Genomic DNA, 72089 nt, shown 5'->3' with positions numbered 1-72089 from the left:
AAAATCAAGTTAGTAGAAATTAGACAAAAAGAATCAAGTCAATTAAAATGATTATTCAAATAAATGTAAACATATAAAAAATAATTAAATACGACTCAAAGCTGAGACTGAAAAATAAAGCATACAAAGGAAATTAAGAGTCCTAATTGCATGCGTTCTAGTTCTCCTATGTTATCCACATGGCTCTAGGGGTAGGTCTACTAAATTCTCTACATGAGCATGGATTCTAGCAAAGGTTCCCAAGCCATTTTTACAACCTACTAGGGTTAACTCCGATTCTGGCCCATTACAGACTTATGAATCGGATTTGGCTAAGGGGATAACAACGCTAAAATCGTGCCTCCAAACAGGTAACTTAAGATGCTTTCCAAATGTGATTTTTTAGACCCACACGAGGAAGCCCAATGCTCCCCATGAGGTGTGATGTTTCCCCTACTTAAATAAATCGGGATTGAGCTCGGGTTTAGAGCTATGATATGCAACAGTCCTAAATATTCACAAACGTGTAAGCATTAACCAGAGAAAAAATATTATTTTCTTTTTTTCCTTGAAATAACATAATGAACTGTAAATTAAATAAGATTGGACTCATAATTTCCAGAATCCTAAATATAGGGTAACCAACTCATGGCTTGACTCTCAAGTTGTATTGGAAAACAAAATGTCCCCAGCGGATTCGCCCTGGCGGGGAAAAACTTAGTACGACTTAGGGGGGTTATCTTTGAAAAGGTTTTGAAATGCAAAGAGTTACCACCAATCATTTTAAGGTGTGATTGGGATACCATAAAACTGGGTGATTTAAATAAAACATTTTATTTTTATCAAAATATCAAGTTTTAGGGTCTGTAAAAACCAAAAAATAGGTTCGGGAGTCGGTTACGCATGGGGAAGGATTAGCACCCCCACAACGCCCAAAATTTGGTACCTAGTTGATTACCCTATATTTAGAATCGAAAATGTTTAGTTCGAACTTCATCTAATTTAAAAATCATTACGGATGTAAAGTTAAAAAGGATATTCGTTTATTAAAGCCAATAGCATTCGCCCCCTAGCATGAATACAAGAGATCAACTATTGTGCCCAATAATCGGACATTGCCTCGATATTTTAAAAATCATGATGCGGTCTTGAAAATGATGTTGACCTATTTTGGAAATCACTAGTAATCACCCCCTGAGCATACTTGTGGGAGATATATTATTGACTCCCTAGTAAGTGAACATTGCCTTAGGTTTTAAAAGATGACGCAATCAAAAAAATTATTGACCCTAATTAAACTAAGGGTGGATTAAGGCTTTCTTTATTTTAAAGTGTCAAATTATGAAAATTAAAGAAAATAGAGGCATAAACCTAAAAATGTAGGCTCTAATATTAATCATGTTTGATTAATTTTTTATTAAATCGAATAATTGAGATGGTCCTTTGAGCATTTAAGTATGGGCCAACTCACATTACTCCCTAAATTAAAGGGACTAAATTGAAATCTTGATCTAAAGTAGAGGTTCTAACATTAACTTAAATTAATTTTAATCATTATTAAAATTTGAGGAATTAAATTGGAACCTCGAGCTAAAGCGAGGACCAAATTAAGAATTCACATATTTTAAGGATTAAAGCTAAAATAAAAATAATATAGAATAGGACTAAAATACTAAAAAACTAAATTAAGAGGTTTAATAATTAACATCTAAAAATGGGACTAAATGTAAAGAAATCATAATATAAAACTTAAATTAAGACAGTGCAGAAAATTAAAAGCTGGCATTGAAATAACTAAAATATAACAATTAATAATTTTAAGCAGAAATTAAAATAACAGAATTTTAAAGGGAAAAATTAAAATAATAGTAATTAAACAATCAAATATAAAATTATAAATTAGGGAGTTAATTTTTAATTTTTACCCAGATCGTGAATAATGCGAATCATACCCCAGGACGAGTCATCACAAGGTTGTATAAAGACTTAATATTCAAATGTAATGCAATAAGGGACAAAAATGTAATGAAATAAAAAAATAGCCCAATCAGAAATAGACAGTGACCAAAATGCATAAATTGAAAGTATCACATTAAATTCATAAATAAATAAAGATAACAAAACTAATTAGTGACTAAAACATAATAACAAAAAATTCAGTGATCAATTTAAAATATATAGAAAAATAAAAAAATGACTAAATTAAAATAAAATAAAACAGAATGATAGAAATACAATAAATTAGAAAAGGAAAGTCCAGTGATCAAAACGCAAAAACGTGACAAATAGGGGGTCTGTAAGAAAATAAGCCAAAATGTCAGTATTAAAATATTAAATGGTAAAAAAATGACAATTTAATTTAAGAAAATCACGAAATAAGTTGAAAATAATAACTAAATTAAAATAAAAGAAAAGTCAAATGGCAACAGAGAGAGTTTGACTATTATATGCCAAAATGCACAGGTCAAAACGACACCATTTTGTTATCCTCTGGAAGCCCCTTTCTTCTTCCTTTTCTTCTCATTTTTTCTTCATTTTTTTTCTTTTCTTTTTTTTAAGAGAAAAACTCTCCCTTCTATCTAAGGCTCTCCAGAATCCAGCAGGAGTCCAGTCATCGAAGGCTACGTCGGTCGTCGTCACCATCGTCGATGGTCGTTCGGGCCCAAAATTCATCGAGTGGCACGTCTGTGCGTTGTGAACTCAGATCGGTGCTCCATTTCATGAGATTCGACCTTCAATGTCGTGAAATATGGCTGAAACCCTTCGATTTACACCGCCTCGATCTCCGCCGTCCACCGTTGGATCGGGTTGATTTCGGGATATGTTGCTCACCGGCTTTTCTTCTCCCTCCTGGCTGTTCGGATCTTCAGACTGTCCCTCAACGCCGACAAAGCCTCCGACCGAAGGTAAGGCTCCCTCTTCTCTTCTCGATCTTTCTTTTTTATGCATTTATTTTGCTTGATTTCGAATGAAAATTGAAATGAGAGAAGGAAATGATATTTTTGTTCTAGATTAGTTCAAAAATTAAAAACAAATGCTTGAAATTATTTTTATTGCCTTTGAAGTCGAAAGAGGGGGTTCCCTTTACATTGTTGTTGCCTGGGTTTTTATAATAACTCATTACAAGCATAATAAAAAAATACATTTCTCTTTGTTTGCATGTAACTGCTGATAATGAGCTTGGATTTCGTGGCACAATGATCGACAGCCTGGGAAAGAGAGGGTGGCACAGGTAGCAGAAACTAGGCACAGGGGCAGGAGGTAGGAGCAACAACAACCGGGGCATTTAATGCCCCGGATATTAAGGGATTTTGTCCCTTTCTCTTTTTCTTTTTGTATTATTTATTATTTTTTTAATAAATAATAATATATAGGATGAATGAAAATTGATGATTACAATAATTGGAATATTCTTCTGATTATTTTAGGTCTAAGTTTAGGGTATTTTTTGTTGTACGTACGTTTATTCTCTGTGTAACATGACTATTTAATCTTCTAGACATATGTCAAACAGGAGTTATGAGGACAAGATTGAAAGACCAGCAAATTTTCTCTGTTTCATCCACCGTCATTATTTCTTCTCAGAAAAATATTTATTTTGAAGAGAGCAGCATAAGTGGATTCTATTTCGTCACTTCGGATATACTATGTTTAGAAGGCTGTGTTAACTTTGAAGGGTAACTTTCACTTTTGATATTACACTAATCTATAGATGAAATTATTTTTAAGACGATAATTTTTACCACGGCTTAATAAATCGTTCCATTTTCTTCATTTTTTGATTATTACTTGTTAGTCAATGCTAACGGTATTGTTTTGCAACAGTTTTATTCTCTAAGAGTTCTCACTCTCATGATCTTTACCTTTTCCAAAGTGATAAACTGAAAATTTTCAATAAAATATCAAAATGTGGGAAATGCAACTACTTTGTTGCAAAGGAGTCTGTCTATGCTGAAATTAAAAGTTAAAAGAGTAGTTAGGATGGTTGTTAAATTTTGTAGTAATTAGTTAAGAGTTAGTTTTGGGCAGTTAGCAGATTAGTTGATTGCGTATATAAACAGAGTTGATTTGCAATTATTAGCAATGTAATTAAGAAGAAATGTTTCTATATTCATATTTTGATATGGATGTCGAGCACCAACGACTTTAAGGATGATTGAACGTTCATTTTCAGATGGTCGAAAGTATTTAGGACAAACACTACTTTGTAATCACCTTTAGCTTAATCAAAAATAAATTTATTCATTTGGCCTTTTTTTTTTAGGGGGAGGTGTTTCTGATTGACGACATACTAGGTTTTTGTTTCCTATTCTCGTATTGCTTTTGCGTGCTTCATCATAACCACTGTTCTTATGCCATCGAGGATGGATCTCGTCGTCGTTGATATTAATCACCCTCTTTATTTGCATCCGTCTGATATGTCTAGAGCGTTGCTTGTATCTCACCAGTTAGTTGGGATCGACTATTACATTGTTTGAAGACGTCGCTCCTTGTTAATTGCTTCGTTGGCGAAGAATAAATTATTGTTCTATCTACGGAGACTGCCTCGAAGATGATTTTGACGTGGCATTACATCCTCTCAATGGGATCGCTATAATGCAACTGTCCTGTCATGGATTCTAAACAATGTGAGCAAGAAACTCTCTGCTGTGATCGTATATGCATCGAGTTCGGAGCTTGTTTGACGTGATTTAAAAGAGAGATTCAATAATGTAGATGACTCGCGTATTTTCTTTCTTCATCGTAAAACTACAATGCTTAATCAGGGAGAATCGTTTGTTTGATCTACTTTACGCGATTAAAATTATTTTGGGGTTCGTATTTTTCTTAGTCTCGTATTCTTCATGTTTGTGTTAAAATGCTCCCTAGAATGCCCGACATCTTCAACAGTAACAATTGCCCTAATTTTTAATGAGGCTTCATGAAACATATTCTGCAATTCGTAGTCAATTTCTTCTAATGCGATCACTTCCTTTTGTGAATCGGACCTATTCTCTGGTGGTTCAAGAAAAATCACAAAGGATTCATTTCTATGGTATATCATCAATTTTGTAGTTCTCTGCTATGTATTCTAATGCATCTGGGGTTCCCCGATGCGTTTTCTCGACCATATTTTTCTGACACTTGTTATCATTGTGATTGAAGTTATGTTATCGATAAATTATAAATTGATAATAAGTTGTTAATTATAGATACAATGATGAGATGGTATATTAATAAAATGTTAACTTTTATTTTGGCCCCTAAATTATAATTGAAACATCAATTTGATCCTTTAATAATTTTTTAAATTATAATTTGAAAAAAATAAATATTCTTAGGAAAAAAAACTTAAAAATCATCATTCTGTTTCTTTTTCACATAATTCTTTGCTACCACCGTTGCCATTAATTTTACTATTAGTGACCATAACGTAACTTTGAAAGTTTAATGATTAAAATAAAAAATTACTTAAAATTTAGAAAACCATAGTTGTAGTTCACTCATAATTGTCCTGTAAATTTTGTAAAAAATAAAAGGGTAAAATATACAAATGGTCCCCGGCTATAGTACATTACTTTATTGACTCTCTTAACTATTAACAATTACAACATGATCCCCGACTATAAGGCGTTGTTTTGTTGAGTCCACTGACTATTAAAAGTTACAAAATGGTCATCTGACTATTCATATGTTTAAAACTCGTCCTTTTTGGTTAAAAAAATTGACGGCAATCTGAGATGAACTTTAATTTTTTGACTGATATATGATAAAATATGATCTCAAAATCTTAAACGACTATTATATCTTAATCAGTATGTTAACGTCCAACTCAATATAACGTTAATTTTTTAACAAAAAAGGACAAGTTTGGAACATAATGAATAGTCGAATAATCATTCTGTAACTTTTAAAATAGTTGATGGACTAAACAAATCAGCACTCTATAATTGAGAGATCATTTTGTAACTTTTAATAGTCAGAGATAAGGATGGGCATGGGAAGAGTCGGGGCGATTTTTTGTCAACTCAACCCTGACCCGAAAATACATTCCTTCCACATGATCTCACCTCGCGCAGATTATTATTAGTCTTTGTCTCGCCCCACCCCACCCCGCCCGGCCCATCCCAAACCCGACCTGATTTTTAAACATTAAAATTAATATACTTTCATAACAATTTTCAGCCTTAAAAAAATACTTAATTGGTTGATAAAAAAACAGTAAAGGGAAACTATTGATTACTACATAAAGTAATGTAAGGAAATAATAATAATAATAATAATAATAAAGTGCAAAAACTAATGCAAAAGGGGAAAAGATAATAATAAAGAAAATATTACCTTTAAAATAAATCAGAAATCGATTACAGTGAAAGTTGAACGAAATATATCAAATCAGAAACAAATAAAAAGTAGATAAGGCTGAATAATTTGAGGCGTTTCTTCTGATTCGAGCAAGCCAAATGTAAACACTCAGTATATCAATGGCAATGTCATGAAAATTTAAAGAAAAAAAATCAAATAAAGAACTAAACTAAAGAAGAAGAAAACCAATTAATTAACCTTAGAAGAAAAATAAAAAAGAATAACTAAATATTGAAAACTTGAAATAACTATATAGAAAATACAAAGTCTGCTATCGCCTAACGTGAAGAGAAGAAGATTCAAAAATAAAAAAAAATACCTAAAGCCCTAAATGTTAGGCTTGTAAATAAAAACGTTCAAGGAATAGCTCGACGGAAAGTTCTCTCGACACTGTTTTTCGTCTGAGCGGAGAAAAACTTAGTACGACTTGGGTTTTTCCTTGAAAAGGTTTTGAAATGTGAGGAGTCGCCACCAATCAATGCGATCGGGACACCATAAAAATGGGGACACCATAAAAACGGGGACACCATAAAAACCGGGACACTATAAAAACCGGGTGAGTTTAATAAAATATTTTCTTTTTATCAAAATACCAAGTTTTAGGGTCTGTAAAAACCAAAAAATAGGTTCATGAGTCAGTTATGCGTGGGAAAGGATTAGCACCCCACAACGCCCAAAAATTGGTACCTAGTTGATTACCCTATATTTATAATAAAAAAATTTGAGTTCGAACTTTATCTAATTAAAAATCATTTAAGATGCAAAGTTGAAAAGGGTATTCGTTTATTAAAGCAAATAGCATTTTCCCCCTAGCATGAATGCGGGAGATCAACTATTTTGTCCAATAACCAAATATTGCTTCGATATTTTAGATTCATGATGAGGACTTGAAAAGGATGTCGACCTATTTCGAGAATCGCCAATAGTCACCCCCTGAGCATACTTGCGGGAGATATACTATTGACTCCCTAATAAGTGAACATTGCCTTAGGTTTGAAAATATATGCAATCAAACAATTTCTTAATCCTAATTAAACTAAAGGTAGATTAAGACTTTCTTTATCTTAAAGTGTTAAATTATGAATAATTAAAGAACCTAGAGGTATAAACCTGAAAATGTAGGCTCTAATATTAATCCTACTTGATTTTAACCAGTTATTGAATTGAATAATCGATATGGTCCCTTGAGCATTTAGGCAAGGGTCAACTCATATTACTCCCTAAATTAAAGGGACTAAATTGAAATCTAATCTAAAGTGGAGGGTCTAATTATCCAAATGGATTGTGTTAAAGGAGTATCTAAATAAAATGGTTCAAGGACTTAAAAAGTGAGAAACCAAGATTAATGCTCTACTTATTGACCCTAATCAATTAACATTTTTTATTAAATAGAATAATCGAAATGAGCCCTTGGGCATCTAAATACGAGAATTAAAATCGAATTGTTCCCTAAATTAGAGGACTAATGAAATTTAACCTAAAGTGAAGGCTCTAATATTAACTTAAATTAATTTTAATCAATATTGCAATTCAAATAATTAAAGTGAAACCTCGGGCAAAATCATGGAACAAATTAAGTATTCATCTAATTTAAAGATTAAATTAAGAATGTAAGTAATCTAGATTAGGACTAAAATATTAAAAATCTAAATCAAAATGTTTAATTTAAAACATAAAATTCTAAGATTAATTTAAAGAAATTGAAATTGAAGACCAAAAATGGAAAAAAATAACACATATAAAAGGATTGAATTGGAACAATATAAAAATGTAGAACTAAAATTTAAACTTTAAATAAAGACTAAATGAGAGAAATTAGAGCATAAAGTTTAAATTAAGAAATTATAGAAAATTAAAAGTTGGAATTTAAAGGACTGAAATCTAAATGCTAAAAAGTAAATACATAAATTAAAATAACAAAAAATTAAAGGTAAAATTATAAATAATGAAAAATAAATTAATCAAATAAAAAAAGGTTAGGGTTAATTTAATTGTTATCCGAACAATAAATAATACGATTCATACCCCAAGGCGGGTCGTCACAAGGTCGTATTAAGGTTTAATATTCAAATATAAAAAATAATGGGACCAAAATGCAATAAAATAAATTAAAAAATAGTAAGCCAAATCAGAAATAAAAAAGTGACTAAAATGCTTAAATTGGAACTATCATATCCAAATCATAAATAAGGTAAAGAAGTAGAGTCCAAATAGTGGCTAAAATGAATAAATATAAAATCCATCAGTTAATTTTAGAGAAAAAACACAACAACATAGAGACTAAATTTAAAAGAAATAAAACAGAGTGCCAAAATTAAAATAAAAAATTTGGTGACTAAAGTGTAAAAAATACGTTAAAGGTTCAGGGGTACAAAAGCATATATATCAACTATTCATGACATGAGTAAAAAGGGTAAATAAAGAAATTGGTGCAATTAAAAAAGGATAAAATATTATTTTTGGTCCTCGCAGTTGACCAAAACGCAAAAACACGATAGCTTTTAGGGGATATTAGATAAAATTTCCTATTTGTTCTAAGCTAACAAAAATATGGAAAATCGTGCAAACAGTGCTCATACATTTGAATTTAAAAAAATAAAGGTAAGCAGGGACCAATCTGAAAAAAATATGTTAAATTATCGATGACCTATGTGTAATTTTCTTTTTTATCAACCTGAAATATACTAACAATCATAATAGGTAAAATCATACAATTAGGCCATAAAGATTAAAACAATCACAAAAAAGTCACAACATGTGACTAAAATGCAAATACGCGATAAGAATAGCTAATTTTCCCTTAAACCTCTATTATATAAACCCCTTTTTTATTTTGTTTTGGATTTATTTTGTAACCCTAGCCTACAAAAAAAACCTTCCATTTCTCTCAACTTTCCCCCAACCGAGACTCACCAAACCTGCCACCATTCACGGTTGCCGTGGATGTCAAGTCCAAAAACACACCGTTCGACTCATCTTGATGTCGTGATTATAGATTGGGGATCGATTTTTACGTGATTTGGTGCTTAGCTCCACGAAAGGACCATGAAACTCCTCGACTTCCTCGAACTCCAACGATGCTAAACTCCTAATAACCTTACCACTCTCTGATCTACCCCCAACACCTAGATCGAAGCCTAAAAGGACATACAAAACCTTCCCGAAGAAAAACCCGATTCCATACCATCTTCGGACTCCGAAAACCCCCACACTCTTGGTTTTCTCCTCCCTCTCCAATGATACCTCGAATAGCCATGAATTGAAACTAACAAAACCTTACAGTGAGTCACACTCAATAAGAAACTCAAAACCCTTCCCACTTTTCTTATTCAAATGGATAAAAACATTGATAAAAAAATCCCTATTGCTCTGTGTTGCTGAGAAAAGAGAAAATGTCTTGTATTTCAAATGAAAATTTGTTGTTCTGAAAATGTATTTTTTTTATTGCTTTGCTCCAAAGAAAAAATAGGGTCGAGTTTCCCTTTTTACAAATTTTTTGTTTTTGAATGGGTAGAGTTTTCCTTTACAAATGATTTTTGGGGTTTAAATAAACCATTCTCGGGTTACAATCGTAAGTTAAAAATCTAAATTTTTTACAATTTTCTTTTCTTATGTGTGTGTGATTTTATTGATGGGTCATTAGCTTTGTTGTTGTGGCGTTGGTGCAGCAGTAACTGGGTAGATGGCAGAGGGTAGATGAGGTAGGAGAATGGGGATCCCAAATTTTCCAGATCAATTTTTTACTATTTTTTAGATTGATTTTATTATTGGGAATGAAAATGGTGATTACATATGCCCCTCTTTGATCATTGCTGTGAAACAGTAATAGGGAAAAGATAATAAGCACCATTTTTATACAGCTTGTACTGCTGCAATTATTGCGCTATATTTTCTTCTCATCGGGTGAGTTCTTCTCATTATGAACTCTTCATGGGGATGTTAATCCACTTCTTTCTGCAATGGGTAAGACCTGATTGAACAAGTTCTTCTCATTCTGAACTTATTCTCTTAGAAACGTTGACCCAACTCCTTTGCGATGGTTGTCCCAAGGTGATATTAATCTAACTCCTTATACGATGGACGAGCCATGGTGATGTTGATCCAACGCCTTATGTGATGGACGAGCAAAATGATAATACTGATCCAACTCCTTATACAATGGGATCGAGCTAAGGTTGAACAAGTTTTTCTCATTATGAACTTCTTCTCCCTTATCGAACGAGTTATTCTCATTATGAACTCCCCACTTGGAAATGTTGATTCTCCTCATTTTATGATGGAATCGAACCAAGGTTGAATAATTTCTTTCCGTTATGAACTTCTTCTCCCTCGTTGGATGAGTTCTTCTCAGTATGAACTCTTCACTGGAAATGTTGATCCTCCTTCTTCTGTGATGGAATCGAACAAAATGATGATGCCGATCCAACTCCAAATGCGATGGATGAGCCAAGAATTGGTGATGTTCCAACACCTTATATAATGGAAACGAGCTAAAGTTGAACAAGTTCTTCTCATTATGAACTTCTTCTCCCTCATTGGATGAGTTCTTCTCATTATGAACTCTCCACTGGAAATGTTGATCCACCTCTTTCTGTAATGGAATCAAACAAAGTGGTAATGTTGATCTAACTCCATATGCGATGGATGAGCCAAGGTTTAACAAGTTCTTCTCATTATGAACTTTTTCTCCCTCATTTGTTGAGTTATTCTCATTATGAACTCTCGCATTGGAAATGTTGTTTCACCTCTTTCAGTGATGGAATCGTGCTAAGGTTGAACAAGTTCTTCTTATTATGAACTTCTTTTCCCTTATTGGATGAGTTCTTCTCATTATGAACTCTCTCATTAGAAATGTTGATCCACCTTCTTCTATGATGGAACCATGCTAAGGTTGAACAAGTTCTTCTCATTATAAATTTCTTCTCCCTCATCGGATGAGTTCTCATTATGAACTCTTGATTTGGAACTGTTGATCCACCTCCTTCTGTGATGGAATCGAACAAAGTGATTATGTTGATCCAACTCTATATACGATGGATGAGCCAAGTATTGGTACTGTTCCAACTTCTTATGTGGTGGAATCGAGCTAAGGTTGAACATGTTCTTGTCATTATGAACTTCTTCTCCCTCGTCGGATGAGTTCTTCTCATTATGAACCTTTCCATTGGAAATGTTGACTGGTTTATCCTCTTTTTGAAAAGTTTTAACCCGAAAAAAGATTATTTTATGTCAGTGATTTGTATTTAAAGTACCCAAAGGTAATGACCTGATGGTCCTCAATTTTTGTTGAAATTCATTTCTTTCAATGGTGAAAAATATGGATTAATTCTTTGTTGAAATCATCTTTTTCCTCTTGAAGTCGTGAAATGAAATCTTTGTTGACTCTTTGAATTACTATCAAATATTCAAAACCTGATAAAATGAATGTGTATGCTTCTATCTTGCAAATGCCTATTATGCATATAAGATGTCATTTTAGGGTTGAAAATTTTATTATCTAGTGAATCTTTGCTCCTTTATCTTTGCTGAGTTTTCATCTTTGTTAGGTCCCTCTTGGAAACAACACTACTCATTCACATTGAAGCGATCTGGCCACTTCTGGGTAAAAGGGTTGACTTCTGTACACGAAAAAGTCAAGTTGAAGACATATATCACTGAAAATGTTTCTAGGGAGACAATCCTAAGAATGACTCAAATGACATCTCAAAAAAATGGTCCTAAGAATGACTCATATAATTTTCTAGAAAAATGATCCTAAGAATGACAAAATAGTTTCTCAAAATAGATTTTACAGGCATCCTCATAAGAGGTAAATCAAAATTTATCATGTTTATAAAATGACAAAATGTATGATGTAAAGATACAAATTCATGTAATATGTATGAATGCATGTTTTCTTGATCTGTTGGGAATAGTTGCAAGAGGAATCTTTATTGCTAGAGCAATCTTTATTCTCTTCCTAGTTTGGTTGTCTTCCTTATCTATCACACCTGAGTGCATTCTTGATAATCTTGAGTTGTGAACGGGCACATCTTGCCCCAATAATTTTTACTCTTGATAAATTTGGCTTCTCCTGGCTTAACTTGTGTAGAATCAAATAAAGCTTTCAGCTTTGTCAAAAAGTTTTGAAAAGATAATCTATCATTTCCAACTTTGAAAACCGTGTACTCGCTGTCACCTTTTGATGAAAAATCAACAGCCACTGTCTAGAACTAACTGTCGTAGAAACTGACAGAACATTTGTATTCCCTGATAAGTCCTATGTTACATCCATTCCAAGGACGGTAGTTGGAACCTTAGAAACAATTGGAATTGAAGGTGTTTGCTCAATTGCTAACATTGAATCAGCCCTCCTAGCTTTGCATTGATTTTTCCAAAGTTCTATCGCCCATTTAGCAGAAAGAGAACTTCCCGGTTATCCACTTTTAATCTTGGCGCAGACATAACATGAGCTTCCAAATTGGTGAAATTAAAACTTATGGAAACCCTTTCTGCACTCAATATTGGCTCAGCATCATAACTACTGGCATAGGAAACATTCATCATTTCTTGTGGCTCCAACATTTATACATGAAAAATCACCAGAATAATGCAATTGTGTATTACGAGGCCCAAAGAACTCATCATCGAGAAACCTTTGAAAATAAAACTTGGCTTCTTCAAAATTTTATTTATGGTTATCATCAAGAAACCCCTAAAATATAGGCCTAGCTTCTTGAAAATTTATTTGAAGACATCAAGAAACCCCTGAAAATTAGGCTTAGATTCTTTCCATATTCATTTGAAAACATCATATTGTTTGGGTAACATTCCCCCATATCAACGTAATGATTCTTCTCAATTGGGATCCTCGATCCTTGAGGTTTATCCACTTTGAACAAAATCCTCTCCATTCGAGACTTGAATTATACCCTTTCTTCGATCTCTTCTTTTCTTTGAACAATCCATAAAATATTCCTTGATGAATGAAATATGCATACAATGGATATGTATCTAAATGTAATTCATGAGGTTCTTGTATGTAGAAATGTTGAACATTCTTCTTCTCGCATAAAAGTAGAGACGTGAAACCTACCTCAATATCGATGTAGCAACTTGCCAACTCAGGTTTACAATCTTCTGAGGATCAACCTGATCATCTTGTGGTCTTTGTTTTCTATCTTTATTTCAGAGAAAATGGTTTCTCTCTCAACTTCTTGTTATGACCAGGTATATGGCCTTGACGCCACTTTTGTCTCTGACTCGACCACTCAATCAAATTTGTTTCTCATGACAGGTCTTCCAACTGAAGCATGAATGATCTGTTTCTCCAGGTAAACTTTGTTTATTTTCATTATGGCCTTGGCACTCTAAGCGGCTAGGCTCATTCATCATGTTTGTTTGATTTGAATCTTCGGATCTCCGTGTGGTCTGATTTTGGTAATGCCCCAATGTGGGTACTCATGGCTCTCTTCGTGCCAAAATCTTAATCTCGAATGGTCTCATTCTGGTGTCACTAAACATCAATGTTATTGAATTAGCTTGGGGGCTTCTATTCATGATGTCATGGACACTTAAGAAGTGATCAATTCTTCTAACATAAATGTCTTGAATTTTTGCTATGAGCTGATATATGTGCCCCTTTTGACTAAGGTGATCATCTTCTTCTTGATGGGTTAGTGATAACATCACAAGGAAGTGTTATAAGTTCTATCCTTCAGTCTTTCTGATCTCTCAGACTATTTTGCTTTCAAGATTGTGAAATGCTTCATTATTCTTCAATCATTTGTTCTTTTTCTCCAATTGAGTCAGAACGAACCTCACCAGCTACAAAGACTTTTTTCACTTGAGATTGTCATGTTTGAAAACATTTTTCTTCCTCTTTCAATTTTAGAAATGTAAAAAAAATTGATGAATAAATTTGAAATATGATGACATTTTCTCCAGGCTCACAATCATAACAAATTGTAATAAAAGAGTTCATTGAATATCAAATAAATCAAATACTCTTTTAATCCTTCAAAAATTATACATTTGAAAAGTGTAAAGATTAATGCATATATAAGGCTTAGGTTGCCTTGAGAAAGTATAGTGTTTCAGGTTAATTTGGGGAGGTAATGTGTTTCAGGTGGGTTTCTTTAGTTAAGTTCTAGCTTTCTTGATTTTGGTGTTCATTGATCTTATGAAGCGGTCGTTATGCTCATCTTCTGGAAATGTTCACTTGTTCCCAGCCTTTGTGAGCGCCTTTGGGTTTTTGAGTACTTTATCAAGAAATGTATAAGATCGTCTTCTGTGCAGTAGTTGACAATCTTCTTATTTGAGCTGCCTTTTCATGTTTTCAACTCGAATTCTCCTTTGGTTTCAATACGTCATCTAAAATTTTACGTCTTGAACTCTCATTTTGTTATTTTTCCCTATCATGCATTAAAGATTTTAGAAAACTATTTTTTTTTGCAAATAAAATTAACCCTAAAGGGTGGAATGAAATTTGAAGATAGTCTCTCCACTTAGAAATTCATGTATGATTAGAAGGGACTTTTCAGGCACATAATGTAGGTCAGGGCTCTCTGTTATAAAAGAAATGGATAAATAAGTCAAAAAAAGTGTTTAAGGGTTATCGAACCAATGATCAACTTTTCTTGATATCTTCAATCTTGTTCTGTCTAATTTGAATTTGATTACAACCATTTCATTTTCCTAGATCTCTCTAGACTACCCATTTTTTGGGTTTTCACCCTAGAGTTCATCCCCATCTCGTTATGTCATCGCATTCTTGATCTTTTTATTAAGTCTGGATCTTCGAACTATTCGTACTTGATCAACCTTATGGTTTTAGGATTATTGAGTCAATCATCGTGAAGTATTTTTTCTTTTTTTTTTGTTTTTTCCCTGTTCTCTCTTTCTCTTCTCTCTTTTTTATGTTTTTTTCTTTTTGATATATCTCTTATTTTTTCTCTCTGTGTTGTCAAGTCGATTTGATCTTCGAGCACTTCGTGTTTTGTCCACCTTGTGGTATCTTGTTATTTTTTACTTTATTTCATCATGACTTGCCTCTGTAAGAAGATTTCCTTCACCTTGCCCCTGGTGTAGAGGGTGATCCTTGGTTAGGGTTGAATCAGAAGAAAAATAATATAGGCTCAAATGAGAACAACAAGGGATATGTTTTTTTTCTTTTTCATTTTTGAAAGGATAAATAAAACAAAGTCGTTCATCATCTCATACACGAAAGGCCTTGTAAAAGAGGTATCCCTAGGGGGATGGGTATTCAGGATTAACCTTATTTACATAAAAACAACATAATTAATTCATGATAAAATTATTTCAATCATTCCTTTATTTCTTCCTCTACCATTCGCTCCTGGTATGCCCCAATTACTCGAGCTTGTTTTCGAAAAGTCGATCCACAATACGTCATCTCGCTTCTCTTATAGGAATGGTTCATATACATGCGAATATCTTGTACTTTATGCCTCCAGGTTTTACTGAGGTTGGGAAATGAATGTTAGTTCTGTTTCTAGGAAGGGAAATGAGTGAAACTGAAGCCATCTATCTTGGGAAAAGTAGTGTTAAGGAAGGATCAACTCCATCTGGGAGGCTTAAAGTATAGGTTTAATGTCCCGAGGAGGATAAGGGCATGCCTTTATTGTTTCAGTGGGAAGTGATGTCAAGGTTCGGTATTTTGGTAGTAAACATATGTTATTTTGGTTAAGGAACCAAGCAATGGTTCTTTAGGCTTTGGATGAGGTATGGAAGGTCTAATCTTGCCACTTGTAAAAACTATATAATTAATGGAGTAGTAAAAGAACCTTTAATTCATTCGATATTCAAAGAATTACAAGATTAAAACTTTATTTATTGCTCATAACCTTGGAAAATGACATGATTTCGAGCAACAAAATATTTATAGAGTATACAAAGAAAGAACAAAAACACGTTCAAACAGGACAAAGCTAATACAATAAGGTTTCACAGTGAATAGAATAACTTTTTCCTGATTGGCACCAGAATGCCTCATTACACGTTAAACGTCAATACCCCTGGGTCAAAAAAATTTTGGACCTTGCTCTTTGGTGCTCCACAGATCTCAACGATGTGCCTCAAATTTCAGACGGTGCTAACATTACGTCCATAGCTCTCAATTCTTTTCCATGTACGAATGAGGTGACTTCAATTTGCCTCAAAAACTTCTATCACAAGATTCTCTACGAGTTACTCCCAGGATCCGTGATTAATGCACGTTGAGATGCAATGTATAATGTATAGATTCTAATGCAAAGATATACATACAAATTCAAAGATGCAAAAATGGGAATGCAAAATACAAAATGTAAATGAAACAAAAGAATTGATCCCAAAAATAATTGTTCCTTGAAAAATTCTTGAGAAACCAAAAATGTCTCGGTACACTGGCAAATGAGAATCTGGTTCATCTTCAAGTTGTCCAGCTCCTGCGAACGTTTGGGTATTGCATCGTCTTTCATCAGATATTGAAAACCTTTAAAGATTCTACTTCATCTCATACTTTCAGAAATTTATCGAGCAGGTTCGTGACCTTCAAATATTGGCATCAGCGTTGAATCTTTTTTAGTCCAACTTGTTACCTCAGTAGGTAGATGTTCGGCTTCTCTCTTTAGTAGGTGGACTATCTCTTGACGTTACTCGATCTACGTAGAGAATCTTTGAAATTATATCTAACCCAATGAAAAATATTGTTGTGGGCATTGTTTTTCAAGAACCTTCTAAAAGATCGATTATTCTAGGGAACAATACCTTTGAAGGATATGTCATGTTCAAGCAAAAATACAACAAAGCACAAGACAAGACAAAAGGAAATCAAGTTAGTAGAAACAAGATAAAAAGAATCAAGTTAGTTAAAATGATTATTCAAAGAAATGTAAGCTTAGCAAAAATAATTAAATACAACTTGAAGCTGAGACTAAAAAACAAAGCATATGAAGGAAATTAAGAATCCTAACAGCATGTGTTCTAGTTCTCCTAGGCTATCCAAATAGCTCTAGCGGGGTAGGTTTTCAAAATGCTTTACATGAGGTTGGGTTCTAGCAAAGGGTTCCCAAGTTATCCTTACAACTTGCTAAGGTTAACAAGGACTCCGATTCTGGAACATTATAGACTTGCAAATTGGATTCAATTTAACGGATCACACCACTAAAAGCGTATCTCGGAACTGATATATGGATAGATAACTTAGGATGTTTTCCAAAGGTAATTTGTCAGACCCATAGAATGAAGCCCAATGATCCTCATGAGGTGTGACGCTTAATGTTCCCCGTGAGGTGTGACGTTTCCTCCTAGTTAGGTAAATCGGGATTGAGCTCGGTTTAGTGCTATGATATACAATAATCCTAAATATTCACAGAAGTGTAAGCATTAACCAAAGAGAAAATCTTTTTCTTTTTTTTCTTTTTCTTCCTTAAAATAACATAATGAACTTTAAATTAAATAAGATTGAACTTATAATTTCCAAAATCCTAAATATAGGGCAACCAACTCATGGCTCGACTCTCAAGGTATTTTGGAAAACAAAAATCCACAGCAGAATCGCCAAGCTATCGACACCGTTTTTTGTTCAGGCAGGGAAAACTTAGTATGACTTGGGGGTTTTCTTCGAAAAGGTTTTGAAATTTGAGTAGTCGCCACCACTCATTTTAAGGTGCGATCGGGACACCATAAAAACTGGGTGATTTTAATAAAATATTTTATTTTTATCAAAATATCAAGTTTTAGGGTCTACGAAAACCAAAAATAGGTTTGAGAGTCAGTTATGCGTGGGGAATGATTAGCACCCCTATAGTACCCAACAATTGGTACCTAGTTGATTACCCTATATTTAGAATCAAAAATTTTGAGTTCGAACTTTATAATTAAAAATCATTACATATGCAAAGTTGAAAAGGGTATTTGTTTATTAAAGCCAATAGTATTCATCCCCTACCATGAATGCAGGAGATCAGTTATTGTGTCTAATAACCGAATATTGCCTTGATATTTTAGAAATCATGATGAGGTCTTGAAAATTATGTCGACCTATTTCGAGAATCACCAGTAGTCACCCCCTGAGCATACTTGCGGGAGATATACTATTGACTTCCTAGTAAGTGAACATTGCCTTAGGTTTGAAAATATATGCAATCAAACAATTTATTAATCCTAATTAAACTTAAGGTAGATTAAGGCTTTCTCTAGCTTAAAGTGTCAAATTATGAATAATTAAAGAACCTAGAGGTATAAACCTAGAAATGAAGGCTATAATATTACACCTACTTTATTTTAACTATTTATTTAATCGAATAATTGATATGGTCCCTTGAGCATTTAGGTGAGGGCCAACTCAGATTACTCCCTAAATTAAAGGGACTAAATTGAAATCTAATCTAAAGTGGAGGGTCTAATTATCCAAATGGATTATGTTAAAGGAGTATCTAAATAAAACGGTTCACGGACTAAAAAGTGAGAAACCAAGATTAAGGCTCTACTTATTGACCCTAATCAATTATCATTTTTTATTGAATAGAATAATCGAAATGAGCCCTCGTGCATCTAAATGCGAGAACTAAAATCGAATCGTTCCATAAATTAGAGGACTAAAATAATTAAACCTAATGTGAAGGCTCTAATATTAACTTAAATTAATTTTAATCAATATAGCAATTCGAATAATTAAAGTAGAACCTCGAGCAAAAGCGATGACCAAATTAAGAATTCACCTAATTTAAGGACTAAATTAAGATTGTAAGTAATCTAGATTGGGACTAAAATATTAAAAATCTAAATCAAAAATTTTAATTTAAAACCTAAAATTATAGGACTAATTTAACGAAATTGAAATTGAAGACCAAAAATTAAAAAAAATAACACATATAAAAGGATCGAATTGGAACAAAAAATGTAGAACTAAAATGAAAACATTAAATAAAGGACTAAATGAGAGAAATCAGAACATAAAGTTTAAATTAAGAAATTACAGAAAATAAAAAGTTAGAATTTAAAGGACTGAAATGTAAATGCTAAAAAGTAAATACATAAATTAAAATAACAGAAATTTAAAGGTAAAATTATAAATAACTAAATAAATTAATCAAATAGAAAAGGTTAGGGTTAATTTAATTGTTATTTGGACCATAAATAATACAAGTCATACCCCAAGGCGGGTCGTCACAATGTCGTATTAAGGTTTAATATTCGAATATAAACAATAATGGGGCCAAAATACAATAAAATAAAATAAAAAATAGTAGCCAAATCAGAAATAAAAAAGTGACTTAAATGCATAAATTTGAACTATCATATCCAAATCATAAATATGATAAAGAAACAGAGTCCAAACAATGGCTAAAATGAATAAATATAAAATTCAACAGTTAATTTCAAAGAAATAACATAACAACATAGTGACTAAATTTAAAAGAAATAAAACATAGTGCCAAAATCAAAATAAAAAATTCAATAAATATAAGTGTAAAAATTATTGAACTATATTTTGATATAACAATTTAAGGAAAAATGTTTTGGACTTGAATTGAATATATTCAAAGTTTTCAATATTTTCAAAAATAATTCAAAGTCCTTAAAAGTGGAATTGAGCACAAAACGTTTTTCTGGACAAGTAGTATTGATATTATTCTTACAGTATCGATACCTAATGAACAATATTAATATTGTTCATATGGTACTGATACCAAAGGTAAGGGAAGTATCAATACTCACTAGGTAATATCGATACTACCAGCTTTGCTCAAATTCCAGAATGCAAAAATGGTACTGATACCTAAAAGGGTACCGATACTACTCTGTATAGTAGTATCGATACCATAGGCATAGTATCGATACCATCAGTCCCCAACAGCTTGTAACGGCTAGTTGATTTAAATATAACAAAGGTAGTACCGATACTTCCTTTAGGAGTACCAAACCCTCTGTTATGGGTAGCTTTATTTTGCACGAAAATTGATTCCCCAACAGCTCCAAAAGACTCCCAGCGGCTAGAAACGACCACAACAACATTCCAACATATAGAAACAAGTTGAGGATACTTGAAGAAGGGTTAGAACACCTATCCAAGCAATCAAACACAAGAGAAGAGTTTTTCATTCCTATTTTACTTTCTCTTGTAAATATTTGTTCTTGTGAGCTAAATTTTGTAAACACCCTACCTTGTAGAGGTTTATTTGTTTGCTTCTTTTTATAGGGGTTGGTTCTATCTTAGCCAAGTGAAAAAGATAGGGAGTGTAAAGGTTATCTCTTTGCCCTCGAAAAAAAAGAACAAATTAGTGAATTTGTTAGAAAATCCTTGGTGAGGAGCTAAGGTAGTGGAGGTAGACTTAATTGAGAAGTCGACCCATTATAAATCATTGTGTTCATTGTCTTATATTTTTCTTTCCTTACTCCCTAAACAATTTTTTTCTATTCACCCCCTTTGCACATTTTCGATTGTTCAATTGAGCCTTTTCAAATCCCAACAATTGATATCAGAGCTTGACTCATTAGAAATTTTAACTACCTTGAGACGATCCTCGAAGAAGTTCTATCAATTTCTGACACAATCGAAAAAGAAATGGCTTCAACCTTCAGTGCCTACTACATTGAAGATTCACAACCGGTCAAAAAGTCACCCTACTTCAATGGAGCAAATTATGCCTATTAGAAGAATAGGATGATGCTCTTCATTCAAGCCAACAATCTAGGAGCTTGGAACTCTATCATGAAAGGCTACACCATTCCAACCGGCGAGATGGATGATTGGAGTGATAGAGAGAAGAATAACTAAAATGAAACGTTGAGTGCTAAAATACCTTAGAAAAAAGACTAAAGGACAAAGTGATTATTCTGGCAAATGTTTGAGGTATTTTTTGCCCTAAAATGAAACATTTAGGACAAAATGCTTCAAAAATATAATAGAGAACAAAATGATCATTTTGATAAATATTTGGAGCTAATGTTGGCATTATGCCTTTTTTTAAATATAAGCAAAATCTCAAAAAGTCATTATTTCTCTAATATAAAATTGATTCTACTAAAAATTATTTTTATAATAATTTAAGGTGATAATAAGATAGTAGTGCACATCATACAGACACATCTGAAACAACACTCTTATGTCGTGATTGCTTGATGGATTCTACTAAAAATATGTATAAATAATATAAATAAATAAATATAGACTCACATTGAAGAGAGACTCTTGAAGACGTTTTCCATGAATTTATTTATTTTTAAATTTTTAAATAATTTATATTACCATTTTAGAGCTTCTAATAATTTTAATTTTATTGTCGCAGGCATCTTTCGGGTGGGCACGAAATTGGGCTTCGGCTTGAATAAAATGTTAGAGTCCCCACCGATAATTTATTTTAAGAAAAAAATGGGTTGATCAGATATCTCGATTTCTTACCTGATTTGCGTCTTACCAAAGATATGTCAGATTCGGGAGTCGGTTGCAGTCAAGGAAGGATTAGCACCCTTGAACTGCCCTTTCAATACTAATTTAATTTCTAGTTGTCTTAATTAAGAAAATTTGAAAGTTAAATTGAAAGATAAAAGTTCGATCTAAATTATTTACCTCCGATCGATTAAAAAGTATCCTTAAAATGTCAGAAAGATGCTAGATTTGTAAAATAAAAAAACTGAATTAATCAAAAGAAAAGATGAAGGTTAAATTATGATAATTTAAACATAACAGTAAAAACATACATGCATGATGAAAATAAATGGAAATGAAGTTAACAAGTTGAGAAATAAAAATAAATAGAACAACCACAAACCCCACATATTGAAAACACAAAGTGAGAAAAAGATGACGCAAAGAAAAATGTCAATTTAAAAATAAAGAAAGGAAAAAATGATAATTGCAAGATTAAGCATAAGCAAAGACCAAAGTTAAATTAAAAAAATAATAATAATAAAATAAAAAATAAAGATAAAAATAAATAGATAAATAAATAGGAACGTCGGATTAAAATTCATAAAATATAATAAACTAAAAAATAATTAAATAAAACATTAATTAACTAAAACGGACCAAATTTTAAAAATAAAATAAAAGGAGTGATGAAAATAAAGAGAAAACAGTAATTAAAAACTAAATTCAAGGTGCAAAATGGGTTTTAAAAATAGTTTAGGGACTACTCATCAATTAAACCTTACCCGCGAGAAAACACGTGGATCCCGTAGAGGATCCGAGCGGGTTTTCGGGTCACTATAAAAGCTAATAATCCCAAACAATTTTCACTTTCCCTTCCTTTCTCCAACCCGATCAAAACCAAAACCCAACAAATTCTCTGGGTGTTCTTCATGTTCTTCGTGAAACGAAGAACACTCAACCCCAAACTCAGTTTCCGACCGACCACCGTTCATCGGTTGTGAGGCCAAAAAAATAGATTTTTCGAAAGCTTTATTCACCCTTATTTAAAAAATGCCCTTAGTTTTTAAAAACAAGCCTCGGGGATGGCTAGATCTGAGAAAGATCCTTCGAAAACCCTCCCCCTTTGTTCATCGGCCTTTCGAACAAAAAAGAGAAAAACGAAACAAGAACCCAAAAAACCGAGGCTAACCACGCATCAAGAACCAAGAAAGGTAAAAAAAGATACCTTTTTTGTATTTCCTTTCGGAAATTACAAGGATTTTGCTTTGATTTTTCCCATGTTTACAAGTACATTTCTAATTTATCTTTTTCTCTTGTTTTTGTAGGGATTTATAGGATTAAGAGTCCCTGTTTTTCGTCTAATTTAAAGTCCTAGTTAGATTAGGTTGTTGAGATCGTTGGTTTAGTCTTTCGAAAATGGTCTCCCACTAGGGGATAATACCTTCGAAACTGGCCGAAAAAGTATGGGTTATGGTCGAATCCCCCTTGTTTGGCGGCTGCGTGATTTGGGTTTGTTAGAAACCCTAAAACTGACCCTATTATAGACCATTGGATCACATCTTGATCCAACGGTAGAGACGCTGGCGACTGGTTAAAGGGAAGGTTAGGGTTTTGAAACCCTAACTAATTCAAGTTGATGATTGGGTCGGTTCGGGTCTGGTTCCAGGATCCAAGTCTACTACTATTTAACCAATGTTGGTGGGCTACTGGGTTTGAATGTTGGTCTTCGGGTTTGGGTCTGACACAAAACCAAACAACATTAATAAATGTCATAAATACAAATATATATATATATATATATATATATATAATACTATATAATATACGCATATTAATATAAATACAATGTATATAATGTATGCACACTATATAATGTAAGTAACATCATAAATATGCAATATGTATACACCATATAATATACGTATATCATATACTATAAATAAGTCACATAATAAATATGAATAAATCATGTAATATCAAACGAAAATGAGTGTCTACATTTATCATTTGAATATAAACTTTTAAAGTTATAATAGGATTTTATTTTTATTAGTTTTAAAGTTTAAAATTTTTATTAAAAATTAAGTAAATATTCAAAATTTCTAAAAAAATCAATTAATTTATCTTTTCTACTCTATTATCATTAACTTATTAAACGATGATACCAAATTGGATGACTTTTTCTGGACTCCATGGTAACCATTTCCCCAAGCTCTCTTTCTGTCATCAGTCCATATTTCGAGCACGATGAATGTTAGAAATTTAAATATTTAATATCAAATAATTAAAAGTTATTTTTAAACAAATATTATTTATTTTATATTAATAAAAAAAAACTCTCGATGAATGTTAGAAATTTAAATATTTAATATCAAATAATTAAAAGTTATTTTTAAACAAATATTATTTATTTTATATTAATAAAAAAAACTCTCTTTCTGTCTCTACCGAATGAAAGCGAGTTCAGGGAAATTCCTGTATTTCTGCAATGAAATTAAAATTTTAAAAACCATGCAGATCTTTGCTGTTGAAGAAAACTGCTGCTAACAATGACCACGGTTAATGTCAATGCTCCACAAGTGACCAACAATGGAGGTGGAAGCAAACCCTTCAAAATCCTCATCGGTTATGATCCGCATGAAGATGAAGCATATGAGGTCTGTCGCCATTCTATCCTGAAACACACTTCCATTCCTGTCGAGATCACACCCATTATTCAATCTGAACTCAGATAGAAAGGCCTTTATTGGCGCCAAAGGAATGAGTTCGAGAGCACCGAGTTCTCCTTCTCACGGTTCCTAACACCCTACTTGGCGAATTACCAAGGCTGGGCAATGTTTGTTGACTGTGATTTCCTTTATTTGGCTGACATCGACGAGTTAAAGGAGTTGATCGATGAAAAATATGCTGTCATGTGTGTTTATCACGATTATTCCCCGAGAGAGAAAACGAAAAATGTATGGTGCTGTGCAGACTGTTTATCCCAGGAAAAAATTGGTCCTCCGTGGTGATGTATAATTGTTGTCGTCCAAAGAACAAAGCGTGCACCAGAGGTTGTGAACAACCAAACTGGTGCTTTCCTTCACAGGTTCCAGTGGCTTGAAGATGGCGAAATCGGATCGTTCCCGTTCGTTTGGAATTTCCTCGAGGGGCATAACAAGGTCGATAAGAATGACCCGAAAACGACTCCGAAAGCCATACATTATACTCGTGGAGGACCCTGGTTTGAGGCTTGGAAGAATTGTGAGTTTGTTGATCTTTGGCTGAAGCATTTGGGTGACTACACCAAGGAAAAGAAATCAAATGCGAGTTAATTGAAATCCCAACATGATTCAGGTATTTTCTAGTATCTGTTTAATTAGAAGGCCTATCAATTGTTGTTGTATTATTGTTAGGGTAAACTACATCAAATACTATCGAACTTTAGGCATCGTATACTTTATATCATATAACTTCCAATTTTGTCAATTATAGCATTGAACTTTGATTTTCATTTCAATTATACCACAGTACCGTTAGATCGTTAACATCACAAGATTTGCACATCCTCCAATGGGAAGGCTATCTCGTCTATTTCTCCTTTATATGAGAAATATTCCCCCTTTCTAATGTTATCAAATCGAATATAAATAAACTATCGATAATCGCATAAAATACATTATAAAAAAACATGCATTGCATCGTTTGAATAAAAACAAATTAATTAGCACTAAAAAATAAATTCGATTTATTTCAAGTTCACATTTCGTTTGAATGTCTATCGGATCGCACTACTTCGACCAAATAGTGCTTTTCACACCCATTCTACAAATAAGTGCTCTTGAAAGTGGATTCGAGTATAAAAGGCACTAAAAATTAGCAAAATAAAGAAGCCTCTTGTAGCTTTTTTTTGGGGAAAATATCAAATCTAAAGAAACAAAATATTTGTGTGTATGTATATATATAAATATAAGGGTTGTAAGACATTAAATATATACATATACTAATATATTGTATCCTTAATATCTAATGTGTATGAAAACAACTATGTAAGATACAAAGCATTCGTACACAAACAAATAAATACATAATAATACACATGCATATATATATATAGTACTAAAGAAAAGAAAACTCAAAATATATCATACAATAATTTCAAGGATTAAAAAAATAAAAACAGAACGATGAGGATTAAGTGGATAATAAGCCCTGAACATTAAGTACTAGGATAATGACTAAAATGGACATAATGCTACGTTTGAAACCTAAAACCTAAAGTACATAATCTTTTAGGCAGATAAAGAATGACTAGAATGAACTAAAGCACAAATCAGGACTCTAAACAAAGTAATTACCCAAAACATGTTAATGAACAAATAGTGGTCAATATGAAATGTAAATAAATATGGAATCCAAAATGAAACAAACATAATCCATTAAATGATAACGAAAATGAAAATTATACAAAATCAGCAACCAAAAATCTAAACACTTAAACAAATAAAATACTAAACAAATAGGACTAAAACGAAACATAAAACAGTAAAGAGCTCGAAATGGAAAGATAAAATTTCATCAAGTGACCGAAACGTAAATATTACAAAGATGGAACCCTCCCTGCGTGATTAACCTATGCACTAAACGCATGACTTTTCCCATTCTACACGACATCGTTTCATGTGTGGATTATAAGACCAAACTAAGCCCGAAAATCCCAATCAGTTCTCATATTTGCCTAACCCTAAAATAATTATAATATTCTCTCCCTCTCTACTTCTTTCTCGCCACCAAGAAATAAACTAAAGAGCTCCGGCCACCGCATGTAGGTGGCCACGAGGAGTGAACAACTCTGAAAGATTCCCCCTCTTCACTCCTCTTCTTTGCCTCTCTCTAAGACCTAAAAACCAAACCCCAAAACCAAATCTAGAAAATGAGACATTTACCTTCGGAGATGGGCTTCCCCAGTTTCAGTGAGGCTACTGACGGTCGAGTCTCCCTAAAAGGTATGTTGGTTCTCTCTGGTTCGAATTTTTTTTTCTTTTCTCTTTTATTTCGGTTCGAACCTCTCTATTTTTTCTTTTTTGTTCGAATGGTTGCTCTTTTTTCCAATTGCCTTTTCTCTCTTCCTTTTGAAAAATGGTTGCATGTCCCTTTTAGGTGTCCTTCGGGGGTAAATCATAACATCTATAGGTAGGGGATAATTTTTCGAATTTATTGAGATTTTAGGTGTTATTTTAATGGGATTTTGATATGATTTGATTCTTCTCTTATTTGGGTTGATTTTCTAATTGATTTGGTATTTGGTTCATTGTTTGGTCGACTTTGGTGACGGTGGCAGCTCGAGGAATCACCGACGGTAGCTCACGTGGCAAAGAAGCCAAAGGGTGGGGCGTGTGTATCACATGCGCCGATCAGATGCTGATCCAATCTGGCGACGACAGTAGTTGTTTCACTTAATTAGGGTTAAAAATCCTAGTTTTTTGGGACCGATCGAACGAATGACGATTGGTGGTAGCTGAAAACTAAGATAAGAACCCTAATGGGTTTGGGTTGAGTGTTAGGTTTGAACCGGGTCACCCGAGTGGGCTGAGGGATCTCCATTGGGCTTGGGTTGATTGTAATCAGCTCAACTTGTATTTTGGGTTCCATTTGGGCTGTTTGGGCTTTGTAATTTAGGCCTGGAAAAATGAAATAAAAATATTAATAATAATAAAAGTAAATAATAATAATAATAATAATAATAATAATAATAACAAAAGTAGAACTTGAACAAAAATGGATGTCAATAGCTACCTCTCTTTGCACATTCTTGTGTTAACAAGAATAAGGCAAAGACAACAAGACATTAAGTTTTTGTCATGTTCTCCATTTCGTTTTAAAACTTGATATCAAAGACGACGTTGCTCATCCGCGATGAAGAGTTATGGACGTTTTTAGGTAAAATTGGAGATAACACGGTTCCTACGTGATGAGAAAATATGTTTATCTAATGGTGACGTTGCTCCTACGTGATGAGGAGATCTGGTTGGCGGATGACATTGTTCCTATGTGATGAGGATGTCTAGCCATCTTTAAGGATAAATTGGAGATAACATGGTTCCTACGTGATGAGCAAGTATGGTTATCTAAGGATGAAGCTGCTCCTATGTGATGAGGAGATCGGGTCGACGGATAACATTGTTCTTACGTGATGAGGATGTCTAGCCATCTTTAGGGATAATGTAGATAACACGGTTCCTACGTGATGAGGAAGTATAGTTATCTAAGGATGACGCTGCTCCTACGTGATGAGGAGATCAGGTCCGTTGATGACATTGTTCTTACATGATAAGGACGTCTAGCCATCTTTAGGGATAATGTAGATAACACTCGGTTCCTACATGATGAGGAAGTCTAGTTATCTAAGGATGACGCTGCTCCTACGTTATGAGTAGATTGGGTCGGTGGATGACATTGTTCCTACGTGATGAGGACGTCTAGCCATCTTTAGGGATTATGTAGATAACACGGTTCCTAGGTGATGAGGAAATCTGGCTATCTAAGGACGACGTTGCTCCTACGTGATGAGGAGATCTAGTCGGTGGATGACATTGTTCCTATGTGATGAGGACGTCTAGCCATCTTTAGGGATAATTTGTTTAAAGAAAATAATCTCAAAGTTTTTATGTTTCAAGAGAAATTGTCTCAAGAGAGACAAAATTTGTTTCAAGATAAACGATCTCAATATTTTTTATGTTTCAAGAGAAACTGTCTCAAGGGAGACAAAACTTGTTTCAAGAGAAACAATCTCTAAGGTTTTATGTTTCAAGATAAACAATTTCCAAATTTGTGTTTCGAAGGAAAACTGTCTCAAGGGAGATGAAATGTTTTTTAAGAAAAACAATCTCAAGTGAGATCAACTTTGTTTCAAGTTAAACAAATTCAAAATTTGCATCTCAAGGGAAAATTGTCTCAAGTAAGACGAAATTTGTTTTTAGGATAACTATCTCATGTAAGATCAATTTTGTTTCAAAAATTTCAAAATTTTTGGGAAAATATCTCAAGCGAGACGAAGGTAATCTATCTCATGAAGATGCCTTTATATGTCTAGAAGAATTTATCATGTCATCACAAAGTCTTCAACTTGACAATTAGTGAAGCAAACACCGAATTGCCAAGTACCCAATCAATGTCATGGTTTGAATGTAATCTATTCATAAAGACAGGGCTTTTGAGTTTCCTCTATAACTAATTGCTTTAGCGGAATAAATCAACTTTATTGTATACATACATAATTATGTTATGGTTATACGGATGTGTTGGGACCGTCGGCTCAGTGGAAACAAAAACACGATGGTCTCACCAGCGATCCAAGTTTGCAAAACCTAAATCGGGAGGAAATGATGCGAATATTTACAATGGGTTCCTTGATCAACAGCAAATACAAAAGCTACTATTGGTGATCACGAACATTTCGAATCGTAAGCCTCCATGAAAACACGTCTAAACCTCTATTTAGTTAACCCGATTGAGAGCAAAATTTTCTTTTCCCAAAATCAGTTTTGAGAAAAACGGCTTATAGACCTTACATCACTTGAATATATCAGTTACCCTAACCTCTTAGGGATTTTAATTTATTTCAAATTAATAAAAATATTATTTAATTAATTCAAATTAAATATACATCAAATACTTATAATCTAAATTACAATCATTAATGTTTATTTAAAATATTATTTAATTATTTCGAATTAAATATCAATTAAAAGAGTTGTAATCAAAATTACATTCATTTAATGTTTACTTACTATATTCGGGATAATTAAAATCATATTTATATCAAATATACATATATTAACTCTAGATATATTTTAGTAACATACAACAAATTGTACATCTTTTCTCATTTCAATCCTAGGGTGTGACCCTGTAGGTTCTTGTAACGTTAGTAGTAATTATTAGAACAATTCTAATATTACATACAATGAGTGACATCGAACAATATATCATTGTCACCTAAGTTACAAGAAATTATGATTCGACATATCATCTTCGTGATTAACTCTATTATGTATTACATTATTTTGTCCTTTATATCTAGAATAGGCACAAGTCTTGGAATAGTCACACTTGTATAGCCCATTTATTGTTTCTTGATATCTAGAGTAGGCTATAATTAACGAATAATTTGTGATATCTCATATCAACTTATTCAAGCACAGTCATGCATTTCTAGTCTCACTCAATCAAGTGGCCTGTGATATGTTTCTTATTATGTAGGAAGGACAAATTTTATCTCAATCATACACACCCCACTACATATATCGGGATATATTCAATAACAGTCTTTATAGTGCAACCAGTTACGGAGCATGTTTAACTGTATCAAAACATACAACAATATATGTTGGGATGACATTGATCTCAATCCTGATGATCATACATATAGTCATCACCATAAGCAATGTTATGACCGTTACATAATAATCCAATACATATGCTCATGATGGGTCAATCCAATACATTGTTCTCTAGCAATATATTCATGTATCAATTCTGACATCTCTATGTCAATGACAACTCGTTGTTATTAATCAATAAGATGTTAGTTTTAAGCGTATTATTATTGTCTATGCCCATAATAATACTTGACTATGGATCTTTTAATATTATTATTATATGGACTTTATTATCTTTCAGTTTACGTTAAACACAGACATATAACAGAAAATAATAGTGGTAATGCCTTTATTCAATAAAATTGGTAAATAAATGTATTATTACAATCATCATATGATTGGTCTTTGGGTATACTCTAACAGGATTCAATTTCTTAAGCTCGTCAAGAAGAACCTGTTATAGTCTAGGTGTTTGTTGAAGGTTAGAAAATATAATCGTTAGAGTTCAATTCCCAAACAACTTACCTAAACTAGATTCACCTACTCGACCATTCCATCTGTGAAGATCATGATCATCATTGAACATCATCAACAGAAGTAGAAACAAATTAGCTTTGCAATCTCATGTACCAATGCCCTATTTTGTCCTCTCCTGACACATACCTGAATGTCAGGTCCTTTGATTATCTCTTCGTAGTAATAGAAGAGTAGTTTGGTCCCTACAAGAGAAGGATATGTATTTTGGTGTATCGTCTGGAGTAAAATTAGGGGTTTTTATTTTGCAGGGGCTCAATATTTTTATTTGTCAAAGATTTACAACCTCAATTATTAAAGTGCTTTTAATTTAGTTGATATTCAAATAATTTCAAGATTAAAATTTGCTCATTGCTCATTATGTTAGAAGGAAGTTTTTTTTATTAAAAAGGTTCGAATGTCAAACGACTTGCAAACATTCAAACATAGGAAGAAAAACAAGTTCAAACAAGATGAAATGCTTTTGATGAGAGTGCATCAAAAATCTTAATGGATGCCACAGCCTACTCCTGATCACAATATCCCATTACACATCGAATATCAATGCCTCTGAATTAATCAGATATTGGACCTTGCGCTTCAATGCCCCACAATTCTCAATGGTGTGCCCTGAGCTTCCAATATGGTAACTGCATATGGTGTTAACATCATGACCTTCAGGATATGGGGCCTCTCTTGGTTTGGATTGAAATGGAGTCACAAGGTTCTTCTCAACTAGCGTTGGGAGCAATTCCTCGTATGTCATTGGAATTGGATTGAGTCTTTTCATGGAACACCTTATGAGGTTTGGTCCCTTGATTAACTAGATAAGATCCCACTATGTTAATCTTAGCTCCTTTCTCAATGTCAATACTGTTAGTGCCTCTTATCCTGCCACTCTTGATAGCTCTTTCAATTATTTCTCCACACATGATGATGTCATAGAAACTCTTAGTAGCAGCTCCTATCATATGGTTAATATATGGAGATTTTAATGTGTCGATGAATAAAGTGATGAACTCTCTTTCAATCATTGGTGGATGCACTTAAGATGCAACATCCCTCCATCATTATGCATCTTGTCGGAATCTCTCATCACTCTTCATCTCCATATTTTGTAGTATTACTCGATTAGGGGTCATATCAGTCATGTGTTTGCATTGACCCAAAAAGGCACGAGTCAAATCCTTCCAAGAGTGGATTTGAGTATGACCCAATTGATTATACCACTTAGAAGCGGGTCCAACCAAACTATCTTGAAAGCAATGGATCAGCATTTAATCATTGTTGTGTATCTAGTCATCCTTCGAATAAACATCGTGAGATGGGTAATATAGCAACTGGTTCCATTATACTTTTCAAAATTGGACATTTTGAATTTAAACGGGAACACCAAGTCAGGAACTAAGACTAGTTCTCTTGCATCCATTTCATTATGAGAGTTTTATCCTCTCATTCCCTTGAATGTCTCTCAACACCACTTTTTTAAGTTCTCAGGGATCTCATTCTTGGTTTTTTTTCTTCTCATCAGGAGTGTACATGTTGTGATTAGTAGGATTATCCCCAGGATCTAACACAGTTGCACGAGTTTTAGTGGCGGAGAATCCTAATTGGTGGCTTGGGAGTCTATCGGGTGAAATGAGTAGTTATGAACTAGTTTGTTCCTTCACACATTCAGAGATTTCCATGGTTGATTAAATCTTCTCTTTGACTATTTCTTGGTTGAACCCAATCAATTTTGCTACAATTTGGTCAACTAGGTTGTCTTGGTTTTGCAAGATGAGATCCACAGTGGCCTTTTGTGCTTGCTCCATTTTAGTTTCCTAATCTATTTGCATACTTTGCAAATTCTCTTCCAGTTCTTTCTTCAGTTTCTCAAATTTTGCATCCATTCTCAGTATTGTATGAATGAAGTTGCATAGTTAGAAACACCTCCTCTGAGTCCTCCATGATATAAACCCATGTATCCATGATTAATGAATGTAAAAAAATTACCTATATGAATGTCATGCAGAATGCAAAGATGCAAATGCAGATACAAAAAATGTTGACCCCAACGATGAATATCGTAGAATAATTTTCACCAGAGATAAAAGCCTTCACATTACAAGATAGTCCATTTTATAGACATGTTTTCGCTTAGATATTGATTCTGAAATGGGTCGGTGCTTCATCTCGGATCTTCATCCTTGAAAATGATGCCCCTCAAATGCTCTGTAACCTAACTCAGTTAATGCCCCTACGATGCTGAAATCAGTGTGTTATTCTTTTGTAATTAGAGATGGAATGATCGTAGACAAACTCTTCTACTAGATTACTCCTTGGATCAATAGATCATCTTTCCAGTCTCGAATGTTGCACGATCTTCGAGCAAGTCTCCTTCTACTCTTTGAACTTCTTTTAGCCCTTGATGCATGTCTGCGTACGCAACTGCTTGATTGAAAAAAATTTCCTCTCCTTATGAAATTTTTCTCCTGAATATCCCTTTGCGGATCAACACTTTCGTATTATGTTATGTTGATGAAATACAATGCAAAGAAAGACGAAAAATGACACAAACAAAAGAAAATAACTAAGTTAGTACGGGCAAGATATTCAATAAAATTAAAAGATGCTATATAAAAATAAATACAACACCTACCCAATATGGTATCTAACCAAGCATGCTTTCATTAGAGAAAAATCCTACCCGGACATGCTTTCTGCCCAAAATTAAAGCAAAAGATAAAGGTTCTCATATTTGCCTAACCCTAAAATAATAATAATGCTCTCTCCCTCTCTACTTCATTCCCGCCACCGAGAAATAAACTAAAGCGCTCCGGCCACCACATGTAGGTGGCCACGGGGAGTGACCAACTTCGAAAGATTCCCCATCTTCACTCCTCTTCTCTGCCTCTCTCTAAAGACCCAAAAATCGAACCCCCAAAACCAAATCTAGAAAATGAGACTTTTACCTTCGGAGATGGGTTTCCCTAGTTCTGATGAGGCTACTGACGGTCGAGTCTCCCTAAAAGGTATGCTGGTTTTCTCTTGTTCGAAAGTTTTTTCTTTTCTCTTTTTTTGGGATCAAACCTCTCTGTTTTTTCTTTTTGTTTGAATGGTTGATCTTTTTTCCCGAATGCCTCTTCTCCCTTCCTTTTGAAAAATGGTTGCATGTCCCTTTTAGGGCATCCTTCGGGGGTAAATCATAACATCTATAGGTAGGGGAAAATTTTTCGGATTTATCAAGATTTTAGGTGTTATTTTAATGGGATTTTGATATGATTTAATTCTTCTCTGATTTGAGTTGATTTTCTAATTGATTTGGTATTTGGTTCACTGTTTGGCCGACTTTCGTGACGACGGCGGCTCGAGGACTCACCGGCGGTAGCTCATGTGACAAGGAAGCCAAAGGGTGGGCCAAGTGTATCACACGTGCCGATCAGAGGCCGGTCCAATCTGGCGGTGACAATAGCTGCTTCACTCAATTAAGGTTAAAAACCCTAGTTTTTTGGGAGATCTTGACCATTGATCTTCACTCGATGGTGGCGGTTGGAAGCTAAGATAGGAACCCTAATGGGTCTGGGTTGAGTGTTGGGCCTGAACCGAGTCACCCAAGTGGGCTAAGGGATCTCCATTGGGCTTGGGTTGATTGTAATCGGGTTTGTTTATATTTTGGGTTCCATTTGGGCTATTTGGGCTTTGTAATTTAGGTCTACAAAAATGTAATAACAACATTAATAATAATAAAAGTAAAAATAATAATAATAATAATAATAATAATAACAAAAGTAGAACCCGGACAAAAACGGGTGTCTACACAGAGTTCAGTGATATAATTGATAAAATCAAAAGATCAATGGTCTAAACAATACAACACCTAAAGTTCAATGATATTTGGTGTAGTTTGCCCTTATTGATATCATCATCATTTCTAGATACTGAATTCGTATTGTGAAACCTAAATCTTTGTATGCTACAGGGAGGAGGAGATTTTCTCTATGATAGTCTATCCATAAGTGTTTGCAAGCTATATATCAATGCCTACTGGATATATATATAAAATTTTCAATTATTTATTTATTCATCTCACCAGGGATGTGATCCCTTGGCATGTCATGTTGTATCATTAAGGATTACATGTTGTCTGGATTTTTCATTTTTTATTTAATATTTGAGTTTGAGTTATTTCTGACTATTTTTTATGGTAACAAGATATGACGAGAGGGTTTTCTCTAATTTCTCTTTTCTAATAAGGTGGTCTCAATTGCTAAATTAATGAATGTAATCTTTTTGATGGTTAGTTTTGATATTTGTTTATGTATAACATGTTAGGTGATGGTAGTATAGACGGTGAGAAAGAAAGAGGTTAAATTAGAGATTTGTGGTTTATCTCTTATGTGTATGTCTCAGTTGCCAACATTCTAGAATACGTTCGCTTGTTGAGGCTAATTTGGGGTTTTGTAATCACATTTCATAGAGTTGCAAAGGAATTTTTTTTTTCTGTTGTTCTTTCGGTTTTAAGGCTTCATCTTGATTAATTCGGACCGACTCACGTCACACACTTAGCTTTGATGGATGAGTCTCCCAACAAGAATTTTCTGCTACGCAAGGTCTCGAACCAACCCTTTTTAAAGAGATCTATGATATTGTCTCTAACAATTCATTTCAACGCTTATGATAATCTTCATAACTTCTAGAGTAATCATCTTCCATAAAATTATGGAGGAATTGGCTTTAATTATATTTTATGAATGAAAGAAAGAAATTTATGCATTATTTTTTTTTTGTCATAATTTGGTCGAATGATAGGTATGAACTTTTGTTGTTAAAATATTCTTATCAATAAGAAAATATGTGTCTCAGTATGAAAATAGAAATATGGTCGTTAAGATTTCATGTGAATCACAACCAATTGATCCAGTCATTGTGAAAGAAAAGCGAGTGTTTATTCCCCAAGTCAATGAGTTGTAAAAGCAAGTTCAATAACACCTATATAATAATCAAAGTGATCTTATGCCTGGTTCTTATCAATCAAAAGTTTTTGGTCGATCGTTGTGATAGATAACTTCGCGAATTTTACAAATCTAATGTCCCGATGTGATCTTGTCATTTCGATGGTTGATTCCATCAGTGATGTTCTTTGTGTGTGTTCTAAATCTAGAGCGATATAATAGATCCTTTCATTATTTTGATAGGTAAAAGTAACTATAAATGTTAACGAAAATGTTCGATTGATTAAATTTTTAATTATAAGAGTTCAATTAAAAAAACGGATTGAATATTTAAATTTTCGTATGGGATCAACGAATCAAATCAGTCGGATTGAATTTTTTACACACTCCTAAATATAAATGGCACAATTACCGTGACTGGCGGGTGCGTGTATCCTGCTGTTGAGCAGATGATACGCTACAAAACCAAAAACAAGAAAACATCTGATGAGAGAATTAAGTCAGAGAAATTTTGGGCTTTAGACAATCGGGTGTTTCCAATCCCATGGGAATGAGTTTCTTATAGCCCCTGATCGTAAAGCTTGTCAACCAACCAAACGAATTAACAAAATTTGTTGACCCAAACCAATTCCATGACACCTCAGCGAGAAACGGATATCAATTCCTTGACAAGCTATTACAATCTTCTATACAAGACGTTGACATCAGATGACTAATCAAAGTTGAATCACACAAAAATATGAATCGTCCTTCAAAGGTGACCGCCTTAATTAACGTATAATATACGTTAGTGTTGTGCACGAAAACAAATTAAGTAGGAAAAAAATTGTTGTTATTCATTAAAGTTTTGAGTTCGAGCAACATAAATACTATAGGGTGTAAGCATTTAATATCAAATAGTTGAAAATTATATTAGAATAAATATTTTTTGTACTTACCCCGATTAATACATAAATAAATAAAAATATGTTAGTGTTCTTCTCACATATATATTAGGACCACGTAATCATGAATAAACCTAGGAAGAAGATTAGAAATAATTGTCCCTAAAATTTTCAAATTTTCATATATTTTAAATTTGTATTTTTTTCATAATTGGATTTTACCCTTTAAAATTTTATAAATTTGTCACATCCTAAAATTTTAAAAATTCGTTACTTAATGTAAAATTTTGTGACTGACGTTGAGCACAATGTTTTTCCCATTGATCGTGCAATCTCCAGCCTCCTAATACTGTCTTAGCTAGTTAATTCAGGATTTTCCTCTTCTAGCAAAAAAAAAAGTAATTAAGGTGATGTTAGACTACGTCGAATTTTGACATAGGTACATTATATTTGAGAATGGACCTTGTCTTTATGCCTTGCTTGTACCAGCAGTGCAAGAGATTATTTGGCATGGCTAAGGTTTTATTTTTTGATTTGATGGAGGGTTTCTTTTTTTAACTATAATAATAATTTAAAACAATTACCAAAATAAAATAATTAATTAAATATGTTAAATAATATTAAATTCTATTTTTCATAATTTCTGTCTTAAAAATCAATTTTTTATTTACATTTAAACTATTTTTTAACTCGACAGAAATTATTTTTGAAAAATATGTATTTAAAAACGAAATCATCATTCATCATTTTAAGTCATGCATGAACCATTAATTTAAAAGTTTTTATGAGATCATACATTAGAGTGTGAGATGTTGGTCTATTATATATAAATTTTGAATTAATTCACGAGATAATTTTAGAGTTATCACTACCATATGAAATATTGTGATTCTTCCGCATGAAATTAATAAATTTCTCTTTTTAAAAAATAATAAATTCTCAAAATATTAAATTATGATGCAACCATATAATTGATTCTTAAATTACAAATGTTGTCAATAAATTCATGTGATAATTTTTTAATTTATCACTGCCTTGTGGCAATACGATTTAGCCTGTGACATTAGTAAGTTTTTTAAGAGAAAATATGTTTTTAAAAAAATTGAATAAAATATTAATATTTTTATTTTCTCATTATATATTAAATAATCAACTTTAAAACTTTATTCAATTATCACATGCCAAAAGATAAAAAATATGTTCTAGGAAGTAAGAGTCTCAAAAACCAATAAACTAAAAATTTATAACAAAGTGCAATCTAAACAATCCAATTTTCTTTTATAAAAGTGGACCATAAAAATATGGTTAGCCGTTACCCATACGAACAGGGATGGACCTAAAAAGGAGTGGGACAGTGTTCCCTAAAAATTTAAATTCTTATATCTTATAAAATTTTAGAGTTAACCTATTTTCCAACTTATAGAAAACACAGAAAATATCTCATTTCTTTCCAACTTAAAATTTTATAAGTTCGTCCCCTCTAACATGAAATAATGCAGGTAGAAGATATAGGATATCTCAATGTTACAAATTTAGAGAATACATTTAAGAAAATTAATTTTACAATTCGGTCATCTTTTTCAAAGAAAGAAAACTTACCTACATGTAGGAATGTGTTAGAGGCCAAAGGCCACCCTTTGAGCAAAATCAGGTCGTCTTTTACTGGGCATTCGAAGAAGCCCTGTTATTTGGAGCTCTGTTACAGCCCTGCAAAACCGTGCTCTATAGCAAAACAATGGTCAAGGTCTCTCAAATGCTATCTTTAACTTGTTAGAAAATAGTTTTTCCAAGTCTTGTTTCATGCATTTGGAAAATCATATCATGTTTACATGTGCAAAACATGGATAAAAATGACAGATAAGAAGATGAAGTTAAGGAAAATGGAAACTAAGTGCATTAATTACAGAAGATGGAATGCATTTGCTGGACCTGATATAATATAACATGTCTATGAATATGAGATCGTGATGGACCAGGAAGTTACATTTCCTGCATTCACAAGTGATCATGATAAAACAGAAATCACTTTTCCAATCAATGATGCTCACCCTAAATGCATCAATGCAATTTTTATATCAGTGAATAGTCTGCAATGCAAGGTAAAGAAAATAAATGCACAAGACTAGTACAGAAAAGGATACTGTATGGAAGCTTCACTCTGGTTTTCTGATTCTTTTGTGCCTTTTCTTTTCTTTGGTAATGGGGATTGCCTTGATTTCTTTTTACTGTTACTTGGGCAGACAACTATTGATTTGAATGATTGGTACCAGTCGTGGAGATTAATAAGATCGCCATGCTCTTGAGCAAGTTTATACCTAACACCAGCATTACAAATGTTTCAACAAAGTCACTCTATGTCACTGCATACATAACTCCAAAACTAGCCAAGCATGTAGAAACTATAAAATTGAAGTAATTGATATGATTATATATAGAAGCATGTCCAATTTCTCATTGAGAAATTGAATTAGAAAAGGGAAGGAAGGGTATCAATCATAGAAGCGGTGAGCCGGAACAAGCATAGAACTAACTATTTTTTATAAACGCTGGTGAGAATTTAAAATCTATCACTCATCACTTCATTAGGGAGACTAAAGAAAAATTCCTGAAATTCATTGATACGTAAAATGCTTAAAATTCCATCAATTACAACATTAAAGGAACCAAGAGAAAAAGGAGAAAAGAGATCCAGCCACCTTGTAAATTATCCCAAATAAGATGCTGTATTGATAAAATGAGCAGGTCATCAATCTAGTCTCAAATGTATGGATAGATGAGCCAAAAGGATAAAACCTAAATCCAATTCGCTCGATAACTTGCAAATTGTGAAATTGGGTAGGACTTGAGATGGCAGCCATTAAAAATCCGGGGATCAAAAGTATGATTACAAATAGATGGTGGTTACCATTTAAGTTATATGAGCACTCTCTCTGATAACTGAAAATGCAAAAAATACTTACATAATGGACGTATCATGCATCGATGGTAATAGGCCACTGCTGCCTTGAGTACAGCAACTGCAGCAGAGGAGTTTCTGGAATTCAAGAAGATCAACTTGAATCCTTCTTCTAGGGTCCCCGATTAGAGCCTAATACAAAATCAAAATGAAAACAATAAATTTTATAACCCAATAACTTCTAAAGTGGAATGAAAGTTAAGCTTCATCCAAAACAGTCAACAAGGAAAATGAGAAGTTAAGATTTGGTTATCAAATTTACAACAGCCAGGAATGTGTTAAGCAACATTCTTTGCAGATCTAGAAAAGCTTGCTTCAACATATTCAAATGCAAATTAAACCTCATGCTCACCAGTCGAAGCTTGTCAACATCTTTAAAACAGAAAATTTCATGAAAAGGTATGCACTCAATCGGACACATATAATCCCTGTTTCACACAGAATTACAGGTCAGTAATTTAGAAACAGTTAAATAGCAAGAGACTATAATGGTTTTTATTGCACTATGCCAAATATGCCAAGGATATATAACCGGTTTTATCTAAAATGCAAATAAGTAGCCAGTACCCTAAAACAGAGTGCATACCCTAAGTAAGATATATATAAAATTTCTATAATAAATAATAATGCAAATACTAATAACGTGGCCGCAGCCAATTGCTTATCAAATAACATGCACACTTTTTCATCCGTAGATAAAATGTATAGATGCACAGCAATATCAATTCCATCAAGTGCAACGGATAGAGAAATAAAATGGACAAACCAAAACAGCAAAGAATAGGAATATAAAAATGGATGACCATACCTAACCATACACTCTATCAGTTTAGCAGCTTTATCAATTAATGATTCCGAGTCCTTCACAATATTCAATTGGATTCGAGATGCATGTCTCCTGTTAAAGCGGTGAAAGTAAAGCAGTAAGCAATCAGGAAAAGATGGCAATTTTATTCAATTGGATTTGAGATGCATGTCTCCGGTCAAAGCAGTGAAAGAAAAGCAGTAAGCAATCAGGAAAGGATGGCAATAGTTAGAATATATTTAGGCATTATTTTAACTAGTAACAATTGATTCTGAAGAAAACAGCTATTACAAGTTTGCAGCTACTGAACTTACGAAGAGAACAATCATTTCTTGTGAGAAAATTAACATCGAATTTGATAAATATTGCTATTTTTTACAAGCTACACAGGTATCACTGTATCAGCATCTCATAATCTCTATGTTTTTTTTTTCTTTTATTAGACAGAGAGAACATTTAATAGTAAGCAAACAAAACTAATAACGGAATGTACAGTACAAGCCTGTATCGAAAGATATTTTAAGTGATAAAAGTTTAGCAAGATAGCCTAAACCAAAATGTGCATCTAGAAAATAGTTTACCATATGATACATTGTAAATTCTTTCTAAAAAGAAACCATATGGTTTCAGGTAAAGATGGTAAATCTTCAAGACTAGTGATGATCAAAAAACGAAAGATATAAAATAAAAATAAAAACTAGACCTCAAGGCGGCATATATACATTCATAAGACAGTCAAAAGAAATTTCAATCCCAAGCTTATCATAAGAAGCGATTAATTTTCCAAATAAACAGGTATTACTTATTTTCTGAAGCAGATGAAAACAGTAATTACTTGGGTGTTACAGTCAAATCTTTCTTTGAGCTCTTTCCATCGTCTACTTTTAGTAAAGACAATAACTCCTTCACCTTGTCATTTATCTATTACAAGAAACAAACAACTCAATGTCATCTGAACTGCATGGTGAAAAGGAAAGCTCAAGCAATTATGTAAAACAATAAAGAAACAAAAAAAAGTAAAAATTAAACAGATAACATAATAAAGTAGCCAGAAGACCATTTAACCCCCCCAACCATAAACAGCTATGGCGTGATAATCATGTTACGCTTCACATTTCTTCTAATCCAGTCTTTCATTAACGAATGAAACACATTGAGGTTGATTCTGATTTTATTTGCGAAAAAATCCAACAAGGTTTGATCACTACTGGTTATGTGAAAACTGGAGAACTAGGAGATATTTTCAGACTCTTAACAAAATCCAGATTGATTAACCATGTAACAAGCTGGGCATGATTAATATATATGCTCTAACTTAAAGGGGAGTGTTACAGAATTATAAGCTAAATATTAGAATTCGTATATATTGTATTTAATATATGATACTATGTAATTAATGTAGGAGAGTACTTTACATATTATATGACCTTTATACTTGTATATATACCCATGATGTTGATGAATAAACATAGATATACATTGGAAATATAATTTTGCATACAAAATAAGACAACCTAATTTAATTTAGATGTAAATTTGAAAATTACACTGGTAGCATTCTAAGATATCTTGATAAACATCTTTCTACAAAAGCTTAGAAGAGAAAAGTTGAGCCTCTTATACTTCTATGGATGCAAGATAAAAAGAGCAAATAAAACTTTATTATCTACAGCTAACAGAGCCAAACACTTTGATTTATAACATAGTTATGTCACTGTTATAAGCAAATACCAAGTCATAAATCACTTTTTCTTTAGAAAGACAAATCATGTTAATATTACTATAAGCAAGCATTTGAAGAATTAACTACTCTTTTAGGAATGTATCAACGAATAGAGATATAGTTGTTATCTACATAGATCAATGCTTCATGCAGTGTCATACCTCAACAACGTCAACAGTTAGGTTGTCCCATATCTTTAGCAATTCACCAAGTTGTGAGGTGGAAAGATCCCTAAAATTTAAACTTCAGTACAATGAATAAATGAAATGTGAAAACTGCTACCAAGGAATCAACAGCAAGAAAATTTTGAGCGTATTTCCATATTTACATTATACCTGATCAACAAAATAAGGAAAAAGACTAAATATGAAGACTTATTTTCCAAATTTTTTTAAACTGGAAATTTGTTATAAATCGGTTTCCTTCTTAAATACATAGGGAAACCATGTTTTCCAGTTTCCAAAATTAGTTAACTTTCTTATTAATCTTATCTAGAGTTTAAGTAGAAATAGAACAACCAAAATGATTTTACAAAAGTAAATGAACTGGAATCTTGTGTCCACTCGAAAGAAGTGAAAAAAGGCTATGGGTTAGGACACAACTTCCAGTCGAGATTAAGGAAAATACATCTATTTCTCATACAAGACATGAAAATACAGTTGATGCTTATACAATAGCACCAAGGTACTATTAAATTGAACTAATATATTAGCAAAAGGAAAAAGGAAAAATGAGGTTGAAACTTTTTTTTTATAGGAATAGGATGCCTCGTTAAAAACCTCCCTCTTATTGATTCTCTGCCGTTAGGCTGGAACCCATTAGCGGAAGGAGGAAAAGTGTGCATCAATTTATTAAAGAAAAATCAGTTTACAAAAGACACAACAACACTATTACAAAACAAAAGACTAAAAACTTAACACTCCTACAGAAAACAAAAGATTTAAAACACTCCTAAACCAACTCCCCTCTAATACAAACGAACCAACCAAAACAGCAACAACAATCACCCAATTCTCCCCTTAACTTTTTGGGAACTAGCCACATATTTAGATGGTAGAAACTAGAACCAAGAACTAGACACACATTTAGATGGTGGAAACTAGAACCAAACTTAATTAAACTGAGCATTTAGAAACATTTTTAGCCATGTTCCCCGTAGAAAACCTACAGTAGCATGTGTAAGGGCAACTACAACTGAAGATCATTATAAGAATTTGAAACATACCTCACCAAACGAACTGCCTCCCAGAGAACACCTCCCTTAATTCGACTAGGAGTTATAACAGGATCTTTCTCAAATTTCATGTAAGTATCAGATTCTCTTTGGTTCTGTGAAATAGGATCAATTGTCTCGCAGAATAAATCCAGCAGTCTGACTTTTTCACCCTTTCCAGTTACATACAGGCACTACAATTATGATATATCAAGAAAGAAAAAAGGTATTAGTTGTACAATACTACCGTTTAACCAAATCAAAGGATGAACCCAATCAAAATTGTATTACAAGGAAGAACAAGGTGGAATCATAAAGCCAAGCATGGTTTTTTAAAGCAGGGCAGCAACTCTAAACTTCAACTCAAAAAATTATTAATTTACCCCAAAATTAAGTCCTTTATTATTGGTGAAAATAAGGGAAAAGGCCAAGAATGCAATTAACTAGGCATAACCTTCAATATGATATGCCAATGGCTTCAACATAATGCCAATTTTTTACATCTTTGATCTGACCAATTGCCTTGATCAAAATCAAGTAGATTTTGTTTTAAGCTTCGTATGGTTAGATTAATTAATAATGAATTGAAAATACATGCTTGTACTAACATTTTAACACCAATCATATCATCAGCTAAAGTCCAGTTGCTTTGCAAGCAATGCCACACAAAGTGAACAACAAAACAAAGGATTTTCTTCGTACAATTTGGAGGAAAAAAAATCTTTCCTTAAATTGTTAGAACTATCACAATTCATGTCATAACATCAAGGAACAGGAGAAGCTAAGTCTCACCAAAACCACAGCTCTCCACTGATTTTGTAATCTCTTCAATTCGGAAAAAGCATTGGCCAAGCTTGCACTGGTCTGTTTGTTCACTCTCACCCTACTTGCAGATTTGGAAACTCATCAGAGAATTACTTCCCTATTCAACAATATTTACATAAACAAGAAATGCAATCAAAAGTAACATTGCTGGTATTTGAAAATACCTCTGACATGATGGGAGGTCAAAAACATGCCTCCACATTACTTCTGATGATAATCCATACTGCCCAATTTCTAACACCTATAACAACAAAATAGAAGAGCAATAAAGCCTTTGATTCATATATTTAAACCAAAGTTTAAAAAAAATCTTTTAAACCAGAAAGTAGTGCAACATCAGTTTTAAGTTTGACTGCATGTAAGAACCTTGAATAATAAAAGTAGTAACAAACCTCCAACTACAAGCCATTAATGCTTAATTTATAAACTGAATTGAAATCACTTTAAAAAAACGTACTCCAAATTCTTAAAAGAGTATAATGGCCAAAGAACTAGATAATGTGCAAATCTGAACACTTGGGTATATGGTTATTCATAAAGACAACAAATAATAAGGATAAAATACACCTAGTAAGAGATTAGAGAAAATTCAAGAATTAACAATGCATTATTGTCGAAAAGGCACAAGATGAAGCCTGGTCAGAGAATATGTAGAAACTAACCGAGTTATCTTCTTCAAGAACAAAATCGTGCAAAATGGCACTCAGGGGCTCCATGTAGAAATGTTGAGTACATGCTATCTGAAAAAATCTCCTTAAAACATAATGTCAGCAACAATGCAATTATGTTCATATGTCACAAGAAATTAGCAGCGGCACTGAAAAAATTGTAAAAATAATGGACTTTTATATTTATGCTAAAAAGTGTTACCAACCTTTAAAGCTCTAATAAAAGATGTTAGAGTTCCATCCTGGCTTAGAAAGTAATTTCTCATAAAAACTGCTACCTTGTGGCCAATATTGAACCCAGAACAAGGCTTCACAAGAACAGCCTCAACAATTGCATCCATTCTCTCAGCTGGGGTTCCCAAGGTGAACTCAAAGGGACACAAGCACCGTAAAGCATTTGAAGGAAGCATATTTCTTGGGGCATCAAGAGTTGTTGCAACACCCATTATTAGAATAACGGGTATCTTGATAGCCCATTCACTGATCAAAAACAGAAAGGCAAGTTCAATAAGGTAGCAACGAACTTCAAACTTTATGACATTAATGCTTAATTTGTAGACAGAACAGGGACCATTTCAAAAAAAAAAACAGCAGTACTTCAAATCCTTAAAAGAGTATGATAGCCAAAGAACTAGATAATGTGCAAATCTGAGCACCAGAGTATATGCTTATTCATGATGAGATGAGTGTGCTTTGATTGTTACTAGTAGTACATTTTGCTTCCAAAAGAAATTTAGAAAATGAGTTCGGATATAAAAGCAAATGATAATGAGAGATGTTAGGTACATATTTCGATATAAAAGCAAGAAAGTAACTTGATATTAGTCAAAAGGCTCTTAATCCTAGAACTCATAACAAGCAACACTTAAACTAGCAGATAAATAGTAAGGTGTACTTACACCTAGTGTCAAAAGTATGAAGAACAAAGAAAACTCTGGTTTCATAAAGAAACATAATGTAGTATCATAAGACTCATCCTAATCAAAAGGAGAACCAGAGTAGATAAGCAAATGATAAAGAGAGAGTTTAGGACCTTAACATAAGGATGAAATCAGATAGGACAGACCCACAGCAACGCTCAATGTCATCAATAATCACAACCACTGGATTATTGTAGTTTTCTTCTCTATACCATGATGCTAAGATTGATATGTCAGCTGGCTGTTCAAACAAAAAGGGAAATAAGGAACAAGCTCAAGCTACAAAGCCTTGCAAGTAAGTTCTTGTCTAACAGTCAGAAAGCAGTTACCAGTACTTACATCCAAAGTAGACTTTAAAAACTGTCTTAATAAACTTCTTAGGCAACCACCAACTCCATTTTTGGCAGTAAAGTCAAGTGAGGAAAGGTTAGCAACATGGCATCCTTGATATTTCAAGTGTTTTCCAAGCTCTTCAAATGTCAGTAAATCATCAACAAACTCCATATTCTCTGCCAACCATAATACACTATAAAGAATTTTTCTTGCAAAGGGCAAATATTTATACCATGCACAGTGCACCCAACAACATAAACCAAAGAATTTTAGCAGCATTAGAAAAGGTAAGGACAATTAGTCCAACTAAACATTAAACTAAAAGTAGGAAATATAAAACTTACTAGTGAGAACAAGCCCGGTAAATAGCCTTTTAGAATTAGCATCAGTTATAACAGGAAATGATTGAGTAGCTTCAGGGAAATCGGGAGTCCCAAGTGATCTTATTGTGTTGAAAGATTGATGCACCCAAGTTTGTATTTCGTTAAACACATTAGTATTAATATCTCTCAAAACATCCTGCAATTAAAGCTACGCAATTTTGAAAAGGAAAAATGAAAGTAGAAGAAAGAGAACAAAAAACTAGGATTGTTTTACCTACTTTAATAGTTGATTCAATTTTTGACCAAACAAATTCAAAGGCTTCCATTCTCAAGTTCATGTTTTCGTTTTCCTTTTCGTCTTCAAGACTGGAGGAATCCTTGGGTGATGCTGGAGACAAATCAATCCTCCTTTTTGTTCTTCCTGTTCCTGATGATTTTCTATCCGATTTCCTCGACGAACCTTTTTGAAGAACAAAAAACGGCTGCCATGTTTTTTTTTGGACGTTGAAAATGTAATTAATAAACAAAATCTCAACCTCTTCAAAGTTAACTAAATTCGTATTTTTTGACGGTCAAATACATGCAATGCATTTTTTTAAATGAAGAAACGAAAAAAATAAATAATAAAAACAAGCACAGGATAGGAACCTGGAGATTATTTTCAGTGAAGGCCTCATCAATTGTTGAAGGAAGCGAATCATCAGTTGGAGAGGGAGCCATTGATTTCGATATCGATGATTTTGAAATACTTTAGATGAAATTTTATGCGGCTGCTAGGGTTCATGAGTTCTGTTTGGGGGGAGTTTTCTCTTTCTGTTTTGGCGGGAAATACTTCAAGGGTATAAATGTCAAACAAAATTAATTCTCTAGATTTTGGGCTGTGTTTCTGGATCTTCGTCTGTCTTCAATCTCCAAAATCGAACGGCCCATAAGAGACAAATAATTAAAACTTTTCAACGAATGGAATTTATTTGAATTAATCTAAAATCATTTGTAAATTTAAAAAAATAGGAGTTAGTTTTATTAAAAATAGAAAATATTCAAACTATAATAAAAGATTATAACGGTAAACTAAATGTATGATAATGATATTTTTTATAATTAACAACACAAGAAACTAGTCACCTAAAATCACATAATAATCATATAAAGAAAATGTTAAAAAAAAGTTTAACAAAATAAACTCGAACAAAAGATAAATACGAAAAGATCTGATCACATGAGAAAATGAACCATAAAAGGGGATCGAACTATTGAAAGAATATTGACTAACTACAAATCAGAGTCGAGCAACGTGAAAAAAATATTCACGAATGCAAATCGCATATCCAAATCCAATATGAGGGTCCAAAGTATGAAATATCAACATGATAACAAATAAGTGTCATATTGATTAATTGTGACGATGTCAAATCTAACCCTGAGAAAAAAAATAAATGAAAATAACGATCAAACGATCGAAAATGTATCATAAAGACATAGGAAATGTGTCATAAAGGTAAAGTTATTAAAAAAATCATATTAATTGATATTGTAAAAGAAAAAAAAATAATAATTATCGACGTTCGACAACTAATATCAAAATTAATGTCGCTGTAAATCATAAAGATTAAGAAAAGAGGTTAACGGCTACTAAAGAAATTTAGAGAAAACTAAGGTTTTTCACGGATCGTAAATTTTAAAAATTGTAATTCAATTGAATGTTAATTTTTAGTATAGTTATAACTTTAGGTTTATTTATTTTTAGATATTTATTTTTATAAAATCATAATCTTTAACCTGGCTTATTTATATATCTGAATAATTTATATCATGATTTTTAGAACCGGACTGGTTAGCGAACCGGTCATGCTACCGGTTCACTGGTTTAACCGGTCGAATCGATTCTACCGGTCGAAAGAACCGGACGACGTCATAATTATTTAAAAAGATTAAATAAAAATACCAAAAATATTTAATAAAAAATATTTTTTTATATCACAATTCATATTCAAAGCAAGTCAGGACATATATAAGTTAAAAATCATAAAATCAAGTAAAACAAAATGATTCAAATTAACTACAACATAATATTTAAGGTAAAACATATTAAATAATAAATATAATTATATAAACATAATTAAAAAATAAATTTGGGGCTAAAAAAATCATAACAAAATGATATTGTTTGGTTTAATTTTTTTTTTTTAAAACAATCTCACATGGCTAAGAAACATAGAAGATCGTCACAAATAACTTCTATAAATAATAGAGGTAATTTGGCATTCAAAATCATGGAGCCTTTTGGTAATCATTGAGTGAATTATTCTTTCACTTCAATCAAGCTCGAATTTTAGGCTTCAATCGAGCTTCTAATTTTTTTTTGAGTTCAAGCATTTTCGAGTTCAAGTTTTAATATTATATTTCAAGTTCGAGTTAAACTTCATAATTTTTAGCTCGTGAGTTTGAATTGAGTTGAGCTTACTTTTAAATTTTTCAAGTTCGAGTCGAGCTCAGCAATACTCGAGTTCGACTTGGCTCGTTTAACAAACGACGTCGTTTGGTTTAATATTTTTAAAAAAAAAAAAATTGGCGGTTTTTTTCCCGTTTTTTTTTTCGGGTTTCAACCGGTCCGGTTTGAACGGTTCAGCGATTCCGGCCGATTCACTAGTAGCGGTTCAACCGGTCTAGATTGAACCGGACAAGATAACGGTTTCCGATTGAACCGACCGATCCGGTCCGGTTTTAAAAACAATGATTTATATGTTATCAGAAGAAAAAAAAAGTCCCCATGCATTCCGTTTTCTTCTACTGTTGCTGGCTAGGGTCTCACTCAGACTGTAGTATTCTTCTTCTGGTTTTCAGCAGAAGCAGTTGAGCCAAGATAACCAGCATAAGCAGTTGAGCCAAGATGGTCACGGAGATGACGATTTCTTTTAAGTGGCATAATTAAAATTAGAGATAGGCATGGGTCAGGTTTCTGGTCAAGATGATCTGGTCCGAAAATTTTATATCATTCACTCAAAATTTGATATGACCCGAGTTTAGTTAATTTCACTTAGACTCGACTTTTGAGATTCAATCCGACTCTAACCTGAAATAATATAAAATTATTAATTTTATTAAATAAAATAAAAATTTAATTGAAAATAAATAATATAAAGAACTTATTATTGTAATTATCCTTTAATATTTTTAGATCGAATCAGATATTTTAAAAGAAAACCTTAACTCAATCAGATTAGATCGAGTTCGGGTTCGTGCCCATCTCTAATTAAAACCAAGTCATAAGCACAAATTTGTTGGAGCCGTGGCTTTGGTGAATGTTTTAGTAATTTGACATTACTTATCCACGGTTTAAGTTATTGCTTCGTGAAAGCGTGAACGGTTGGCAAAAGAATAGATTTCTAAAAAATTTTGAGGTATATTTTTAACGAGTAAATATTGATATTCGAATTATAAAATAATAATTTTTTATTTTATATCGTACTTGTGAATTGTAATTGATGTTCAAAGTAAATTACTTGTGAATTGTATTGAGAAAAAATAAAAAGTTTATATCTTAATTCACAAGACGAGAATATTGTACATTAATGGTTCTTTGATTTCTCGGATATTAATTGCTTTATTATCCAAACTTTCCAATAATCTTTTAGTGTGATTCTTCTATTCAAACCATGTAAACCTACAAAGTAAACACACAAATATTTTTTTTATTCTTTAAAACAAATTCGGTGATAGAAAAAAGATAGGTTACATTAGTTTGCCACTATAGTTGTGTTATTGCTCTGTTTTTCTCATTGTTGTGGTTTGTGAGACCGTTGACAAACGTTCTCCAACACTATAGAAACGAATAAATATATCTTAAGGAAATTGTGTAAACATGTCTCAACATCTCTGTTCATCTGATTTCATGATTTTTTGACGAATAGACGATTCCTTATTGTTCTTATTTTTTTATTTGAATCAATTATAACTTATTTTTATAATTATTATTGTTTACTTTTTTATCATCTTTTGTCAGGCATAAATGAAACAAGGTTTACAAACTAAAGTTTGGGCGTAATTTAATATAATAATTGAAAATACTTAGATTTTGTACTCTTTGTAGTTGGCATTAGGGTGAGTAACATCTGGCTCGATTCGAAAATTGATTTTTTTCGACTCGACTCAAATTGACTTTCGAGTTATAATTTTATAAACTTGACTCGACTCGAAAAAATTTCAAGTTCAATTCAAGTTGTAAAATACAACTCGAATAACTCAAAAATTTAGTAATTAGTGGATGATTTTCAAGTTTGAGTTGAGTTACTTTTCGAGTTATTCGAGTTGTATTTTATAACTCGAATAACTATGTATGATATATATATTACATATGGAAAAAATATGAATAAATATATATGTATTGTATATGGTTATAAAAAACTATTTAAATTGGAATCAGATAATATTATAATATTATAAATATTTACAATTAAATTTAATCAGAAACTTGAAAATTCGACTCGACTCGAAAAAATTTCAAATCAACTTCGAATTATAAAATAGGACTCATCAACTCGAATAACACAAAAAAAATTTAGCTTGAATAGACTCGATCGAACACTCACCCTAGTTGGCATATCCTAGGGTTCCATGGGAATAATTTGTTAGAGTGGTCTCAAAAAGGGATTTCAAGAAACACTGATGGTTGCTTTGAGAAGCGGCTTTGGCCCTTAATTTTTAGGTATATATATGTATATATATTTAACGTTACCATATATTTCTTTTATGCAAATCATTACTTCTAAATAGATTATTCTTTAAGAAAACCTATTTATCATACAAAGAGTAAAAAAAATAAACATTATAATTGCATGCTATCATTGTTTAAATAAAAAGTTCAATATAATTTAATTTTAAGATAAACTACATATTTTATCATCTAACTATTCATATAGTTTTATTTTGGTTATCCACCTATTTTTTTAAATCATACATAATGTTACGTTTTGATTTTATTTTGGTTACATGTCGTTAAATATGGGTGAAGGCAGGACTAAATTAAACACATGATAAAAGTTGAAATTTAAACTGTAAATTTTAAGGAGTTTAAGCATTAGTGACATAATTTTACTATTTTTCTTTAGATGACAAATGAGATGGTGAAACTAAAAATTGAACATATAAAAACAAACACTAAACGAACACGTTCGTGAATACTAAATGGATATGTTCGTGAATGCTAAATGGATATGTTCGTGAACATATAAACGAATACGTTCACGAACATTAAATGAGCATGTTTGTAAATAATAAATAAACGAACACGAACACTTTTAAAAATAAATAAACAAACACGAACATAATATTAAAATTTTAAACGAACACGAACTAAATATGAATACCTTAAAAAATAAATAAACGAACACAAACATAACCTTATTCGTTCAATCTCGATTTATTTTCACCTCGGATAAACAAATAGATGGGGCGAAAAATATCCTATAATTTTAATAATTTTTCTGGAAAAAAATGGTGGTAGTGAGAACCAGCTAAGCTTATTAGCTGTTCATGAGAATTGAGACTTTAATCTCAAACACTCTTTTGCCTTTAGTGTATGTCATCACGTGAATGTGTGCGGGAGACAGCAAAGAGATCTAAACATTTTGAGTGATGTATTTTATGGTGTGGCTTTAACTTCTTCAATGCTCTTTCGCTTTTTGTTCCTCTTACACCACATTAGATAGCTGGCTGCCTCCCAACCACCAAATTCTTTCTTAAGGTCTTCACCTTAAAATCCGAATAATTCTATTGTGCGATAATTAATTTAAGACTGATTTAAAATGATTTTTAATTAAAATGTTATCTTGTTTAATCTAAAAAAATTATACTGTAAGGTATGACTCATAAATATACCGGGTTAAAATTCTTGTTTTCTTTCGTTTACTTTGCTCGATTTATCAACATATACATTTTATAACATTTTTATTTATAACCGAAAATATTATATTGCAGTGGTTTTAGAGTTTATAATAAAAAATGTTATGGACAATGATAACATTCTCGATTCAACTTAAAATGTTAACATGTTCGAACTAAAAAATTAGACTCTTGATAACATTCTCAATTTTAACATATTTATATGATTTTTTAGTCTTACATTAACAAATTGTATTTAGACTCTTCCTTTGTAACCCTAAATTTTATGTCCATAATTTTGCTCTCTTATCTTAATTCTCCATTAGTTTACTCCTAAACTATTTGAGTTTACTCTGTTATAATAATATAATAAGTATTGTTACTTATTTCAACGCATAAAATGATTTTAGTAATAGAAGAGAATGTAGTTATTTATCTTGTAATCATCCAGTATTAATTTTTCAAAAAAAGATAGGTCATATTACACAAAGTAAATCTTTTTTAGTTTTACACATATTTAGGACCGTTAGATGAGTGAAAATAGATGACTAAAATAAATAATAGGAAATGAGAAGATATTCACTGGAAAAGAAAAAACAATGAGTCAATCTCATATATATATTTTCACTCATTCAATGGTCCTAAATTTATGTAAAACTAAATAGTTTTTACATTGTGTAAGTGAATCCTAACCCTTCAAAAAAAATCTTGTTTTTTATGCAAATAGAAGCAGTTTGTTTTATTGAAAAAAATCAAAATTACAACGACAATTTTCAACCATAAGTGTAAACTAAACATTAATTAGAACATTTCTTACAATCATTAACACAAAACTAGCCACTTAAGAGCTTATAAGAGCCATACAAGGAAAATGTTAAAAATGCATCCAAAAACCTCGAATAAAATAAAGATGCGAATAAATCTGACTGCACTAGCAAACGAATCACAACATGAGATCAAGATACTGAAAGAACACTGACAATCACGAATCATAATCAAACGTTGTGAGAAACTATCTCCGAACGCAAATTATATATCCACATTCATTTGATTGTCCAAAGCTGGGTAGATCAACAAGATAAGAATAAGCATCATCTTGATCAATCGAGGCAATGTCAAATTTAACCCTGAAAAAATTAAGTGATGAGATTATCCAAACAACCGATAAAAGAGTGAAACATGCCAAAAGACAGATGAAAATGTACCGAATAAAACAACGGAATAAAATAAAATAATGATATTAGAAATTGTCCAATAAAATTATAACTTTTTTTAACTTTTTTTTAAATTATGAGTTAAATATATCAAAAAGTACATAAAAACAAAACCTAACTTATCTCACGTTTTTTATTCTAACTTTTACTTTTAAGTCTTTAACTATGATATTTCCCCCGTGAATACATCTATAGTTATACATTAATTAACCATTGATATCCAATCTATTTACCAACTAATTCAAATCGGTATTGTAGAGGCGAGGGCGACCATTCCAACTCAGTTTGCTCCATTTGCAAACACCAGGATTTGAACCCCATACCTTACTTAAGAAACCTAGAGCCTCATCTCACTAGACCAACTGGATGTTGGAACATCTATCGTTATTTATTGTTATAATATGTGTTCATATTTTTAAAGAGTATAATTTTTTTATATTATTTTAAAAATATTTTAATTTTAGTTTTAATTTTCATATAAACACTGGTTATTAGATTTATAAAAGTAAATTAATCTCTTTATTATAGTGTGAAGAATTTAGTCATCATACATTAAAATTTTGAAACAAAGAAATAAAATTATAAATGATAATAAAGTTAAAAAATCGATTTAATAAAAATACAAATGTAGTACCTAAACTATCACTGTTATTTTTTTTAATACCTAAATTTTATTTTATTTTTTAAAACTATGTCTAACGTTTAGTTTAGGTTTCAGTTTGATAATCCATCTCCACAAACAATACCTAACAACAATACAACAACCCTCAACTTACTATCAGTGTAGTAATCCATCTCCACAAACAGTCGTTGCAACTTCTTCAACTAATACTAGGCTAGAATATCCGAATATATTTCAGTTAGTGCCAAGGCACTTTAGTTGTTGGCTAGGCACAAAAGCCCCAAGTACTCATAAGGAGTAAGCTGGCCAGGTGTATGTTTCTGATGCAATTTCGGATCTCACACCAGATACCCAAGGGTATCTTAGGTAGGCTAGAAGGGTTTGAGTCTCGAGATGTAAAACCATTCGACCACACCATGATGTCTACCTCAACTTTATGTGTTTAGTGTTCTTATATACTCATGTCTCTGCATGTTAGCAAGCATATACAATGAATGCATGTAGTACAATACATTTATTTGTGGCACTGAACTTGTGAGCTCAGCATTCGAGTTTATTTTCATGCACAGATTCTTAGGTCATCTCCCAAGGAGCATATCTTCGATAGTGATTCTAGATTTATCGAGGCACCAGAGTACATCTTGAGTCTATTTAATGGGCATGTACTATTCATAAACCATGTGTAATTCAAGTCGTAACTCTATATTTTGATATACTTATTTAATACATTTGGATGTATTTGGGAGCTCCCTTATTTTGTAAACTTATTAAGCATTTAGTCTTACCTTATTTTTAATGATGATATTTTAATTGATGACCTTGATGTCATTTTAAAAGAAAATTTTAGGTTAGTCACTCTGGTGGTCTCATGTACCACTTTAATCCTTCGATCCTCTTGCCGTACCATATTAGGGTGTTACAATCTTATTCTTCAAATATTAGTAGTTTGCACCATTGAAATGAGTGGACTTGGAGATGGATTAAGAGTCTTCAACAAAATAGGAGCCAAAAGTTGAAGCTATATTTTACGGTTGATGTAGAAGTTGCAAGAGCTCTTTAAGGGTCGTCTCAAAGGTTGTTAGACTTTCGAATGAATCAAACTATGATACCAATTGATAGCTTTTTCGATCAATTAAAATATGCCAAGAGGGGGTGAATTGACCTTTTAAAAGTTTGCGCAAAAGCAACCAAAAAATAAAACTTTTGCACAATGATTTTAGAGTGGTTCGACTTCTAAACCAAGTCTGCATCCATTACTTTAGCATGCACACTAAGGATTTATCAAATCCACTAGATTTTCTAACCTTTGAGGACAAGGTGTAACCTTACAACAAATCACAAGATTTATACCCCAAAACTTTGTTTACACTATTTCCACAAGAGGATTTACAAATAAAGCAAACAAAGATAAAACATCACAAGGCAAATGTGTTTGCAATAATTAAGCTCTCACCCAAATCACACTTGAAGAAATTAAGCAATGTAGCTCACGTGTGTTACAAAAATATGAAAATATAAGCATTAAAGATTTCTTTGATGTTGATATGTTTGTTCAATATGGTTCTGGTTGACCTTGAGATGCTTAGACATCCAATTTATACCTTCTCTATCAATTCTAGCCATTTGGAGTTGTTAGAAATTATAGCCATTACCTGCAACCAAAAACAACATTTAATGTACAAGGGATAGACCTTTTGGTGAAAATGATCGATCTTTTTTCAAATATTCTACCGTTGTGAGAAAGGGGCCATCAATGGCAAGGTGAGGATGAAGAAGATATGAGCAACAAGTACGCAGTAAAGAAAGTATAACACTTTTATATTGATTGTGTAAAGGACTGTGTATGGAATACAAAACTTTTGTTGTTTATATACAATTTCTAATGTCTAATACAAACCTAACAGACTTCACAATTGATACTAAGAACCCTAATTGCCACTAACAGCTTTAAGAAACTCCTAACTAATTTACTAACAACACCATGCAAGCTAAGTATGCATACGCAGTAGCATGGGCACCATTGTTGCTTACTCATCATGCTAACATTCCCTATACTTCTTCTGTTCTTCTGTACTTGAACATCCTTGAACTTGAAAAACGAACTTCAAATGTTGCTTTAGCCAATGGTTTAGTAAAACCATCAGCCACTTGATGCGCTTCTTGATGAAAAGACGAATACTTGAAACGAAAGTGCGATACATCATTCCGTTCAACTTGAATCGGAAGTGTCGATGCTTCCTTCCGTTCGACTTGAATCGGAAGTGCCGATACTTCCTTCCGTTCAACTTGAATCGAAAGTGTCGATGCTTCCTTCTGTTCGACTTAATCGGAAGTGCCGATGTTTTCTTTCGTTCTTCTTATTCACAATAAACGAATAACACTAGCAGTAGTGAACAAGAACAACCAAATACTAACTAAAACAACATCTAAAATGAAACAAAAAAATTGACATCTATGAGCATCATTGAAATAAGCTGGAACAATGATAACAACATTAGACATGCTCTTTCTCAGGTAAGCCTCGGTAGTTTCCTTCATCTTGGTAAAATAAATGCACCAATTTGGCTAGGAGAATATTGTTTCCCGTTCGCTTCGACCCAATCATCTCCATTGAGAGCCCTCACAATATTGAAAGGAACCATCCCATTTCTTTTATTGTCTGGAGATCATCATATCGTCTACCAATCAGATGCTTGGTCCCAAATAGTGTATTAGTTGGATTGGTAACTGCCTGACATTTTGCAGGGGTGCCCACAAGTAACTCTCCCTTTTGGTTGAAGGCAACAACAGATGGTGTGGTCCGTTTACCCTCCGAGTTCTCAATAACCTTGGGATTATTTCCCTCCATGATAACAACATAGGAGTTGGTTGTCCCCAAATCAATACCAATAACATCATTGCATGCAGGTTTTGCATTGAAAGCTCTTGAAAAACTTGTCCAATTAATTCCGGCTGAGTTGTTGCCATTGCTAGTAAGGCATCTGTAAGTAGAGAGAGGTGCAGAGACGGCGTCGCGGTGTCGAAATGAACGAAGCAAAGCTGTCGTAGCCATGGTTGTAACTTGGACGAAGAGCAGAGGAGGATCGATTTGAAGTTCTTTGTGAAGGTAACAACAGTACATACTCAGGATCTTTGGCGAATGATACCATGTGAGAAAGGGGCCATCAATGGCAAGGTGAGCATGAAGAAGAGATGAGCAACAAGTATGCAGTAAAGAAAGTATAACACTTGTATATTGATTGTGTAAAGGACTGTGTATGGAATACAAAACTTCTGTTGTTTATATACAACTTCTAATGTCTAATACAAGCCTAACAGACTTCACAATTGATACTAACCGTAACTGTCACTAACAGCTTCAAGAAGCTCCTAACTACTTTACTAACAACACCATGCAAGCTAAGTATGCATACACAGTAGCATGGGCAACATTGTTACTGACTCATCATGTTAACAACCATAACGTCTAGGTCAAATATTATGAACGATCTTTAAAAACTAAAGTAACCAATAATCTGAAAACAAAAGATGTGAACAATTTTTTAGAAAGATGTTATTTTTTTAAGTTCTAGTAAGTTTTAAGTTACTTAATTTTATGTTATTTTAAATCTGATATGCAAAGTAAATATAATTAGGTTACGTAATTATTTTTATATTCGTTTAAAATTTAAATATTATGAAATTCAATAATGGAATTTTGTTGATGAAGACACAATTGACGTATTAAATTATTGTTGCACACTGTATATCGAGATTGAAATCTCATTTCACTCGCCGTCAATTTCAAATTTATTACGATATAAAATATAAAATATATATTCTTGTTTTAAACAAATCTTAAAAGATTAAATGTTTGAATTTTGATATTTGTTAATGAAACAAATTAGATTAAGAGAATTGTCTTTATTTTTGTATTATCTGATTCTGATTAATTAATTAATAAATAGTTATAAAAAATACATAAAATGAAATTGTTAAGGTTAAGATGATATAATAACCAAAAGAAATGTGGATCTAAATTCATGAAATAAAGGGGGTCCATTGACGTGTAATTTATGAGGAGGCAGTCCCACAAAGCAAAACACCAAAAAGCATCAAAAGCTATGGACCCCTCTTTTCGCCTTCCTTTTCCACCTGTTGCTGTCCTAATCTTATTGCCGACTGTGAGCCCCACCTTAGCATGTCACCTTGTTTCCGGCAACCAACCGGTTAACTCTCGCCCTTCTTCACCGGCTACACCCGGTTGCTCCTTGCTTCTTGGTGTTTGTCATACATCATGGCGTACAAAGCAATGCCAACAAAAATTACATTAAAATTTTTAAAGAAGAATAAAAGGACCGTCTACCTTTTAAATGCATCAAATATTTTTTAATGGTATGAGATGATTACACAATTATGTATATTTATATTCTTTTTAATTATTGAAATACATATATATTATGCAGACGCTACTGCTCGAACCCATAACTTTAGAAAGAACAACACTCTCATTAACACTAAAACAACTTAATCACTAAATTTGTTTATATAACAGTATAACCTATATAGTGACAATTCAAGTATACATGATGATATAATAAATGAATTTAATTGATTTATTTGATCCTCAAATAAAGAATTATTAAAAATATAAAGATATACAAATCAAATTATGTTGTAAAATAAAGAAAGAACAATAATAAGATGTATGAGAAAAGATAGATGTGAAATGTATTAAGGGACTTCATTAACCTCTATATTTATAGTCATAAGTAGTAGATGTAATATACAATCATAATACTAATGAATACTAAAGGCATGATAATAATTACATCAAAATCATATATTATAGATAAAGATAGAAATCCACATTAATAAATATTCATAACACTCCCCTTTGGACGTCTATCAAGATAATTTGCCTCGCTAAAGCCTTACTAAGTTTAAAATACTTGTGGAATAAATCTCTGCGAATGAAATAATACAAATGTCTTTAATACACATAATATGTTGCCTCATTAAAAAAATCTTACCAGGGAATTCTACTGGGACAAAACCTTGATTAAAGAAAAAAAGTAAAACGCGTATTTACTCCCCTCATATATGCATCACTAGAGATCATTGAAACGATGCAATTCAATGTCACAAATGTAGTCGTAAGAAGTGTCTTAGTAAATAAGTCTTTCAAGATTTCACTTTGTTGAACATCAATGTCCCAACTCTTTAATAAATAATGGCTGAAGAAAAGTTTCGATCATATGAGTCTTGTTATGTCACCTTGTACATGTCTAAAATCTACAAAATCAACTAATTATGTTTTGGATAAATTATGGAAAAATAATCTGATGCCTTTTGTACCTTGAAGGCAGGGCCGTGGCTAGGTTATTGAGGCCCTGTGCAAATTCTTGTAAAGGGTCCCTTAGATCTCGAACTTATTTTTCTGAAATAATAAATGACTAATTTCATTACTTAAAAAACTGATAGATATACTCTATTTTGGGGCCCTGTGTAAATTTGAACTTGTTTTTCCCAAAAATAATTTTGCTTGTTAACGAGATTAAAACTTAGGATTCAACAAAGTCATGTGCCCAATGATCTAACCAATGCTCTATACCTATTTTTCTGCTTCTTAATGACAACAATTGATAGATATACTCTATTTCGGGGCCCTTGTTTTTTGAGGCCCTGCGCCGTCGCACACTTAGCGCATGCTCAGCACGCCCCTACTTGAAGGTAACAAAACATATGATTGATCTCATATATACAATAATTTCAACATTTCCAATGATATTCAAATTATCAATATATACAATAATTATAATATATTTTGATCTCAGTGTCTTTATAAATATACATGAGCAAGTTGGATCATCTTTATAACCTTCAAAAATAGCCATTTATTCGAGTATATCATATACACTCATATTGATTCATTCCATATAAATATTTAAACAAACATTTTGTACAAATTTCGAATGGAATTTCAAATGCTTCTGACATTTTTTAATTATTTAGAGATAAATATAGGGATCAACAAAAAAAAAATAGAAGCATTATAAAGTTTTCCATAATTGTCAGAGTAATAAAGTAATTACATTCACCACAAAATAAATTAATAATCTTCATAATTTTATTCATGTTTTATATCTTACTACTACTCATTTATACCCCATTTGTATTACACCTTTAGGTGTTTGGACTACTTGTCCATGTTTTGGAAGTTAATTTAAATTCACTTGAATGACGTCCTTCCATTATGGTCAATCATTTTTATATTTATACTCGTTAATTCAAGATCCTTATTTTATTTCTTTACTTCTACATAAATAAGTTTGTAAAATCGTTGTTGAAAAACTTTTCTGTTTTGGTTCAATTCTTTTCTCGTAATGACATAACTTATAGAGATATCATCATTGTTTTTTTTCATTTTTTATGTAACTAAAACTCTTCTAGAGTTGTATTATTTTTTTGGTTTCCCTCTTGGTTCCCAGAATTTTATCTTGGCTAATCCAGAAAGACCCGTGTAATACACTGACTTTGGTGGGTGAGTTTCCTTGTCACACCCCGAATTTAAAATTAGAAAATAAATAATTTGTTTAATTTAATAAAATGACCAAAATGGAATTTTTTGGAATTTTTTGGGTCAATTTTTGAATATATAGAGTTCTGGGACTAGCCCCGTAATTTACCAATAACTCATCTGACAACAAAAATAAAAAAAGGGGAGATAAGGGGCTAGACAAGCTTGAACCCATAACCTAGGGTATAACCAACAATGCCCTTACCAATCGGCCTAGGTCACTCTTTGTGACCAAAAATAATAAATATAATATTTAATTAATTTAACATGGGTCTTATACCCAATATTGAATCACCCTTGGTGAGAATCAAACCAAAATCCCCAAATTGTTTTCCCAGATAAACCCTATCCTCAAGCATTCGACCGTCATTCACCCCGTTTCGGCCGTCGTTACCATACCCGCCATCATCATCAGGATCATCATCCTCCGGTGAACCCAACCCAATCGTTAGCGACCTGAATCACGCCATTTGGCCTGAATCAAGATCAAGCCGCCCGTGACCCCGTCGTTCGTTATTCGTTGATTAAAGCCGTTGTGTTTGTCGGCTCGCTTCACTGCCACCACACCGAACTCCACGTCGTCATATTTTTCATTGATTATTGGTGTTGGTAAGTTCAAGCATTTTTCGGTTAAATTATCACGGGTTTTGGCTTGATTAGATGTTATTTTAGTCGATATTGTTGATTAGTTACTTGTGGAGCATTCGACGATCACCCCCAACCCCGTCACCGTTCCCATGCACCGCCACGCGCCATCGTGTGCACGTGGGGATCTCCCACACTCCAGGGAGCCTTTTAGACTGCTCCAATCAGTCTAAATTGACCCAAATCAATTTGAACCGGTCTGAGTCAACTCAGACCGAACTAAGGCAACTCAAATCGATCTGAGTCAACCCAAACTGATCTGACACCATTGACTTTGAATCGGCCCATTGACTTGATCCGACCCGTTGACTTTGACCTGACCCGTTGACTTTGACATGACCCATTGACTTTGACCAAAGTTAACTGTTGACCGTTAACTTTGACCCAAAAAGTTAAATTTTCTAAAAAGTCATAATTTTATGTTTTTATTCCTGAGCCCGAATCCGAAGTTCGTTTTGCCAAATTCAAACCTGAAAGCCTCCAAATTAACCGTTAAACTCGGTTGTGCATTTGTAAATTAAGTATTTATTTTAGTGCATCAAATTTTACTGAAGGATCAATGACAAATTAAAGTTATGGTATATTTAAGGTACTCATGGATCTCGTGACTGTTCGCTTGCTCAACCCGGTTCCTCCCGATCCGTTCGTCTACAAGAGCCCGTGAATACTCGTATAGTTCTATAACCCTGTTAAATATTCAGTTTAGATTATTATTCCGATTATAACCCTATTCTATAATAACTTAGGTTCCCGTTCAGTCGAAGAGCCTAGTAAAGCCAATGCTCGATAGATCTCTAGGACTGGTACTTTTTGAGATGTGTGTTCCTTGTGTACCATAGAAAAATCATGTGCATATGACTGTTTTATCTACTTTGCAATATGACTATCTATTTGACTTGATTCCGTAGGATATATCTAATTTAAAGTCCGATTTCTGATTTATTAAATTTTAAGTTTGATTGTCTGATTCATGTTATCTAGTTATTGTTTTTACTGATAAATAAATATGTCTGAACTCTGATTTCCTACTACCACTAATTACTGTTTGAAAACTATTTTTCTTTGGGTACTCTGGGATTTGGTATGACTGTAGGTTTAGCTCGGTCAAATTGGTAATTCCTTATATAGGTTCAGACCGATTGAGCTGATAATTCCTTATGGATTGAAGGCGACACTTGGGTGGGCTCCTAGGCCTAATGGGCCTAGTGGTAAGACCTTATAGACCCTAAGGTACTCCCTTAGGATGACTCATCTGCTATGTGCATTGGGTTAGTTCTTATGGGCTTGAGGGCACTTCCCTCAGGTGGGCACCTATGCTTCGGCTAGGGTAAGACCTTATGAAACTAAGGTGCTCCCTTAGGTTGGCTCCTACGCCCTTCAAGCCTAGGGTAAGTCCTTATGGATGCAATTCTGAGGAACTATATATGGTGTTCGGTTGGACACTACTGACGTTTTCACAATTTGGAGCTGAACTGATTTTGAAACCTCTACTGACGTTTTATAACTTTATTGATAAACTGGTTTTGAAATCTAAATTGTATGTTTATTTATGCAATGTTGGAACACACTGAGCTCCCTAGCTCACTCCCCAAATTTCTCTCTTTTAGATACTTTTTGGATAGATGACCTGTACCTGGCACTTGAAGGATCGACACATTCGTACAATGACTTTTTGTTGTAATATTTTTATCTTCCGATCTACATTTAATTTGGTTGACATGTGCCTATATTTTGAAAATACTGCTTTTGTTACCGATGTTAGATTTGCTTCGATATTGATTTTAAATATTTTTTTGACTTTAATTTACTGAATTTAAACTTTGATTCTATTAATTATATTTTTAAAGATATTTAATTATCGAAGAATGTCTATGGAAAATTTAAATTTTGATTTGTACAATGAATTTAAATTTTGATTTTAAGTTATCGAAGAATGTCTTTGGAAAATTTTTACCGTAATCTGTTAGATCTGGTCGTAACACATAGGTTGGGTCTAGGAGGTTACATTCATAGCTAGGATTTTCTGCATACACAGAGACTCGAACCCAAGACATGATTAAGAGATATCAAGCTTCTTACCATTTGAACCAACCCTCGTTGGTTCTAGAGTTATATTATTAGTTATATATTGAGTCTATTCAATAGCACCCACCTCTGCTATATGACCATCTTATACTACTTTTATTTATAAGAATTTAGTACATTAGAACCAATTCAATAATTATTCTTCAGGCATGGTTTACATTAACTTTTTAACATGTTATCCTTATGACATTTCAATAAATTTAGAGTATTTCTAGCTAGTATATGAGTCTTAATTACTCTCATTAGGTTAGTAAATATTTATACAAATGTCAATAATTTTTCGCATAATTATTGATTGGGATGTCTAACGAATCATGAAAACAAATTGTCATATTTAAACTTGTAAACTTTTGGTTTACCATAACATGTCACTACCCTAATGAAGAGGGGCACACTATCCAAGAGTGCCCTGAATTTAGAGCTTTAGTCCAATAGATGATGGACGAGAAAGAGATGGAGTTCTATGGCGAAGTTGACAAGGTAGACATTTGTGCGACATAAAGTTCATATGAAAATGGGTATGGCACTAATCACCCTTTGATAATCACACTTAGGGTGAGAATGACAGAGAAGGCACCATCAAAAGTTGTAATAACAACATCGAGTCCTATCCTTATAGAGACAATAAGCAAGTACCTTAGAAATATGAATGCAAAGTGTAATATGTGAATGAAGACGTTAATGAATTGAGGCATTTCACTAGGAGTGGGAGGTGATATTCCTTGAAATCTAATGAGAAGAATCCATCACAAATGACAGTCAAGCCATTTAAAGAAGACAAGACAATCATTAATGAACCTGTAAAGGAAAGTAAAACTATAGAATTTTTGAAGCTTTTGAAACACAGTGAATACAACATCGCAGATTAGTTTCACAAGTTGCTTGCTTGTATCTCAATGTTTGCATTATTATTGATTTCATAATCGAATAAGGAAGAAATTGTAACCCCCTAGACCCAGCCTATGCGTTTCGACTAAGTCTAGTGGATCACATTATAATTATTAAAGACATTTTTCGCAACCGTTATTCCATCAATATAAAATCACATTATAAATAACATGAAATTATAAACAATTTATACTATCAAAATCCAACTCGTAAATATAGTACAAATAAATAATAATTTAATTTAAAACATGTCTTCAAATTCAAAAATCACAATAAACCGAGCAGTAGTAGCAAAAGTGTTATCATTATAAAATCCGATATTTTAAAATAAGGTCCATGTCACCAAAATAAAGTCAACTTGCCAGATAAAAACATTACAATCTGATTTACTTCAAGAGATATGTTGATCCTCCAAGTGCTCGAACCAAGGTATCTACCCAACAGTATCTGAAAGGGGGAAAACATTTTCAAAAGGTGAGCTAGGCTCAGTGTGTCCCAACATTTCCATAAAATCAAAATAGGTACAAATCATAGTCCAGTAATCTCACAAATTCGTAAAAGAGTTTAACTTTTTGAAAATCATATTTTAAACCCTTTTCTGGTACACCATCAGTAGTTCCCAAAATTATTTTCCATATAGCTTACTTTATGCACATAGCAAAAAAGAAAGCCGACTTAAGGATAGGCTCTGAAGCTTGTATCCTTAAGCCCAAGTCAATAAGTCCATATAGCTTACCCTAAGCACACAGCAAAGGAAAGCCGACCTAATGAAACATCTTGGGGCCCTCAAGAGTCACATTAGGCCCAGTTAGCTTGATCAGAGCTATTCTATCATATTTCAATTCCAAAATTCAATTGCACCGTGACATAAATTCCATAAATCCAAAAACATGGTAATCATATACCATTTCAAAACAAAAATTAGATAGCAGCCATATTCCATAAATTGTCACATTAAATTGGTGCATCCATAAAACAATAGCCAATGAATTCGGTGTACACGTATTAAAACCAATAAAACAGTTCAATAAAAGTAGGGAACACACCTCGACAATAGATTCAAATAACAAATCTACTGATTGCTGGTTTCACCACGCTCTGCTACAGTTTTCGAACGGGTGAATACTGGCACACGTGGTTTAACTAATCTAGAAGAGCTGGGTCGAGCTGTCGAACGATCCGGAGAGTCTCTTGTACCTTCAAACAATAATATTTATCAGTCTCAAATCCTATTTAATTGTTCAAAGCTAAACTTCTTAAGTATATACGCATTTTTCGGGTTTGACTATCAATTTGAGGTATTTCGAGTCTGAATTTGGCCAAACGGATTGCGGAATCGGAATCAAGGCGTCGAAAAACATAAAGTATGACTTTTTGAAAATTCAAATTCTTGGTCAAAGTCAAAGTCAACCACTTTGACCGTAGATTTGGAGACCTTCGGATTCGAATTTGACAAAACGGACCACGGAAACGGATTCGGCACGTCGAAAACTATCAGGATAGGTATACTCAGAAAAGATTAAAGGTCGTTTAATGCTCGGTCAAAGCCATTTTAAGTTTTGGTCAAAGAAAGTCAACGGTCAACGGTCAACGGTCGAGTCAACGGTTGGGTCGGGTCAGACCGGTCAAACCGGCTCAGACTGGTCAAACCGATTCAGACCGGTCAAACCGGTTCGAACCGGTTGAAACCGGTCAAACCGGTCAGAACCGGTTGAAAACCGGTTAAACCGGTTTCCAGCAGCCACTCGCCCTGCGGCGGCGCGTGTGGCGCGTGAGGCGTCCTCCGGGGCCCTATAAATCCCGAAAAAATTTCTAAAAATTATTTTGAGCGATTTCGAGATACTTACAACGATCGGTTCAAATTTTTGAACGGCGGAGAGCTCGATTTCAAATCGGCCGAATCTTTGACTGCACCACCTCCTCACGCGCCGCCGTCTACGGCGGACACGATTGACACCGGTGAACTCGGAACGGCAAAAGGAACACGATGGTGCGGGAGGTGTCGTAAACAGAGCAACGATCAGCGGTGAATTTAAGATTTTCTCGGCGATAGAGCTAACAAAACCGTCGCTACTTTGACTGGAAATTCCCGACGTTTGGCCACGTTTTGCTTCAATTAATTTGAAGGTTTTGCTCCTCGCTCGATGATGAACACAACGGTGGTTTCAAAACAACGATCGGAATTCGGACAGCGTCGGAATCGAGTTTGGAAGTTGTGTGCGTGAGGAAGGATTTGTGAAATTGATTTCTGTTTTCAAAACAGAAATCACGCATATATCAATTGTCTGCCGACACTCCATGGTTAAATTCAGGGCTTGGTCCCTGAATTTTCTTTAACTTTAAAACAAGCTCCAAGTTTTAAAATCTTTCAATTCAGTCCCAAATTTTCACAATTAAACCCTCAAATTTTAATTAAATATTATTTTGAAAATCGGGTTGTTACAATTCTCCCCCTCTACAAGAAATTTCGTCCTCGAAATTTACCTTATGAGAATAGTTGAGGAAACTGAGCCTCCATTGACTCCAATGTCTCCCAAGTAGCTTCTGAGGGGCCTCGATTCCTCCACTGAACTTTGACCATTGGAATTCGTCTATTCCGAAGAACTCGTTCATCTCTCTCCAAGATCTGAATGGGCTCCTCTTCATATGACAAATCAGGTCTCAGCTCTACTTCTTCAACCTGAATAATGTGACCTGGATCTGGACGGTATCTCCTCAACATTGATACATGAAAGACATCATGAATACGACTTAGCTCAGAAGGCAACTCAAGCTGATATGCAACAGGTCCTACCCTCTTCAAGATACGAAATGGTCCAATAAATCTTGGACTCAATTTACCCTTACGCCCGAATCTTAATACTTTCTTCCAGGGTGAAACTTTCAAAAGACCCGATCTCCCACTTCAAACTGTATATCCTTCCTTCTTTGATCTGCATAAGATTTCTGCCTATCAAATGCCTCTTTCAGACGGTCACGGATTAATCTGACTGTGTCCTCCGTCTCTCGCACTAACTCAGGTCCCAACGTTTTCCTATCACGCAACTCAGTCCAACAGATCGGAGTGCGACATTTACGCCCATAGAGTGCTTCATAGGGTGCCATACGAATACTGGTCTGATAACTGTTATTGTAAGCAAATTCAGCCAACGGCAAAAAGTTCTCTCAACTACCATGAAAATCGATTACGCAACCCCGCAACATATCCTCCAGAATCTGAATTACTCTCTCAGATTGACCATCAGTTTGTGGATGAAAGGATGTACTATAATCCAATCTTATTCCCAAAGCCGTATGTAACGCCTTCCAAAATCTCGAAGTAAATCTCGGATCTCGATCAGAAATAATAGACAATGGAACACCATGCAATCTGACAATCTCTGAAATATACAATCTTGCCAGCTTATCCAAAGTATAATTTACTCGGACAGGAATGAAGTGAGCTGACTTTGTAAGTCTGTCAACAATCACCCAAACTGAATCTTTTTTCAAAGGAGTCATAGGCAAGCCAGTAACAAAATCCATAGTAATACGCTCCCATTTCCATTCAGGAATCTTGATAGGCTATAACAAACCTGATGGATGTTGATGTTCTGCCTTAACTTGCTGACAAGTCAAACACCTAGCCACAAAGTCAGATATGTCTTTCTTCATACCAGTCCAATAATACCTCTCTCTCAAATTCCGGTACATCTTATCTCCTCCGGGGTGCATAGCATATGGACTACTGTGAGCCTCATTAAGGATAGTCTGCCTCAATTCAGCGTCATCAGGCACACAATATCTACCTTTAAAGCATAAAACTTCATCCTGATCAATTGCGTAATCTGTGTTTGTCCCCTGCTCTACTTGCTCAAAGATGGAAAGCAAGGAGCTATCAAGGGGCTGCTTAGCTTTGATCTCATCAACCAAGGTCGGCTTAACTTGCAATTCTGCTAACAAAGTGCCATCGTCATATAAATTCATCTTGGCCATTAAAGACCTCAACTCCGATACCGTCTTTCGACTCAAAGCATCTGCTACAATGTTAGCTTTACCAGGGTGGTAATCAATCACGCAATCATAATCCTTTAGAAGCTCTAACCAGCGACGCTGTCTCAAATTAAGTTCCTTCTGGGTCAGAAGATACTTTAAGCTCTTATGATCTGTGAAAATGTAACACTTCTCTCCATAAAGATAGTGTCTCCAAATCTTCAAGGCAAAAATTACTGCTGCCAACTCTAAATCGTGAGTAGGATAATTACTCTCATGCGGCCGCAGCTGACGGGATGCATAAGCCACCACCTTACTTTCCTGCATTAAAACACAACCAAGTCCTGAATGTGAAGCATCACTATACACTGTAAAATCCTTCCCGGACTCCGGTTGAATCAACACTGGTGCTTGAGTCAAAACCGCCTTTAATTTCTCAAAGATCTCCTGTTGTGCCTCGCCCCAGTCAAACAACACATTCTTCCTTAACAACTTTGTCAAAGGAGAAGCAATGATCGAGAAGCCCTCAACAAAACGTCGATAATAACCAGCCAAGCCCAAGAAACTGCGGATTTCAGATACGTTCTTAGGTCATTTCCAATTCATAATAGCCTCTATCTTGCAGGGATCAACCTGAACACCTCGCGCAGAAATAATATGCCCCAGAAATGACACTTCTTGAAGCCAAAACTCACACTTGCTTAGTTTGGCATATAGACGATGCTCTCTTAAAGTCCGCAGAACGATCTTCAAATGCTCGTCATGCTCTGCCTCAGTACGAGAATAGATCAGAATATCGTCAATGAAGACCACCACAAATTGATCCAAATATGGTCGGAACACCCGATTCATCAAATCCATAAAAGCTGCAGGAGCGTTCGTCAAACCAAAAGGCATCACTAAAAATTCATAATGACCATATCTAGTGCGAATGGCCGTTTTTGCAACATCAGATCCTTTAACTTTCAATTGATAATACCCCGAACGAAGATCAATCTTAGAGAATACAGTAGCTCCTCGCAATTGATCAAATAAGTCATCAATCCTGGGTAATGGGTATTTATTCTTGACCGTCATCTTGTTCAATTTCCGATAGTCAATACATAATCTTAGCGACCCATCCTTCTTTTTCACGAATAGAACTGGAGCTCCCCATGGTGAAGTACTATGTCGGATAAATCCTCGATCGAATAATTCTTGCAATTGGACTTTCAACTCCTTAAGTTCCTTTGGAGCCATACGATAAGGTGCCATAGAAATAGGTGAAGATCCTGGATAAGTCTCAATTTTGAACTCTACCTCTCTATCAGGAGGTAACCCAGGCAACTCCTCCGGAAAAACATCAGGAAACTCGCTAACTATACGAATCTCTTCGATCGTGGACAATGCACCCTTGGTGTTCAAAATACAAGCAATGAAGGTCTCATATCCCTTCCGGATCATACGATCAATTTCTATCGCTGAAACTATATTGGAGAGATAACCACGCCGTTCACCAATTAACACAACAGTCCCACCATCTGAAGTCTTCAGAGTAGCCCGCTTGTATTCGCAATCCAGCTTTACCTTGTGTTTATTCAACCAATCCATTCCAAGTATTAGATCGAACTCCTCTAAAGGAAGCTCCATAAGATCAGCGAGAAAAATTTCTCCCTGAACCTCGAGAGGACAACGCCGGAATACTTTATTCACTAATACCGCTTGTTCTACTGGACTTGTAACTGTAACAGTATTTTCAGTGTTCTCGATCGGAATCTGAAGGTTTCGAGATACTGAGCTCGATACATAGGAATGAGTGGAACCATTGTCCAATAATGCAAAGTATGGGGTAGAATAAATAGTAAATGTACCTGCAATAACCTCAGGCTCATCTCTGTCATCACGACGTCTAGTTGCATAAACCAAAGCTGGCTGTCTAGCCTCAGAAGCTGTTGGCCCTCTATTTTGCTGAGGTTGGGCTCTACTGTCTGTCCTGGACGCTGATCCTCGAGTCTTTCCTTGACTACGATCTCTAATTGGGGTCTGTACTGTAGTCTGCGAATGCACAGGAGTTTGGGTAGTGGTCTGCTCAAACGAAACTAACTGAGGACAATCCCTCCGATAATGACCACTAGATCCACACTGATAGCAAAGACCCATCTTCTTACGACACTCTCCTGAGTGCTGTTTACCACAATACTCACAAAGGGGCCCATTATAATACGACGAGGAACCGCCTCGACTGACAGCTAAAGGTGAGGATGCTGCAGGCCTGAAACGTGTATTGCTTCTCTGAGGGGCTGAAGTACGAGTCCTCTTTCCGGACTGTGCTGATGACTCCATCGGGCCTGAAAATTTCTTAGATCGATCTTGATCAACACGCTCTCTATCAGAAGCTAAAACCTCCACCTCTTCCGCATCTTTGGCTCTGCCCACCAGCACATCAAATATCTCATCCTGATGGGTTACAACTTGCCTACGCAGCTCGTATCTGAGTCCAAGGGCAAATTTACGACATCGATCTCTCTCGTAGGTACCATACTGAATCCATACTTCAGCAACTTCAGGAACTCGATCTCATATCAGAAACAGTCATGTCTCCTGAACCAGGTCTTGAAACTGTTGTCGTCTCTGAGCTAAGTAGCGCTCTCCAGAAAACGTCTCCGAAAGCGATCCTTAAAGAAATTCCAGGTCAAACGATCGGTAGGAACACTACTGGTCACTGACTCCCACCAAGTGTAGGCATTACCATCTAACATTGCTACAGCACCCAGATATCTCTTAGTTGAGTCCAAACCAACTGATCCATACGTCTCTCTGTATCCTGGAGCCAATCCTCAGCTTCAGTAGGAGCTCCACCAATCTGTCCCCCAAAAGTTCTAACTCCATTAGAAATCAACGTCTGTGAAATAGGAACCTCAGATACAACACCAGTAGCTCTAACTGCTCCCTGTATTAACTGCAGAAACTGTCTACTAAAATTCTCATCCAATGCAACTCCAGTAGACTCTGACTCAATATCGGTCGCTCCTATTATCGGTGTAGTCATGCCAATACCATCGGTAGGTGGCATATTCGTTGGTGTCGTAGGAGCAGGATCACCTATTGGAGGTGGGGGATCTACTCGTATCTCATCAATCGGATCTGCAAATCTAGCTACTCGACCTCGTCCACGACTAGTTCGACGACCACGTCTAGCACTCATTTTGGTAGATCTCGAGATTACTACAGAAGATAAACTTAAGGTTAGATAAGCACTTGGAGTCTCGAACATAGTTAAAATCTTAATAACTTTGTGACATGGCCTTAGTAACTCGTTTTGTAAAATATTTCAAAACTGTATTTTCAATGTGGACTCATACACAGTCCGAGGGTTAAAAACCAAAAGCTCTGATACCAATAAATGTAACCCCCTAGACCCAGCCTATGCATTTCGACTAAGTCTAGTGGATCACATTATAATTATTAAAGACATTTTTCGCAACCGTTATTCCATCAATATAAAATCACATTATAAATAACATGAAATTATAAACAATTTATACTATCAAAATCCAACTCGTAAATATAGTACAAATAAATAATAATTTAATTTAAAACATGCCTTCAAATTCAAAATCACAATAAACCGAGCAGTAGTAGCAAAAGTGTTATCATTATAAAATCCTATATTTTAAAATAAGGTCCATGTCACCAAAATAAAGTCAACTTGCCAGATAAAAACATTACAATCTGATTTACTTCAAGAGATATGTTGATCCTCCAAGTGCTCGAACCAAGGTATCTACCCAACAGTATCTGAAAGGGGGAAAACATTTTCAAAAGGTGAGCTTGGCTCAGTGTGTCCCAACATTTCCATAAAATCACAATAGGTACAAATCATAGTCCAGTAATCTAACAAATTCGTAAAAGAGTTTAACTTTTTGAAAATCATATTTTAAACCCTTTTCTGGTACACCATCAGTAGTTCCCAAAATTATTTTCCATATAGCTTACTTTATGCACATAGCAAAAAGAAAGCCGACTTAAGGATAGGCTCTGAAGCTTGTATTCTTAAGCCCAAGTCAATAAGTCCATATAGCTTACCCTAAGCACACAGCAAAGGA

General features: G+C 33.6%; 1 protein-coding gene and 1 pseudogene across 1 annotated transcript; one reads left to right on the top strand and one right to left on the bottom strand.

Annotated features, from left to right (window-relative positions):
• Window positions 1-16442: 16442 nt before the first annotated feature.
• LOC120203280 lies at window positions 16443-34538 on the top strand (annotated as a pseudogene).
• On the bottom strand, window positions 30561-46863 carry LOC120203278 (origin of replication complex subunit 3-like). Its single transcript, XM_039203601.1, has 19 exons — window positions 46788-46863; window positions 46418-46621; window positions 46161-46335; window positions 45823-45992; window positions 45597-45724; window positions 44770-45043; window positions 44558-44635; window positions 44060-44136; window positions 43863-43953; window positions 43083-43264; window positions 42019-42088; window positions 40970-41055; window positions 40138-40227; window positions 39682-39757; window positions 39334-39461; window positions 38515-38688; window positions 37973-38095; window positions 33628-33631; window positions 30561-30572 (listed from the first exon to the last, which is right to left on the bottom strand). Exons 1-17 carry the CDS (start codon window positions 46857-46859, stop codon window positions 37990-37992), a joined length of 2181 nt encoding a protein of 726 aa, XP_039059532.1. The 5' UTR covers window positions 46860-46863; the 3' UTR covers window positions 30561-30572; window positions 33628-33631; window positions 37973-37989.
• Between the last annotated feature and the right edge of the window lie 25226 nt (window positions 46864-72089).

Source organism: Hibiscus syriacus, unplaced genomic scaffold (genome assembly GCF_006381635.1).
Source record: "Hibiscus syriacus cultivar Baekdansim isolate YM2019G1 unplaced genomic scaffold, ASM638163v2 tig00009674_pilon, whole genome shotgun sequence".
NCBI lineage: Eukaryota > Viridiplantae > Streptophyta > Magnoliopsida > Malvales > Malvaceae > Hibiscus > Hibiscus syriacus.
The sequence above is the reverse complement of the archived record's forward strand: the minus strand, read 5'-3'. Positions and strand labels throughout refer to the sequence as shown.

Excerpts from the sequence above, each read along its gene's own strand:
- LOC120203278 (XM_039203601.1), bottom strand. The coding sequence starts at position 46,859 with ATGGCTCCCTCTCCAACTGATGATTCGCTTCCTTCAACAATTGATGAG. Across the intron at positions 38,689-39,333 it reads ATGCATGATACGTCCATTAT|GTATAAACTTGCTCAAGAGC; the intron begins GTAAGTATTTTT and ends TGCTGGTGTTAG. Across the intron at positions 38,096-38,514 it reads CAGAGTGAAGCTTCCATACA|AGCACGGTTTTGCAGGGCTG; the intron begins GTATCCTTTTCT and ends GTTTTGCTATAG.